General features: G+C 38.9%; 2 protein-coding genes and 1 non-coding gene across 4 annotated transcripts; 1 reads left to right on the plus strand and 2 right to left on the minus strand.

The window, feature by feature from the left end:
* Positions 1-15,775: 15,775 nt before the first annotated feature.
* On the minus strand, positions 15,776-29,522 carry LOC111216639 (complement C1q tumor necrosis factor-related protein 1-like). Its single transcript, XM_022738230.1, has 3 exons — positions 29,455-29,522; positions 25,735-25,927; positions 15,776-18,357 (listed from the first exon to the last, which is right to left on the minus strand). The coding sequence occupies exons 2-3, from the start codon at positions 25,913-25,915 to the stop codon at positions 17,810-17,812; spliced, it is 729 nt and encodes a 242-aa protein (XP_022593951.1). The 5' UTR covers positions 25,916-25,927; positions 29,455-29,522; the 3' UTR covers positions 15,776-17,809.
* Positions 29,523-51,689: 22,167 nt separating this feature from the next.
* Positions 51,690-51,762, plus strand: trnar-ccg. The gene has a single exon. It is a non-coding gene; the product is annotated as a tRNA-Arg (tRNA).
* Positions 51,763-53,382: 1,620 nt separating this feature from the next.
* On the minus strand, positions 53,383-68,783 carry tmprss6 (transmembrane protease, serine 6). 2 transcript variants are annotated; one of them, XM_022738217.1, is made up of 18 exons: positions 68,598-68,783; positions 67,467-67,599; positions 66,839-66,981; positions 66,564-66,631; positions 65,792-65,979; positions 65,553-65,594; positions 63,513-63,717; positions 63,183-63,319; positions 62,260-62,372; positions 61,986-62,095; positions 60,829-60,971; positions 60,593-60,691; positions 59,783-59,896; positions 59,513-59,629; positions 58,851-59,019; positions 58,091-58,359; positions 56,048-56,184; positions 53,383-54,022 (listed from the first exon to the last, which is right to left on the minus strand). In XM_022738217.1, the coding sequence occupies exons 1-18, from the start codon at positions 68,691-68,693 to the stop codon at positions 53,858-53,860; spliced, it is 2,448 nt and encodes an 815-aa protein (XP_022593938.1). In that variant the 5' UTR covers positions 68,694-68,783; the 3' UTR covers positions 53,383-53,857. The 2 variants fall into 2 exon arrangements, with proteins under 2 accessions (XP_022593938.1, XP_022593937.1); XM_022738216.1 differs by having other exon boundaries at positions 58,082-58,359.
* Positions 68,784-72,089: the final 3,306 nt, after the last annotated feature.

Consider the following 72,089-nt stretch of genomic DNA (forward strand, 5'->3'; position numbering starts at 1 on the left):
CATAGTATAGTATGGCATAAAAATGTCAAAAAACGACATGGAATAGTATGGTTTAAAAATGTCAAAAAAAGATCATAGTATAGTATGGCATAAAAATGTCAAAAAAACGTCATAAAATAATTAGACATAAAAATGTCAAAAAAACGTCATAGTATAGTATGGCATAAAAATGTCAAAAATCATCATGGAATAGTATGGTATAAAAATGTCAAAAAAAGATCATAGTGTAGTATGGCATAAAAATATGAAAAAACGTCATGGAATAGTATGGTTTAAAAATGTCAAAAAAACGTCATAGCATGAAATGTCAAAAAAACGTCATGGAATACTATGGCATAAAAATGTCAAAAAAACGTCATAGTATAGTAAGGCATAAAATGTCGAAAAACGTCATAGTGTAGTATGGCATAAAAATGTCAAAAAACATCATAGTGCAGTAAGACACAAAAACATCATAGTAAAGTATGGCATAAAAATCGCAAAAAAACATCATAGTATAGTTAGACATAAAAATGTCAAAAAAGTCATAGTATAGTATGGCATAAAAATGTCAAAAAAACGTCATACTATAATATGGCATAAAAATGTCAAAAAATGTCATAGTATAGTAGGGCACAAAGAACAACATAGTATAGTAAGGCATAAAATGTTAAAAAAATCTAATGGAGTAGTATGGCATAAAAATGTCAAAAAACGTCATAATATAATTAGACATAAAAATGTTAAAAAAACATCACAGTATAGTGTGACATAAAAACCATCATAAGGCATAAAATGTCAAAAAACATCATGGAAGAATTAGACATAAAAATGTCAAAAAAACGTCATAGTATAGTATGGCATAAAAATGTCAAAAAACGTCATGGAATAATATGGTATAAAAATGTCAAAAAAAGATCATAGTATGGCATAAAAATGTCAAAAAAACGTCATACTATAATATGGCATAAAAATGTCAAAAAATGTCATAGTATAGAAGGGCACAAAAAACAACATAGTATAGTAAGGCATAAAATGTCAAAAAATGTAATGGAATAGTATGGCATAAAAATGTCAAAAAAACGTCATAAAATAATTAGACATAAAAATGTCAAAAAAACGTCATAGTATAGTGTGGCATAAAAATGTCAAAAAACGTCATGGAATAATTAAACATAAAAATGTCAAAAAAACGTCATAGTATAGTATGGTATAAAAATGTCAAAAAAAGATCATAGTGTAGTATGGCATAAAAATGTGAAAAAACGTCATAGTGTAGTAAGGCACAAAAAATATCATAGTATAGTAAGGCATAAAATGTTAAAAAAACGTCATGGAATAGTATGGTTTAAAAATGTAAAAAAAACGTCAAAGCATGAAATGTCAAAAAAACGTCATGGAATACTATGGCATAAAAATGTCAAAAAACGTCCTAGTATAGTATGGCATAAAAATGTCAAGAAAACGTCATAGTATAGTATGGTATAAAAATGTCAAAAAACGTCATAGTATAGTATGGTATAAAAATGTTTAAAAAAACATAGTATAGTAAGCTACAAAAAACATCATAGTATAGTGTGGCATAAAAATGTCAAAAAACGTCATGGAATAATTAAACATAAAAATGTCAAAAAAACGTCATAGTATAGTATGGTATAAAAATGTCAAAAAAAGATCATAGTGTAGTATGGCATAAAAATGTGAAAAAACGTCATAGTGTAGTAAGGCACAAAAAATATCATAGTATAGTAAGGCATAAAATGTTAAAAAAACGTCATGGAATAGTATGGTTTAAAAATGTAAAAAAAACGTCAAAGCATGAAATGTCAAAAAAACGTCATGGAATACTATGGCATAAAAATGTCAAAAAATGTCATAGTATAGTATGGCATAAAAAGCTCAAAAAAACGTCATAGTGTAGTAAGGCACAAAAAATATCATAGTATAGTAAGGCATAAAATGTCAAAAAACGTCCTAGTATAGTATGGCATAAAAAGCTCAAAAAAACGTCATAGTATAGTAAGGCACAAAGAACATCATAGTATAGTGTGGCATAAAAATGTCAAAAAAACGTCATGGAATAATTAAACATAAAATGTCAAAAAACGTCATGGAATAGTATGGTATAAAAATGTCAAAAAAAGATCATAGTGTAGTATGGCATAAAAATGTTCATTGTATAGTATGGAATAAAAATGTCAAAAAAACGTCATAGTATAGTATGGCATAAAAATGTCAAAAAAACGTCATAGTATAGTATGGCATAAAAATGTCAAAAAAACGTCATAGTATAGTATGGCATAAAAATGTCAAAAAAACGTCGTAGTATGGCATAAAAATGTCAGAAAAAACGTCATAGTATAGTAAGGCATAAAAATCTCAAAAAAACGTCATAGTATAGTAAGGCATAAAATGTCAAAAAACGTCATAGTGTAGTAAGGCACACAAAACATCATAGTACAGTAAGGCATAAAATGTCAAAAAAAGTCATGGAATAGTAAGGCATAAAATGTCAAAAAACGTTAAAGTATGGTATGGTATAAAAATGTCTAAAAAACAGTATAGTAAGCTACAAAAAACATCATAGTATAATTAGACATAAAAATGTCAAAAAACATCATAGTATAGTAAGGCATAAAATGTCAAAAAACGTTAAAATATAGTATGGTATAAAAATGTCTAAAAAACATCATAGTATAGTAAGGGATAAAATGTCAAAAAACGTTATAGTAAAGTATGGTATAAAAATGTCTAAAAAAACAGTATAGTAAGCTACAAAAAACATCATAGTATAGTAAGGCATAAAATGTTAAAAACAGTCAAAGTATAATTAGACATAAAAATATCAAAAAACATCATAGTATAGTAAGGCACAAAAAACATCATAGTATAGTATGGCATAAAAATGACAAAAAACATCATGGAATAGAAAGACATAAAAATGTCAAAAACAGTAAAAGTATAATTAGACATAAAAATGTAAAAAAAAAACGTCATAATATAGTATGGCCAAAAAATGTAAAAAAAAAACGTCATAGTATGGCATAAAAATCTCAAAAAAACGTCATAGTATAGTACGGCATAAAAATGTCAAAAAAACATCATAGTATAGTATGGCATAAAAATATAAAAAAACTTCATAGTATAGTAACGCACAAAAAAAGTCATAGTATAGTAAGGCATAAAACGTCCAAAAACGTCATGGAATAGTATGCCATAAAATTGTCAAAAAACGTCATAGTATAGCATGGCATAAAAATGTTAAAGAAACATCATAGTATATTATGGTATTAAAATGTCTAAAAACGTCATAGTATAGTAAGCTACAAAAAACATCATAGTATAGTATGGAATAAAAATGTCAAAAAAACGTCATAGTATAGTAAGGCACAAAGATCATCATAGTATAGTGAAGTATAAAATGTCAAAAAATGTCACGGAATAATATGGCATAAAAATTTCAAAAAAACGTCATAGTATAGTATGGTATAAAAATGTCAAAAAAAGATCATGGAATGGTATGGGATAAAAATCTCCAAAAAACGTCATAGTATGGCATAAAAATCTCAAAAAAACGTCATAGTATTATAAGGCACAAAAAACATCATAGTATAGTAAGACATAAAATCTCAAAAAAACGTCATAGTATGGTAAGACATAAAATGTCAAAAAACGTCATGGAATAGTATGGCATGAAAATGTCAAAAAAAACGTCATAGTATAGTATAGCATAAAAATTTCAAAAAAACGTCATAGTATAGCATGGCATAAAAATGTCAAAAAAACGTCATAGTGTAGTAAGGCACAAAAAACATCATAGTACAGTAACGCATAAAATGTCAAAAAATGTCATGGAATAGTATGGCATAAAGATGTCAAGAAAACGTCATAGTATAGTATGGCATAAAATGTCAAAAAATGTCATGGAATAATTAGACATAAAATTTCAAAAAAACGTCATAGTATAGTATGGCATAAAAATAAAAATAAAAAACGTCATAGTATAGTAGGTCATAAAAATGTCAAAAAATGTCATAGTGTAGTAAGGCACAAAAAACATCATAGTATAGTAAGGCATAAAATGTCAAAAAATGTCATGGAATAGTATGGCATAAAAATCTCAAAAAGACGTCATAGTATAGTATGGCATAAAAATGTCAAAAAACGTCATAGTATAGTAAGCTACGAAAAACATCATAGAATAGTAAGGCATAGAATGTCAAAAAACATCATGGAATAGTATGGCATAAAAATGTCAAAAAACTTCATAGTACAGTATGCCACAAAAAACATCATAGTATAGTATGGAATAAAAATGTCAAGAAAACATCATAGTATAGTAAGGCATAAAATGTCAAAAAACGTCATGTAATAATATGGCATAAAAAATGTCAAAAAACGTCATAGTATAGTAGGGCATAAAAATGTCAAAAAAACATCATAGTATAGTAAGGCATAAAAATGTCTAAAAACGTCATGGAATAGTATGCCATAAAAATGTCAAAAAACATCATAGTATAATATGGCCTTGTCTGGGGTTTGAACCCAAAACCTTTTGACTGTGAGGCATCAGCTGTAACCATTGTACTAACAAATAACCACATAATATTTTTGTAGTATGAAAGGTTTAAAAATGTCAAAAAAATGTCATATTATATTATGGCATGAATTTGTCAAAAAACATCATAGTAAAGTAATGCATAAAAACACCATACAAATTAAAATGTCAAAAAAGCATTAAAATTACTAATTAACCTAATGCACATTTCCTTGGACTGCAGGAAAAGGACACAGTTTACACAGTAAGGTACCAGGAATGGGATTCTAACCTATAACCTTCTGAATGTGAGGGTTCAGCTCTACCCACTGTACTACCTGTAGCTACTACCTCTACTACCAGCCTGTAGCTGACGGGCATGTCATGTTACTGTCTTTACATGCTAAGTGTAAACACAAACATGTTTGTGGCTGTTTGATAATAAAACAGAGAAGTTAAATCATCAGACGTCTGAGTTTATTTCAGCATGAACACAAATGTGACAGATACATGGTTTTCCCCCGTCGTTCAAACGTTTCCTATGGTCATTTCACATGTTAACATTTGACTGAAGATGTTAGTAAATTCCACACTGATGGTTTTACATTTTATTCATACGTTCTTCATTAAAGACAACAGACGTTAAAGCAGTGACCTGTCTGTGATGTTATCATGGTACCAGTTCACACTACACAGGTGGTTTAAAGGTCATAAGAGGAAAGACAACACCACTGGAGCTAAAACTGAAGCCTGGTGGGTGGAGCAGGGGACATGACCTGTGAGGCATTACATTAGGTGTGTGGGAGGAGCCAGGTGATGTGGGTGTTTCCCTGCAGCATTTCAGTCGTCATGCCAGAGCAGCAGACAGAGATCAGTGCGTTACAGTTTCCTTCCATCTGATAACTCCATGACGGACAAGCGGTAACAATGGAGGTCTGCAGAGTCCACACACCTGTCCACTGAGCACACGTTTACACTCACTCAAACTTCATAGTATAGTGATAGTGATCATAGTATAATAAGGCGTAAAATGTCATAAAAACATCATAGAATAGTAAGGCATAAAAAACATTGTAGTATAATAAGGAATAAAATGTCAGAAAAATATCATATTGTAGTAAGGCATAAAACCATCATAGTATAATAAGGCATAAAATGTCATAAAAACTTCATAGTATAGTGAAGCATAAAAACATCATAGTATAATAAGGCATAAAAACATCAAAAACATCAAAGTATAGTGAGGCATAAAATGTCATAGTCATAGTGAGGCATAAAAACGTAAAAAAAACATCATAGGATAGTAAGGCATAAAAAGTTCAATAAACGTCATAGTATAGTAAGGCATAAAAATATCAATAACAGTCAAAGTATAATCAGATGTAAAAATGTCATTTAAAAAGGTCATAGTATAGTATAGCATTAATTGTCAAAAAACGTCATAGTATAGTAAGACACAAAAAATATCACTGTATACTATTGTATAAAATGTCAAAAAATGTCAAAGTATAGTATGGCATAAAAATGTCAAAAAACGTCATGGAAGAGTAAGGCACAAAAAACATCATAGTATAGTAAGGCATAAAACGTCATAGTATAGTAAGGCATAACATGTCAAAAAACATCATAGTATAATAAGGCATGAAAACGTCAATCAACGTCTTATTATAATAAGGTATAAAAACATTTAAAAAAATCAAAGTATAGTAAGGCATAAAAACATCATAGTATACTATGGTATAAAATGTCAAAAAACTTCATAGTATAATAAGACATGAAAACGTGAAACAATGTCATAATATAGTAAGGCATAACATTGTACTATGATGTGGCATAAAAACATAAAAAAACATCATAGTACAGCAAGGCATAAAACATCATAGTATAGTAAGGCATAAAAATGTTAAAAAACATATAGTATAATAAGGCATAAAACATCATAGTATAGTAAGGCATAAAAATTTCAAAAAATGTCATAGTATAGTAAGGCATAAAAACATTATACTATAGTGTGGCATAAAAACTTAAAAAAACAGCATAGTATAGTAAGGCAAAAAACATCATAGTATAGTATGGCATAAAAACGTTGAAAAACATCAAAGTATAGTAAGGCATAAAAACGTCCAAAAACGTCATAGTATACTGAGGCTTAAAACATCATAGTATAGTAAGGCATAAAAACGTTCAAAAACGTAATTGTATACTATGGCATAAAATGTCAAAAAACATCATAGTATAATAAGGCATAAAAATGTCAAAAAACGTCATAGTATAGTAAGGCATAAAACGTCATAGTATAGTAAGGCATAGAACGTCATAATATAGTAAGGGACAAAAAATATCATATTACAAAAGGCATGAAAATGTCAAAAAATGTCATGGAACAGTGAGTCACAAAAATGTCATAGTATACTGTGGTATAAAATGTTGAAAAACCCTAGTATAATAAGGCATGAATACGTCAAACAACATCATAGTGGAGAAAGGCATAAAAACATTAAACTATAGTGTGGCATAAAACCATAAAAAAAACATCATAGTATAGTAAGGCATAAAAATGTCAAAAAACATCATGGTATAGAAAGGCATAAAAATGTCAAAAAACATCATAGTATAGTAAGGCATAAAATGTTGTCATATAGTAAGGCATGATAATGTCAAACAATGTCTTATTATAATAAGGTATAAAAACATAAAAAAAATCATAGTATAGTAAGGCACAAAAAAAATGGTATAAAAGGCATAAAATGTTAAAAAAGAGGGCGTCGAGTGGCGCAGTGGTCTAAGCAGGCACCCAATGTGTAGAGGCTACAGTCCTCACTGCAGTCGGCCCCGGCTCGAATCCCGCATCGGACGGCCCCTTACTGCATGTCATTCCCCCTCTCTCCGCCTCCCCATTTCCTGCCTTTCTATACTATACTGTCCAATAATGGCACAAAAGCCCAAAAAAATATACTTTAAAAAAAAAAAATGTCAAAAAACATCATAGTATAATAAGACAAAAAACGTCATGGAATAGTAAGGCATAAAAAACATCATAGTATACCATGGTATAAAATGTCAAAAAAGTCATAGTATAATAATGCATAAAAACGTTAAAAAACGTCATAGTATACTATGGTATAAAATGTCAAAAAACGTCCCAGTATAATAAGGCATGAAAACGTCAAACAACGTCATAGTATAGTAAGGCATAAAACATCATGTTATAGTAAGGCATAAAAACGTTAAAAAACATCAAAGTATAGTGAGGCATAAAATGTCAAAAAACATCATAGTAGAGTAAGGCAAAAAACATCATAGTATAGTAAGGCACAAAAAACGTCATAATATAAAAGGCATAAAAACGTTAAAAAACGTCATTGTATATCATGGCATAAAATGCCAAACAATGTCCTATTATAATAAGGTATAAAAACATTTAAAAAATCATAGTATAGTAAGGCATAAAAATGTCAAAAAACATCATAGTATACCAAAGCATAAAAATGTCAAAAAACATCATAGTATAGTAAGGCATAAAATGTCATAAAACGTCATATTATCGTATAGCATAAAAATGTCAAAAAACATCATGGAATTGTAAGGCATAAAAAACATCATAGTATACTATGGTATAAAATGTCAAAAAAGTCATAGTATAAGAATGCATAAAACCATAAAAAAACATCATAGTATAGTAAGGCATAAAAATGTCAAAAAACATCATAGTATTATAACGCATAAAAATGTCAAAAAACACCACAGTATAGTAAGGCATAAAACATCATAGTATAAAAGGCATAAAAATGTTCAGAAACGTCATTGTATATTATGACATTAAAAGGTCAAAAAACGTCATATTGTCGTATGGCATAAAAATGTCAAAAAACATCATGGAATAGTAAGGCATAAAAAACATCACAGTATACTATGGTATAAATAACGCATGAAAACGTCAAACAAAGTCATAGTATAGTAAGGCATAAAACGTCATAGTATAGTAAGGCATAACATGTCAAAAAACATCATAGTATAATAAGGCATGAAAACGTCAATCAACGTCTTATTATAATAAGGTATAAAAACATTAAAAAAAATCAAAGTATAGTAAGGCATAAAAACATCATAGTATAGTATGGTATAAAATGTCAAAAAACGTCCTAGTATAATAAGGTATGAAAGCATCAAAAAACGTCATAGTACAGTAAGGCATAAAAACATTACACTATAGTAAGGCATAAAAATGTCAAAAAACATCATAGTATAGTAAGGCATAAAACGTCATAGTATAGTAAGGCACAAAAAACATCATGGTATAGTAAGACTTAAAAACGTTAAAGAACAACATAATATAGTAAGGCACAAAAATGTTCAAAGAGCTCATAGTGTAATTAGGCATAAAAATGTCAAAAAACATCATAGAATAGTAAGGCATAAAAGTGTCAAAAACCGTCATGGAATAATAGCAAGCAATAAAAATGTCAAAAACAGTCAAAGTATAATAAGACATAAAAATGTCAAAAAATATCATAGTATAGTAAGGCGCAAAAAACATCATTGTATAGTATAACATACAAACATTAATAAACCTCTATATATAAAAATGTCAAAAAATGTTATACTATAATAAGCCATAAAAACACATAAACATCATAGTATAGTAAGGCATAAAACGTCATAGTATAGTAAGGAATAAAAACTTCAAAAACGTCATGGTATAGTAAGGCATAAAAACATTAAAATATGTCATAGTATAATAAGGCATAAAAACTTAAAAAAAAAAACATTGGATAGTAAGGCATAAAATTATCAAAAAACAGCATAGTATAGTAAGGCATAAAACCTCATAGTATACTAACGCATAAAAATGTCAAAGTACAGTTACGCAAAAAAAATGTAAAAAAAACGTCATAGTACAGTAAGGCATAAAAATGTCAAATAACGTCATATTATAGTATGACATAATAATGTCAAAAACCATCACAGTATAGTAAGGTATAAAAAGATATAAAGTCATAATACAGTCAGGCATAAAAATGTCTTTGTATAGTAAGGCATAAAAACGTCATGATACATTAAGGTATAAAAAGGTATAAAAATTTACATTTTATAGTATAGTAAGTAGTAAAAAATGTCATAGTATAGTCAGGCATAGAAACATCATAAAAACATCATAGTATGATATGGTAAGGCATAAAAAGTCATATAAAAGTCATAGTATATTTATGCATAAAAAGGTATAAATATGTCATAGTATAGTAAGGCATAAAAACATCATGATACATTAAGGCATAAAAAGGTATAAAAATTTACAGTATATTAAAAAGTCACAAAATGTCATAAAAATGTCATAATATAGTAAGGTATAAAATGTCATGAAAATGTCATAGAATGGCAAAAAAAAGTAATAAAACGTCATAGTATAGTAAGGCATAAAACACCATAGTATAGTAAGGCATAGGCATCGGAGGCATTGGAATTTTTCAGCAGAAATAAACTTTTTTCAACAGTTTTGGTGTCTATAGCTAATTTCAAACTGTACAACTGTATGCGCTTGGATTTTTTTCATAACACACCCATTTAAATTTTATTAAGGCTTAAATGTATGCATAATTGAGGACATGGCTAGACGTGCTAACAATGCTAACAATGCTAACAGGAGCATATGCTTGCCACATTTATTAAAAGGGCATGCATCAAAGTCTCAGCTCCACCCACCTCTTTGGCGCTGCCAAGATGGCTATGGCCATACCTACGGGTGATGTCACAGAGGCTACGTCCATCTTTATATACAGTCTATGGTTTACACCTAGAAATGTCATGATTGTGATCCTCAGAAATGTATCCAACTTTTCAGCAATTGAGCTGTATGTAAGCATCACTGGAGATTCGGTCGTTAAAAGTTTAACTTACGCTCTGAACAACTCTCGCTGCCTCTGTCCTCCATTGACCTGCTCTGCTGGCTCAAGACAAGATTTCACCCTGTTTGCACAGAACTGAATCTGCTTGTCTTTGCTCGACTCATGACCTTCACCGCGAGATGAAATAAAGCCAACGGAGCGTGGAGCAGTGTCTGGCAGTGCCATGTACCTCATTCCCCTCCGTCAGATCTGACTCACCCAACAGCGCTCTGGCAGTGCTCTCCTAAGAGCCATTACCCAATTATTAGGTAGTGAGGGTTTTACAAGGGAAACAGAAAAGAGTGACCGATGAAGGAAAGACAAAGAGACACTGTGATGGAAAATGTGAAAAGGCGACAGTGAGAAAGCAGTTGAAACATGTAGTTTCTGTGATGGATTAAATTTCACTTATTGAGTGTAAAAATTTGGCATAATTAAAAAAAAAATATGCAATGTATAATGCATGCAGTATGAAATGCACATTGACAGTTTCTGTAAGCCCACATAATGTATTGGGATGTCTCTGATAATTTTCAAGTATGATCGACAACCCTGACCATAAACCTCTAAGCTTGAGAATCACTGTATCTTAAAATGACTTCATTCACTTTACATAAGAGGTTACGAGGTGGCTGAAGCATTGTGGTGCCTGAGCTGCCAGTTTGAATGTTATGATCTTTTAAGGCTCTGAATGTGGACTCTGCTATTAATATCATCAAACGCTACGACTGCTGTATCCTCCCTCTATCAGAGCCCCACACTTTAATACCAATACACTCTTACTTTGAAGCCATTCTGGTGGTGGATAACAGGATGTGTTACGGTGAATAACCAGAGCGAATATGAACATTTGTTATTCTTGTCTAATTTATACAGATTGCAAACAAATAACACATATGTTGAATATATATACATTGAGCATAGGCTACAGCATGGAAAGGAATACAGAGAGATTCAGTGGTATAATAACACAATGAGCAGCCAGCAGCACAACACCTGCAAGCCTGCAGAAGCCATTAGTGCCAAAAAGTTATTGCCTGAACTCACGCTATGTTTCATTTTCCATAAATTACAGGACTCCTTGAAAAACTGCAACACCCCTACACTTTTTTGTGCATGCTGTGTTGCCTTTGTTTTTTGCAATCTCTCTTCGTGCACTTAAATTCACAAGTGGTGACACACTCTTTTCTAACCAAATGTTTGGTCAGACCTCCACTTCCATCCAACACGCCAAGAAAGATATCCCTCACTGTCAGTCGCAAAGCAAAGAGAAAAAGACAGCTGCAGACTGTTGCCAACATAAATGTCCTCGTCGTGTCTCCATTAGCTAACACACGCACACACACACACGCACACACACGCACACACGTTGCCACTGGTCACTTTTGGGGACGTGTTACCATAACTATAACCACTACTTGCATCACCCTAACCCTTCTGCTAACCTTAACCCAACCTGTGCCTTTACACTGACCCAAAAATCATCTTTTTGCCTTTTTTAGCCATTTAAACTTTTGGGATCGGGGCCTGCAAATATAGTAAAACAAGGCCACATACACACACACACACACACACACACACACACTGCAGCTCACTGGTATGTACACACCATCTAAAAGGGGCATAACTCTCCAGCTGTAGAAATGATGTTGCTTACTTTGGAGAGTATATGAAAGGTTATTTGGCTCTGTCTCAACCTTCCTGTCTGCTCTGCTTATGCAGCACTGGTAGATTGCAGATCCCAAAACTGTAGATTTATATCTTGGGGTTTTCTGTTTTAAAGAGTTGTAATTTTGTGATTTCAAGAAACTGTCAGGAACCATGTTGTGCCCTTTGATCTGCCATACATATTTTTATTCAACTTCCACTTTTGTTATTTTTCTCTTTCCATAAACCTTCTTTCATTTGCTCCAACCTGTTTTCCTTTTCCATCTTGACATACTCCTTTTTTTTGTCTCCATCTTATCCCTCAAAATCCCTGTCTACCACTGACAGATGAGTGTGGTCAGAGGTCATGTGGTTGTAATTAGGGGAGCGCTGCCTCGGAGCTTGGCCCTGCTTCCTGTTTCTAATCTATGAGACAACAGGCCTCAATTCAGTCAGCCCTGAAAACAGCTGTTAGCCTCAAGGTTCGGCCTCCACTCTCCCCAACCTAAATAAAACAGTCTTTAACCTGTCTTTGTAGTCTCATAACATCTATCATAACATCCCCCCACCACACCAGCTCCACCCTTCAATTTCCCTTCTGCTTCATCAGTTACATAACTGCAGAGAAGCAGGAATGCAGAAGGCCTCACAGTGCAATTGATATTTCAATCACTAAAACCGTCTAGATCTGCTGAATTGTAAATCTTTTAATTATTTTTTACAGAGAAATGGTATTAGTCTGTTAGTTTTGGATCACTGGAAAAGGACAGAGGTTATGCTGCCATTTTCCCCTTTATCACTATATTCAACATCTACTGGTCTGTTTTCAACTTGCGCCTACTTTGGTTTACAGGTGGCTCTAGTTACCCGGGTTTAGTCTAGGAAATCCTCCAGCCTGCAGCCTCTCAGCCCTTTTTCCAGTAGGTCTCTCAGTAAAAAGAGCACTGCGCTTCAGTCCTGTGTTAGCAATGCGAGAACAACCTTGAGGAAGACAGAAGCAGAAGTTAATTAATAGATCCGATGTCAACGTTTTGTGTTACAAACAACTGCAAAATGGATGAGAAATGTATTGCATCATTCGAACATCAGCTCATTCGAACATATCACACCGTTTCTTTGTTTCCACTGATGATACCCACTTAGCCACTCAGGAGCTACAGTATGTTAGCTTGTCAAAACAGTGTCATACAGAGCAGTTATATGAGGTCATGTGTTTAAATGCTAATGCTAATACGGCTGCACAGACGCAGCTGCAGCCTGTAGCGTTGCCTACAACCTGTCAAACACAAAGATCCATCATCAGAATTGCTTGCAGGTGAGAGTGGCAATAAGCGACAGAAGAGACCACCTATGTGTTCTATAATGTTTGTTTTTCTTGTGACATACTGTGTTCGGATTAGACTTTCTCTCCCTTGTTCCCTGTGCTTGTCTGTTCCTGGTTTTGTCCGTCTCCCTGCCTGTGTGTATATGTCTGTCTCTGCTGGTTGTGGTTTCCTGGTCCCGGCTCCTGCCTGCTCACCTGAGCACTTGTGCCTCATCAGCCAACCCACTCTTCAACCTGCTGCAGTATTTAAACACCGGTTCTAGCCTTTGGTCTTATGTTGCCAGATGGTTCAGTCTCCCTTGAGGTACAGACGCTACGGCGACCTCTCAAGTCTGGTTTCCTAGTATTGCTTTCTGTTTGGTTACCCTTGGTTTCCTTTCCAGATTTTTCGCTCCCACCCTCACCCAACCAAGATGCCCTCACCACTTTCCACTTGGGCCCTCAGTGCGCTTCCCTCTTCCACTCCTTCAGCCTACCAGCCATCTTCTCCACGCAAGCCTCAGTCTGGACCCCAGCCCCTCATCCCCCCCCCCCCCCCCCCCCCAATTACCTTGCAGCTGTTAACCTGCCTCCTGGTCTGCGTTCTGCCTTTTGGATCTGAAATACATGAATCTAATCTAGAGTCAAGTCTCAAGTTTTTGCAAGTGATTTGTCAGTCATAAAGCAGGTTTGTCCAGCCCAGTAGTTTAATGTGAGAAGGGAAGGTTTAAGTAATGGCTCACACACCATGACACTTTACGTGCTGTTATATTTAATAGTACATAAAGCCTGGGGTTTTAATCTTCATACACCACTGCTTCATCTGCCCTGCACACCAGTAAAAATCCTCCAGAAAGTGATACGACGGAGTCTATGATCTGTGTCTTTTTATTCCCGTGTCTCGGATAAGTCCCGTTGTCTTTTCTCTGATTTAATATTTAAAAAATGGAAACTTTGATGTGTCCACTTCAGCCGCTCCTCAGTATTTCTTATTTATCTGCGTAACAAATGCTCTAATGATTAGGCAGCATGATGCATGAGGAATGAAACTTACAAATGATGCACTTGTGAAAAAATAAACAAAACTGGAAGTGTAATCAAATCAATCAATATATAAACTGAATGTAATAATTCCCAAAAGGGAAGATAATTCACTGGTTGAATGGTGTCCATAAAATTTTGAGAATAAAACAAGTCAAAAATCAGAAAAGCCGACACCACGAGCCCTGCAGTTTTTTCTGGTTGTACATGATGCTTATAAGTGACTCATACTTGTTAAAATTGAATCGAAACTGCAGCTCTCAGCTCTTATGCGACTCCTTTTGGCTGAATCTGTCCTTGTAAAAGTAAATTATACAAAACTTACAAATATCGCCAGTGTTAACACTCGGCAGGGGTAGTTAGAAGTTTTACGATTTTACACCACTTGATTGTTTATTGTTTAATAGGACTGAGTGAAACAGCCTCAACTGGCCGGTTGTGTTCAACAGTCTTGTAAAAGTTGAGTTAATTGGGCCGATTGCTGCGACCGACTGTGAGGGTATTTAGCTGAAGTGCTGTGTGCAGGTATTTTTACTGGGCAACAAGGTGAGCGCAAATATAGGTTCTTTAAAATCACACGTCCAGTGAGTAATTATTATCATGTTCGATTTTAATTGATGTATTCCTCCTACCTGGCCTTAATGAAGCCTTGCTGTTGTTTTGCACCATTTTTCGACTCCACTGTCGCAATTCATGGTTCTTAATGGGGTTTTTTTTTTTTTTTCTTTTTTAATCACTTGCGGATTCACATTATTTTATTTCATGTTCCCTTTTTTTTTATTAAATCAGTGTGTAAATATTCTGTTCAATGACAAAACTAAGTCAGACAAACCTAAAGTAGGCCAAATGAAACGTTAAAGTGAACTAAATCAACCAGTGCTCATTTTAACTACCTCCTGTGCATGTTGGATCAGCCTCCACTAGTCTGGGCTGCCGATCCAGGAAACTGTTCTGATGTCCTGCTTTGTTTCCCAATAGAGCTTTTCAGATCTCCACTCGGGGCTTAAAGTATTTATAACACTGCAGCCTGCTTTTCCTCTAGCAAAGCCTCCCTGAGGACAGCATTACAGCTAATGGGAGGGATATGGCCAAACAGATGGAGCTGGCAAGCTGCAGAGACCCATCCACTGTCTCTGAAAGTTTCAGATGAGTTTTTTTCCTTAGTATTTTTTTTTTGGTTTATTTTTGGCCAGTTTTGGGGGTTAAATTCAAAAACCATTCCCCTCGTAGGATTGAGTGGATTAATTGTGAGCCAAGTCTTAAGTGGGATCCTGTTTAATGTAAAAAATGAAAAGGGTAAGGAAAGCTCTGTAGAAATGTGATGATGTGCTTTGTGCTTAAAATAAAGTGACATGTTAATGGAAGATACAGGCGCCTGACTTCATGTGGAATTATGAAAACTTTTAATTTCTTTATAATCAAGTGTCTTTTTGCTGTTCACTGATACAGAACAAAGAGAGACTTGGTTAGTGAAGGAGGAAATATTGTTTACAAATAAAAACATACAAAGTCCAGCCCCAACAGCACAACTGGTAGCACAGATATGAGCTATTATACAGATATTTACATAAACTGCTCTGCAGTAAGAAGACATGATATTTAATCATTAAAAATCCTAATGCATTCCTGCATTTGATAATAAAGCACCTTTGTATATTATTATTATTTTGATATGTTGGGATATGTTCTTGTTTAAAGGGTCAGTTCAGAAATAAAAAAATTCTAATATTTATTTTTCCACTTAGCCCTAGCGATGCAGATAATTAGTTTTATTTAAAGTGATTTTTAGAGCTTCCATTCTGGACAGTTTTAAAATAGCCTCAATGTAAAATTATAACAGTGATAATCCTGATTAACCACATCACTGTTTCTGGAAAGAGACATTGCTGATGAGCAATCTACATGTCATTTTAAAAAGCTTTGAGAGCCACAAACAAAATTCCACCTGTCTCTAAATTAAGTCCTTTAGTTTTATAGATTAGGGTTTTGTAGGAAGAGATTCAAGGGTCAGGACTGTCGACACACTGTAATTATCCACTGTGACACATCTGTGAGACGGCACAAGAGAGAGATGTTGAGGTGTGCCATGTCCAGATGATATGGAATGAACTCTTTGCTTTATCTTTTTGCTCAGTGAGACCGTTCTGATCTCTGCCATCCAGTTACCCTTAAAATGAAAGATGAACAGTCTACAGTACATCGAGAGAAGAGAGGGTGGGCCAGAGCCAGAAGACGCCTCTCACCACTGATCCTTCCAGAGGAGGTTTAATAGGTGAGACCCTAACCCTCCACCCCACAAAATGTCCAAAATGTTGGTCTGGATGCGAAACACACCCCTGGAAAACCTACTCAAATCATGTATGAACTCAGTTTCAGAGCACAGTCTCAGTGGTTTCACATGGACCAGAAGATAATTAGACCCCAACTAAAATATGGTCACCAACACCGGCAGAAGCACGGTGTGCTATCAATTAAAAAGTAACCGTGGTCAAAAAGAGCAACAATCTATTAATAATATCATAGAAACTAATTGCAAAAAAATAATTAGTTTCAAATGCTAATTTATACAAATAATTGAAAGTCCTATTTCACAACGTGGCATTAAAATGTGACCCTTTCACATGCAATTAGACTGAGTATAATTCAGACCGGGTCATGGACTCTACCAGCCTCTTGTTGCGGGCCTGTCGGTAGACAGCGCTTTCAAATTTCCTGCAGCAGTTTAATGTATTATGATGTAACATCATTACATCAGGTTGAAGGAGCTCTTAACTTCAGCAAATACAATCTGAACTATCTGCATGGTTACACACCATCAGGGTAAGTGGCAAAATGTGTTTGTTTTGTTTTGTTTTTTTGTTGCGTAGAGTGAACTGACCCTTTAAAGTGTTCTTCTGAAAGGCAAGAAGTGAAAGGTATGACAGCACTCTGCCCGTGTTAAGAAGCATCATGGCACAAATATATAAATGATTGCACAGATTTATGATTCCTGATAAGTGATAAAACTTTTTACACAAAGTCCCTGAAAGGAGAAACCCAAGAGGAAAAACTAGCACAGCACAGAAAGAAGAAGAAAAAAAAGTCTGGCTTTGTACAAAAGTGTATTTCTAGTGCAAAGGAAGTAATTCAACATTCTTTCCTAATTGTGTGCTGTGATACCTTTTCCCCTTTTTTTTATTGTTCCTTTTGATTCTAATATTTTTGGCAGGTCCACATTTAAGAGGGCACAGTATGTTCCTCTCCAGGCTGAGAGGAATATTTCAAAAGCACCAAAACTTGTAAATGTCTTCTAGTTAGTTCTTCTTCCTCGGCACAAAGCAGTATCCACGGCAATAAAAAAAAAAAAAAGAAAAAAAAAAAAAGAAAAATATTTGACCCAGAGATTCTGCCAATCCTCCCATTATTCCCTCTGTCCTGTTCTCACTGGATGCTTGGTGCCACCAGGTATCCATTGAAGGTGATGTAAACATCCACGTCGTCACTGTAAACGGCGTTCTCCCTCTCCCTCTTGTAGAGCCGGACCCACACCTCGTCGTTCAGAGCCAGATCCAGCATGACGCTCTGACTCTGCATGATGGACCTCTCGCTGGGCTGAGCGTACAGGATCACCTGCTCGTTGTCGTTGTGCATCAGGTGGAGGTAGGTCTCCTTGAAGTTCCAGGTGTGGATGTTGATGTTGAAGAAATAGATCCCCGGCACGTAGCAGTAGAACTTGCCCTTGAACATGTTGAAGTGCTCGTGGAGGTTGACGAACACCGTGTCGAACACCAGTGCCTGGTAGTAGTCCACGCTGTGCAGGGACTTTCGACGTCCCACCGAGAAGGAAGAGTGAGGGATCTTGCAGGCGTCCCCGGGAGCACCCGCCTGGCCTTTGCTGCCTTTAGGGCCCAGGGGTCCTCGGTAGCCGGAAGGGCCCTCCAGACCAGGTTTTCCAGGTGTGCCTTTGTCACCTTTGTCTCCTTTATCACCTGGGGGGGGGGGGCAAGAAGAAACACAGGTGAGCAGTGCAGACAGAAACATCAGGAGCTTAATCTCGACTTCTTTCATTTTCACTCTGAGTGTTTATGTGAAATAGAAAGATTTTAGCTCTTCATATGTTTTTTTTCCTTGGGAAAACATTAGATGCAGCTCATTGAGATAAGACAGCTATCTTTGAAATGGAAATTAGTCCTCATTGTACCCCCGCTGTACCGAAGAAGAACATGAACAATATCCCAGAATTAGAGAGGTCGTCTTATCACTGAGTAAAGTGCAGCTCTTAGAGAGAAAACAACAAATCCAAGACTTGATCTGAGCGCTTGCTCCACAACAGACCGTCCATTTAGTCATGCAAACAATGCCAATTAAGCTTTTATTCATCTTGTTCTTGTGTTCATAATGGCTACAAATCCGCAAATGGCAACAAAACTTTCAAATCAAAACATTTGGAACCCTGTTTATAAATCTGAAGCAATTTTGTTAAATTCTTCTTTGACTATAACACAAGAAATGTGTGAGGATGGAAACATGTAAACTGTGGTCAGAATATAAACGATTTACGAGCCACACTTTGAACTTCATTAAAGTAAACCCTGACCTTTATTTACCTCTAATGAAGACCAGTTGGAACTGCAATAAAGTTGATATGATTTATCTCTGCCTACACGCATTGCTTACAGGGAGAATATTTTAATGCTGACACATGTTCAAAAAACTAAACCAGTGGTTAAAACGTGAAGAAAGAAAGTGAAGGAAAGAAAGAAATCAACACCTGGCTGACAAAAAGAAAACAGATGTTTAAATGCAGCTTCTATTAAGAGGCAATTCAACAACACATATGTTCACCTTATACAAGAGATGTAGCGGTTTAGTTTAAAAGTCGAGGCGTCGACTCTGTAAGAGACAAACTAGCCGGTTCTACTTGTTAAAATAGAAAATATAATCCAAGTACAACACACTGGAAATATCACTGTCCTGTGAAAACCATCTCTAAATTTGGTGATTTTGAATTCACAAAGCTAAAACCAGACCTTTCCTTAGATCATAAAACGGTGTTTTGGAGTCACATGGCAGCAACACATTTGTACAACAGATGCTGATCTTGGGCCTGTGAGCCATCTCATCACACGTGTAGCTACAGACCAGAGCTGATGTGTGTCTCCTCATAAGGTGACCACACGTCAGGGCTACAGTGGCAAAGGTGGGACCACATGGGGACTGCAAGTACGTGACCGGTCAGGATGGCCTACTTGTGCTTTCCTCTACAAGTTTCCGACGCTGGTGGAAATTGTTGCGAGGCAAGACAAGATTACAGAAGTTGAAGAAAGGCTCCGTTACATTCACACATCAAGGAAAGGTACCTGCTCACAGAGAGCCACTCTAAGAGAATAAAAGAATGTAAATATAGCGATTGCACCGACTTGCACCTCACAGGGTAAACACAGTTACTGTTGGGGAAAACTATAATTAATGCACAACACGTGTGATGCATCTGTCCAGGGTTACAGTGGTGCTATCGACAGGACAAATCCAACCTATAGGACTGTCCTCCAGTAAAAAACGAGTCCAAAGGTCGTTTGTGCAGCAGGTTGTTATGAGCCACAGTGACGTGGTATAAGATCGACTAATGTCGAGGAAGCACCGAAACACGATCTTTTCCTAAACCTATCCAAGCCGTGACTGTTATTTTTAACCGTGGCGACAAAGGTAGGAGGTACGCCGCTGTCGGTACAGTCCGCGTGTTTATTATTGTAACCATGACAATCGAGGTCCTGTTGGTATCCTGTTGTACAGCTGGGCTCGATTAGCATAAACTATAAATCAAACTTTACACACATACAAACTAACACAGATGGGTAAAAGGAAAACCAGTATTAAGTGTTAGTGGTTAGTAAAGTGTTGATTTTCCAGCTGCCAGAACAGTTTAATTACTCTTGGACATTGATTCAAACTTCACTGGAGAGACGAACGACATTGTTCCAAAAGATATTCCCCCATTTGGTGCTTCGATAAAGGTGGAGGAGAGCGCTGCCTGACGTGTCGGTCTAAAATCTCCTACAGGTGCTCGACTGTGTTGTGATGTCGTGACTGTGAAGGCCATAGGTGTCACATTCCCATCAGTCACCTGTAACCATCCTTCCTTTAATTCGTCACCTTTCTGTTCACACAAATTAAAAGACCTTGTCCAAACCATTTACTTCATAAAGCCACCTGTGCTAATGTTAAAAATGTTAGCTGGATGTTCTCATGGACCTTATTTGCTCTACTCTTGTTTACAGTATATGTTTGCTTCTCTGTTGTATCCTGTTTTTTTTTGCTTCCTAAACAACAAGACACCGTTTCCCTCAGGATTTTATATTCATATGCGACCTGTCAACAAGCTCGGAAAATGATTAATGAGCTTATGTATATCCTCCTGTCACCGCTGCTGACTGAAATGTCTCTGGTTAAGTGGACATTTGGAGTGTTGCTATTGTTCCCAGTACACAAAAACCTCTTTTGCTCTGAAATCAAGTGACACTGCTTATGGCCCCTTTTAAACTTCATCCTCATATCACCACGGAGCAGCTGTGAATATAAAGGCCTCTGAGCTAAGAAAACACTCCCACGACAATAAACAGAGGCAAATAAACTGAGGAACAGCACAGCCTGTTGAAATTTTTGGATGAAAAGTTGGTGACAGTTTGTGATTTTCACATTCAGTTGAAGGATGACATGCTTCTTTACTGGCTCTGCTACAGAGACCTTTTCAAGTCATCTTGGCAGATTCAAAACTACATGGTTTTCAAGCTTTGAAATGCTGATTTTTAAATACATGTGGGTCTATGAGGCTCTGAAGCTTGGGTGACATAAAGAAAACCTTTGTAAAATCTTGCTGTGCTGCCTCTAGGACGCTGCTTGCAGACATTTAGGCAGGTCATGAGTTAAGCACCTCTGGGCTGGGTAAACCACACAGGAAGAAGCCACAGCACTGCCCTCGCTCACCATGACCAAAACTTCCTGAAGACCGGAGGTAAACACAGCTCATCCTCTCCACACATCCACAAAGATCTGTCTGGCTATGACCAGTGTCCACAAAAAAAAGAAAAGAAGCCCTGAGGAGAATTACAGTAGTTTCCACAAACAGCAGCTTAGCAGCCACCTCTGCACTTGGTCACCATATATGGGACTGATCCTTCATCCTGAAATCAAATAACAACACGGCTACTTGGAACCCTGCATGTCTTTCTTTTTCCTGCTCAGTGTCAACAACAATAAAACTCTAGCATCCACTTCTAGATGCTACATTTCAGCATTTAGATTTCAGAAGTATTGTAAGTTGATTCTCTGGTTCACCCCTTTCCCCTTATCCTGGCTCGTCTGCCTCTAACGGAGCTTCTCCACCCTGGAAAAGTGAAGTTAATGTGTTGTTAACATGCAAAACGGCTTGTCTAGAAAAAATCTACTGTATGTTCCTGTACCATTTAAATTCTTTCCTGATACCAATACAAATACTTAGAATTATTTGGAAATATTCTACACATATCGTCATCATTTGATGGGATACATATTTGTACTGTATCTATACTGAAACATTACAGCTTTTATTTGTGTACAGGCTAACAACTAAATAGCTTGAACTCAGGCAACATCTGCCCAGTTTAAATCCAAAGTATGGGAGTATTTAGGATCTCACTTTTTAAGACACAAAGCTCCATATGACTGAAGCTGTTTGTGAACTGTGTCATGGTGATGTCATCCACTGCAGAAGTGTGACAAGACATCTTATTTGGTTGCACCTAGAATTAAATACTGAAAGAAGAAAAAAGGCGAGTATCTGTGCGCCAGAAGTCTCTGAATATATCTGATCCGATTCAAAAACAATAATAATTCTGTGTATACATATTTTTACTCTTTAACCTTGAACATTACAATGGAAAAAGAGAATGGACCCTGGACAAGAGACTGCATGAACATCGGAAACAGACAACAAGCCAATGTGAACACCAGACCAAGAGTGGATGCAGCGCTGACTGGGAAGCGGTCAAAGTCGTCAGACAGGAGTCAGTGGACGTGGAACGACACCTGAGCCATTCGTTCTAATAAAATGCCAGATGGAGCTGAAAGCTCGCCAAAAAGCTAGTAAGTGTACCTTTATATCAAACTAAGTATATCGGTTCCCAACTGGTGTAGGCTTGCACATCAGCTCATAGTCCACACATGCATCACATTAACACCATTTCAGTTCATTTCCATCCATCAACTCCACGTGTCAGTGGATTTGAACTGAGGACCAACTTGCTGTGAGAACAACAATGCTAACCAATGCTAACCAATGCTAATCAGAAAAAAATCAAAGTACAAATAGCTGGGACTCAAAAAATGAGAAGCATTGCAGCAATTAAGGCTCAAAAACCAACATTTAAACGAACATTAAACGCATTGCAACAGTAGTTACATTACACCGTGTAACAAAGGCTCTGGAAAGACTGCTAAAGTCAACAGGCATGTTGAAATGGGAGACTGTACTTTAGAAATAAAATTGCTCCTCTGGAAAGTCAATACCCACTTTCCCCACAACCCACTCAGAATGGGCCGGCAGCCCACACCAGCTGGGAACCGCTGACATATAACACATACTGACATCTTACCTTCAATGTTGAAAGATGAACACGTTCTGCAAGGTCTAGAACTAAAATGTGATCAGTATTTAAATTTTACAACTGACACTTAGGAAATCTGTATAACTTGAGATCTGAGGGTCCCTACTGATTAACATATCTCGTGACTTCAGGCTTTCAGACTGCAAAGGCAACATCGCAAAAATTTGAGATTTACATTTCGTGTTTTCACCGTAATTAAGCCACCCTGAACGTCCTGAATATTTTAACGCAGTGTAAGACATAATTTAATCCTGTGAATGTTGATGCAGAAATGTGTGGGTGCAGAATCGCCTTTGTCCATGACTGAGGGTTCTTTTGAGAAATTTGGCTGGATGCTCCCCCCAAATTGAGATTGGCTGAGGAACTGATTGTGGGTTACACTGTTTAAATTCGATAACAGCGGCTTTGTGGGGGCAAAGCCAGACACACACATTAGTGCAGACACACACACACACACACACACACACACACACAAAGCACACACACACTGAAAGTAGGCGTTATTATTTTCCAGCGAGTCACTGAAACACACAGAAGAAAAAGGAGTGTTTGTCTCTGGGTATTGTTTGTGCATATTGCATGTGGGCAACTATAATTGTCCATGGCTAAGTGTGTTGCCTTTATGCATGGTTGTGCGCCTGTGTGTGTGTGTGTGTGTGTGTGTGTGTGTGTCTGTGTGTGTTTTCTTCCACATAAGCAGGTTCAGTGCCAGGTGAAAGCGCCTGCCGAGACCTCCCTCGCTGCACAGCTGCAATTCAGTGACATGGTTTTATTGCCTCATTTGAACACAGGAGCAACACTTTGACACAAAACACAGATTCAGGATTTGACAAAAAATGACAGGAAAGGATTTGTTCAAGCCTATTTTTCTAAAGTGAAAACCCTTTTTCCATTAAAGCATCATGTATCCATCCAGAACCTGAACTTAAAATCAATAAATGAAAGAGCTCCAAGAGTGTTTTGTTTCGGTTTGTTTGCGACAAAGACATGATCCCTCTACTGCTTCCCACCAGTGAACAATTGGATCTGAATGTCAAATAACAGCCTTTGTCATCAATCATGAACTTTTTTATACTGCATAGTCCAGGGAGTATGTGGCCCCAGTGGAAAGTACTGCTCCACTCAGAGTTTTTAGAGCACCAACCTGGTCCAAGAAATTAAAATTGGACCTAAGTTCTTACAATGGAAAAGTTCACGAGTTCTTCTGTGGTACAAAAGGGGCTTTAATTGCCCAGAAAGAATGTATGTGCATGTGTGTGTTTGTGTATGTGAGACAAGAGAGTGAGAAAAAGAAGAAAAGGAAGATTTTTCTTTTTTCTTGGTTCAGCAGTTGGACTAGTTTGGGGGTTGATCGCGGGTCAGAACAGACTTGGCGTGTCCAGTTATCAAAGGAGCAGCAGATAAAACAACAAAGTGATGACACATCGTTTGGACTGCTCTGGTGGAGTTGGCAGCTATGTCTCTGATATTAGACACACATGTTCTCACAAATCCCTCTCCAGCTGTGACAGTGTAGCTCTTGGACATTTGAAAAATCTTGTACTTTTAATCTCTCTTGTCATATTTCTCCATTTCTCTCTGTTTCCCTCAGGGTTTAAACACTTGCAAATACAAATAAAGCCACAAACACACAATTAATCACAGACACGCACACATCTTTACAGTTGGCCTTCCTCACTGTCTGACCTATAATAATAAGTCATACAAGCTTTTACAGATTGGGCTGTGACAGGGCTCACTGTAACCATAAGGATTTGAGTCAGTCATGTGCAAGCCCAGGGTTTGCTGTTGATACTTTGCGGGTTATGTAACGACACACAAATTCATTTAAGAGTACACACCTGGTATGCATGATATCACCTGAAATATTTAAGGTGGCAAAACTGGATTTTAACATAGAGCCACAAGTGAAGGTGCGAACTTGATGACCTTTACATTTCAGTTTAAAATGTACTATTGGTACACACACATAACCTGAGACCTTGTGGGCCCCCTGAGGGTCTGCAGCCCTAGGGCAGCTGCTTGTTTTACCAAGCTGGTTATTCAATTCATGCTCCGTTTTATGATTGTGGGTAATTATGTTCAAGTCTTCTACAGCCCGAGTCTAAATGTACCCAGATCCCTGAAGGTATCTATGTTAGATTCATGTCCATTCTGGACCAAATTAAATTTTTTGGATCCATTAAGACCTCTAGTAAAAAGTCAAATAAAGTTAAAAGACAAGCTTGTTTTTCTGACTCCTGTAAATATGGTGTATCTAAGATAAACAGACAACACGATGTGGTGGTGTTTGTAAATATATTTTTCCTAGTAAAATGTCATTTTCCTCACTAAATCAATTTCTTCACTTCATATCTTACATCAAGTCACATGTTGATACACATTTCCTATGACAGACGCTGTCAAAAGCCGTTAAAGTCACTGTTTCTTGGAAGTCTGCTACTTTAAAGTGGTTCCTGTTTGTTTTTCTATCTGTGGCGTGTCTAATGTCTTTTTGGAAATCAGTCTCAATTTGTGTCTCAAATCCACTTAACCGTCACTGCACGGTCACACCTGAGTAGCACTGTTCCATTATAACATACATGATTATGCCTTCTATTAAATAGGAAGCTTGACGGAGACATGGACATCTGGAAAAAGCAGTGATCTGATTGAGGAAGTGCAGCATGAAGCAGACTCATGACGGTAGACCAGTCATGTTTCAATTCATTAGTTCATTGATACCTTTGAGGATGGTCATGTTGATGACAGTGCGGACCTCTGGCATCTGGTATTGGGCTGTGGCTTGTGGCGGCTCCTGGTGGTCGCAGCATCGTCTGCAGAGCCTGACAGGCGGTCTAGAGGGGGAGGGGACACAGCAAACCAGGGGGAGGAGCAAAAGCAGCCTCAAACACACCGCCAACATGGTTGACACAACCTAAGAGTGGAAGGAAAGAGAAAACGGAAAGAGAGTGGAAAAGTTATAGGTTGCTTGCTTTTCTCTCTTCTACAGGGAAACTTCCTACAAACTAAAATCAAAGTAAACACTGAAAAACCATCAAACCAAAACCAACATTTTTGGGTAGATTTTGTTAGGTGGTTTATATTTTTCACATTCCTGTGGACAAGTGTCAAGTTATGCTGATGATGAACAAAATATTTTTGAAGGTTATCTCATCTAAAGAGTCAAAAACACTGACAGTAATCCTCAGGAATTGCTGGAAGGCCTCGACAATCTTTCCAGTCTCACCATTTTACACCAATGTTTAGTCAGGGAAGTTAGTCACACAGGGGAAAATCCACTGTAAAAGTAGCAGAGATGCAAATTTCTCCAGCAACAGCTTGTCTCAATATACCAGATTGCAATGCAGCCAAGACTTGCTGTGGTTTGAGCAAGGGCCACGACCAAAATCATGGATATATTCCAGTGTTCACGGACTATTTATCCAGCTGTCATCATCCTTAATACGCAAAAGTTCTCCACATTTATTCTCTGGCAGTAGATGAAAGTTTTGTGGAAAATGTAGGAAATCACTAATTAGACAAGTCAAGATTAACAGAAAGCAAAAAAAAAAAAAATAGTAGATCACAACACATCAGCCTTCAGAAACTCCGGACATACGGTGAACATCACAGGCTGAACTGTATCTGAGGGAGGTAACTTTCCTTTCACTTTGAAGAAAATGAAAAAAACTGAGGTATTAAGGTCAAATCCAGAGGAGGCACTTCATCCTTGTGACTATGGAGTTCTCATATGGGATCCAGAGGTTTTGGATTTAGAGATACAAGCCCCGGAGAAAAACTATACAGTTGATAAAAAGGAAGGGGCGAGTCACGTGGCCTTCCATACGTACAAACAAACACACACACACACACACACACACACACACACACCTGGACTGAATTGGATTTGAAAACATGAGCAGTGATTTGATTCCTCTCACAGACATAAACATTCACACACATTTCCAAGGACAAAATGTTCTGCTGAACCTGTTGCCCTCGGAGCGCCTCATCTGTGCAACACAAATGCACCAATTTCCCTTGCTCTCTCTGAATTTCATGCCCACATTTTAGAAGTCAGGAATATAAAACTGTCCAAAACTATAAAAGTTGGCACAATATTTTCTCATTTGGCTCAGTCATGTCTCCCCCTCCTTCCTGTCCTCCGTCCCCACTTCAAGCCTCTGAACTCCACACGTGTGAAGAGCAAAATATGGAGAAGACAAAAAGCAAACACAAAAGGCGGATGAGAGAGCAAAGCTAACACAAACATAAAAAAATAAACAAGGGAGAGAAAGATGAGAGAGATAACAGAGAGATTCTCGGGGGGGGGGGGGTTTGCAGTGATGGATGAACGTAAACAGGATCTCAGATGACGAATGGAGTGTGAGTCTGAGAAAATGAAATGACGAGATCTCTGCCTCGATATTTCTATCCCACTACTGATTAAAAAATATTATCATAACAGTTATTATCTGAGAGCGCTTCACTGTCACGGCCAGGCCAATGTCAGAGGATAAATTTCCGCTCACTTCCGCAACATGGTAGAAAAATTGGTTCAGATTTATCATTTCTGTCATTTACTTGATCCGCATACCCCTGATGATTTGCAACGACTGCAGCAAGAGAATGGCTTCAGTCGCCCTCAAAAATAAATACAAAAATACAAACTAAAGCTGAAAAACCATGAGAGCAGGATGGTTGGTGCTGCCTGGAAGTGCTCACAATGGAAGAAGGATTGTCCTAGTTTTGGAGAGCTCTCAACTGTGGATTCACTACAGTGATGCAAAAAAATTGATTTTGGAGGCTAGTACAGATTTCCCCTTGAGTGATTCATCTTTTTAGCAAATCCAACATCACTTGAACGCAGCATACAGGTCTCAAAGCACTACATCGCATCAGCTCCACATCCTGGTGAGTGAAGCTGGACTACTTCCTCTGTCTGCCTGCTGTGGCCGGTGTGTGTGTTGTGCTGAGCGCTGGGATGTAGTATTGAATGGACAGATACAACCTGCACAGACTCACAGATGCAGCCAGTTTTTCAAAGATCGCCATTATCATCCATCATTGCCAGATATCAGCAAAACACGCTCAGCAACTTTGTGTTTAGCTCAAATTAGCATATGTTAGCATGCTAATATGATGAACATTACACCTATTAAATAGGCTATGAGCATATTAGAATTGTCATTGTGAGCATGTTAGCATGCTGAAATTAGCCTTTAGCTCACAGAATTGCTGTGCGCTACAGCCTCAGTTAGCTGCTAGCATGGCTGTACTCTTAGTCTTGTTCACATAGACCACTGTGAAGCCTCACTAAGAAGTTTACTGTTACATAAGTTCATATTTCTATCACCAAACTGACACTGAAGTTCATAAACCTTACATTACATAACATTAAATTATGGACATTAAACAACTGTTTCTCTTGCTGATACGCCAAGAAATATTTGGCACAAAGTTTTTACTCTTAATTTCTAATGCAACATGCTGACACAGTGATTTTTTTGACATCTGTTCAGTGTACATGCTTAGACACAACTTTTGCTGTGCTCTGACATCACACAACGTGCATGTGCAACACGTGATGCATCAACCTGTTGGTTAGTTTGCTTATTTCCCACACTGCCCTGTCCTGCATCAGCAGTAACTGCTCTGCTTTGGAAACGCTTCTTGCTGCATTTAGCTATGTGCATATTGTGCAGAAAAGTAATGATGATGGTAAATAAAGCTACTGGCTTGACATTTGAATACCAATGTAAAAACAAAACAAACAAAAGAAAAGTTTACAGCAGATTTGACAGATTTCATTAGCTAATCTGACATTTTCTCACACACAGGAACTAAATTAATCTATTACATCATGAACTCAATTTACCTCATCACCACCACCCCACCACCCCACCCCCACCACGCCTCCACCATCAGGACACCAATGACCATGTTGACAGCATGATGATTAATGAACTAGTGAACTGGACACACGCTGCTGGATTATTCACCCAACCGCAACACTCACGCAACAGTCATAATGAATTCATTTAGGGAGCCACGTCTACAACAGCCAGAGCATCAGTTTGGCACGCAGCTGCAGGAAACTATAAACTCACAGCTCAAAACGCACACAACACACAACACAACCGCCCGTGCACTGAAAGACACGTGTCAGTGAGCCGGCGCTTGAGAGCGTGCACGTCGATGTTAAGGGGGTAACTTCCAAATAAAAAAATAAAAAAAAGTAAGAATTATTGCTGCTGAGTTGGCAACTTGTGAATAACTTCTTCAATCGTGCACGTCTCTGCGAGCACGCAAACGCACCGCCGGGTGTTTCCTCTTCTTCTCTCCCTCTTTTTTTTTTTTTTTTTTTTTTTTTTCATTTGAAACTTCGCAGGATTGTTTTGCAGAACCGCGAGACGGGTTGTCACATAAAGTCGTGTCAGAGTGTCTGGTCGCTTTTCTTACCTGGTGGAGTTTCACCACTGCGGAGGAGAAACAGCAGACTGCCGGTGTCAGGCGGAGAGGAGGAACAACTAAGGAGAAACCTCACTCACTTACTCTCTCTCTCTCTCTCTCTCTCTCTCTCTGTCCCATACACACTTTCTCCCTCCCTCTCTGTCTTTACACACACACACACACACACACACACAGGAACATCAAAAGTCAGTCTCTCTCCCTCAGCTCCCCCACAGTGTCCACCCCCCCCCTTCTCCTCACTTCTCCTCACTTCTCTTTCTTTTTTCCTCCTGTGATCATCTCCTGTACTTCCCCCTCCCTCCCCCCTCCTCCTCCTTCCCCATCCACCCTCTCCTCAAAACTCCACATCCATCACTCTTACTTAAGAGAGTGCCGACTGCTGCACCTTCATCCCAGAAGTTTTATGACGGAGAGCTGCATACATGTGACACGGAGGAGCTGTCACCACCCAAACACAAATTTAGGTCGACTCTCGCTCTTTTCTCAGCTTGGTCCACATTTTTTTTTTACTTCACAGTGTCCATGACTCAGATTCTGGAAGAGGAACTAACTCCTTTTCCTTTCATTTGTCCAATGCCTTCCAAATCCTGCGTGCCAGAAATAACCACATTATATCACCTTCTCATAAACTCCCACTGTAGTTCTTAAATCACACCGTGGAAGCTGCTTTTATATCTGCTGTCATTCACATAAACCTGCCACATTTTCTCCACTCTGCGTCTCTCTGTTGTAGTGTAAAAGCACAAGAAAAATCTGCTTGTTAAAGTTAATGTTTCACTCAAATATCTTATCTGTAAATTGAAGGAACGATCCACTCTGAAAAAAAAAAAAAAAGGAGTACATGCTCTTCTCCAGACGTTCTCGCAATGAATTCAGCAGCTGGGGCTCTAACATCTGGGTGTCACGGGTGCCCAGAGGACCAGCCTGCCAGTGGGGACATACATGAAATCATGGCTCCATGAACAAGCATTATCATTCTTTGGCAAAGCCTTGTTACTAACTGGTGTGAATTATAAAAACCAGCAGCACAGAGCACTGTCTGCATGCTCATTTTAATTAGTATATAAAGAGTGCAAAGAGAGGGTGTGTAAATTCAGGTTCAGTATGAGAAGAGGAAAAAAAAAACAACAACATCTACTGAAAGGGATCACACAGCTTACAAGCTGCATGTTTGGACAACTTTAGGACTAAAAATAGAAGGGCACAGAGAGGTCTTACTAAAACAGGAAGCGCTAACCACTTTTCTCAATGGACCACAGTGCATCGTAGCATCAAATAATTATCTTTCCCGTCTTTTTCTTATTTCTGTCTCAGCCCAAAACAAGCCCCCAGGAGCAGTCGTGCTGGGCTGCGAGCCTTATTGTATTATCAGAATTTGATGCACGAAGACCAACAAAGTTTCAGAAGTCTCACAGAGGTGTATCATCAAATTTTTGCACGGCATTCGAGTGTGCAGGGAGTCAGCAGGATGTTTGCTCACATCGATAAGTTAAGCTAAGATAAGCTAAGATAAGATAAGATAATGGGACGCCATATTCTAATGTGCTGTTCGTTTCGGGGGTTTTTTTCTATCTATCTGTGACGTAAACCAAAAACCTCAAATATGGAGGTAACAACTTCCTCTGACAATCTGTTGAAAGGCAAACTGGGGAAATGCAGTAGTGAGGTCTGCTGCAGGAATCATCAAAGTAAAAATCTTCCTACCCTAAGGTTTATTATAGTCTAAGATAAACCGAGGGGGATTTCCATTCCTTACATCCATAAGCAGACGTCTGTGATCTTATGTCAGTCTGGAACAAAGTCACTCACTGCTTTTTGGTAGCCTTGGCCTGGAGCCAGCTTGTACTTAGCGCTCTCATTGGTTGAAACCCACACAGAAGGCCGGCTGTGATGGTTAAAAGTGCATCATAAAAATCATTTGTTACCAGCTGCACTTCAGCTGCCTCAGAGAATTCCTGCAGCATGCTTCAGCCTGGATACAACTCCTCCAAGTCCATCCGCCTAATGGACTAAAGGATGTTGTCGTGGGTTGTTTGTGGCAGGAACTAACCACATTTCTGTCGTCTGTCTCTTCTAGCCTAGAAACAGCAGCAAGAGAGCAACAGGTCTATATATTTGTGGTTAAACACAAATTTGCACGTCTGCATATGTTTACACTTCCTCTCCCAAATTTCCCACTTCACCCTGCTTCCACATCCCTCCCTCTCTCCAGTCTAGCTATCCATCACCTGGGCTTTCCTCCTTTCACTCAGGGCTTTGGCTGTGTCCTGGCTGTGTTCTGCTTGTTCTGTTTCCTGTCGGCCTGCTCAGCTCGGTGAGCAGTCAGCCAGCCAGCCAGACGCCACAGAGGTGAAAAGACAAAATAGAGCAAACACTTGAAGAATAACAATGAAATCCCTGTGTGTGGTAGGAGCTTGTATTTCTCTAGTGAGGACAAAATGTCCTCACGGCACTTGAAAGATTAGGAAAAACATCCAAAGAGAGGATATTTGTCTTTGTCTGCTTCTCACTGCTTTTATGGATTAGTGTGGAAGAAGCTGCCCGAGGCCTATAACCATCAAGAGCCCTACAATTTCTGCAAATTACTTTCTATACTGATGCAATGGCCCTCATATTATATATGCTATTATCAACCCTGTAGATATGAGGGCCTGCATTGATGAAATACATTTAAAGTGACACAGTATTATAGGAGTTTTGAGTACTGTGCATTACAAGATTACACACTTAAACTATATCATAGGGTACTAATTGCCATGATTTGCTCTTCTTTTTTGCGAGAGTTTTAGGGTTAGAATTTATTCAAGTGTTTCATCACTTGAAGCTCAGACCAGGTCAATTTCCAGGTCAATAAGGGGCCCGTCATTTGTTAATCAGGTTGTGTTTAAGACTTGGATTGGTGTAAGAGTGGTGTTTAATTTAATGTGTAATGCATGTGCAGATAGAGGTAAAGATGTGTGCATGTTTTGCAGAGCTTCAGTAACTCTACACCTGTCAGTCAAACAGCAGTAGATGAAAACAGATGGTTTATATTAGACACATACACACACAGCCTTGTTTTACTGTAGTTGTGGGGACCTGGCATTGACATACTATATTCTCTAGCCCCTTGCCCTCACCTTAACTGTCACAACTGAACGTCTGACCCTAACACTAACCCTAAAACCAAACAGCCATTTAAACTTGTAGGGTCCAGTCTCCCTGTTTCTGGAACCCATGAATATAGTAAAACATGTCCCCACACAAACACATGAACGAGCACACACATACATGTAATATTGATTGACAGGATCTGTATTTCTCTCTGTGGGGGGTAGACCATGGAGGAGACCACCTATGAACATGGCCTTCAGCGAAACTTAACAACACAATACAACTGACATATGCAATGACTATATTGACTGTGTGTGTGTGTGTGTGTGTGTGTGTGTGTGTGCATGTGTGTTGCTGTGAGTGTGTGTGTGTGTGTGTGTGTGTGTGTTGCTGTGAGTTGGCAAAAAGAGTAGAAGTTGCAATAATTCACTAAAGACTTTGGTCTCTTGTAAAATAAAATGTAAGACGTGTCAAATTTCACACAGCAAATCACTATAACCTCACAAAACAGTTTTGTGCCGAACTGGACACTTGGGTGCAGACAGACATAGGACCTCACACACACACACACACACACACACGCACACACAGATAGATAGAGGAAGTTAAAATCCAATAAATACAGTCCGATACATCAAACACTAAATATAAAGTGCAGACAAAAAGTGAGGGCATGACATTAAAAGTCTGTCCGTCTCAGCCGAGCAGGTTTACAGCGCTTGGAAATGTGATTTTCACACTATTTGTTTTAGTTTGTGGTTGTCTGGGCCTTTGATGTGAAGGGAGTGGCTCGTGTTCTCCTCACAAAGGGTGACCAGGGGAGACACTCTGAGCTCTGGCAGTGGTCTTTCACGTATACACAGTTCCTGATTCATGTTCACATTTATCCACGTTCACACTTTACAACCACATGTCTGCAGCTGCAGGCCACTCAGCAGCTGCACTGGTGCAGTTAGGGCTTACACAGCATTTTATATCACCAGGGTTTGACAGAAAACAACCCGACATCATCGTCATGCTTCAGCCCCACTGGCATGATGGGTACTTGATGAATTTTAATTTTCTATTAATGGAGCATAAGAGTAACTTTTGACTTTTTTATTTTATAGTAATGAAAAAAAAAAGATTAAATATTCATTTGTAACCCCTTAAAAAATGAATACATTTAATTCATTTCTGACACAAACAGGAACATTCAGTTCAGGAATTCAACAGCAACTCAAAAGTCACAAAACTTCAGATGCTTTTTTTCCCCACTGATGATTCAAAATGACAGGAGACTAAAACATCAGAACAACCATAACACAGTGTGCACAGGGTGAATTACTTAAAAGCAGCTCGGTTCCTTTTGAGGGAGGGAAGGCTGCTATCACTCACTCACTCCTGATTTAGCCATCTAACTCTGCAGTCACTAATCTTTACTGCTTTTGGCCTCCATATGGTCAAAGTTAATCCATACTTCCTCCAAGTTTCTGTTCTACTCTTTGGCTCCCAGCTATACTGTGTATGAATGCATATTTATCATTGGCTGCAGGCCCAAGCAGGATCAGGGTCCTGCGTGACTTGGCTGCGGATGTGACGGTCACGTCTCTGTTCATCTGATCAGAGTTTGTTGAACTTATCAGTTCATAGTAAATCAGGAGGCTTTATAGGGAGGGTGGTGGTCTTCATAGTTTTAAGTTGAGGTTTGTCTCTTCCTGTAGGCGCAGAAGTGCACTGTACATACTGACACCACAGTTTCGTCTGGGCAAACAGGGTGAATATATGGAGTCTCATTGATGGAATAGATAGAATAGATATTCACAGTTGTAACCTTTTTGTTGCACCAGCAAGGATGAATTTGAAGCTGCTATAATCAATTTTTTTCCCATATAGTCTAAAGGTATATTTCCATGTCTTTTATGATTATAAAGCAGGTCTAGGTTCTCCTCTTAAACTGTGAAAGTATCAAATTGTCAGTCCACAGAGAAATGCACACAGCCTGTATTCAGAAAATGTGCCTCAAAACGAGCCGTCAGGACTTCTGTAACTTTGTGATGTCATGAATCCCACCCTCCAACCTTGTAGGATTTGGTTTCTCTGAGTGTTTACCTGAAATCTGTTATGTCTTTAATTGATCACTCAGAAAACAGTCACCCAATCAGAGGAGAGACTCAGAGCCTCCTCTGTTCTGATTGGCTCACCGACCTGTTGTTACTAGAGCTCCAGAGAGAAGCCTGAGAGAGACGTAAAACTACATTGTTATGAGTTTTGGTTCTTAAAACCACAAATATATATGCATCAACACTTCAAATGAAACACTGTAAAAGTGTGAATATGAGACCTTTAATGCAACTAAAAAATCAAATAAACTAATAATTTCATGGGTTGATGAAACCTGGTGTACTTCTCCTTTAACATCCTGTCTTGTGCAGCTGTCAGCTACAGTAGTAAAAATCATTATTGAGAAATATTCAATATTCACATTGTAATATCAAGTTTCAGAGTGATGTGAGTGAGGCTGAATGTGTGTTCCCCGGAGCAACTCCACATGTCAAAAGTATTCACAGTTCATCTGGTACCTTGTTGAAGGAATATAAAACTTTCATAGTGCTGCCTGTCTCTCTGTCACATTGTCTTTTGTTCTGCGTCTCTGTCTCTCGCTCGTCTTTGTCTCTTAACATCTTTACCAGCGTTTTTCTTTTTTTTCTTTTTCTGTTTTTTTTTCTTAAGTAGTTGTGTCATCTCCCAGCTCTGCGTGACACCGTTGGGTCCCATCTGTCGAAACTCAACACGGAAGAAGATGAGACAGATGGCGGGAGAGAGACCTGAGAGTGAGCAGTGTGTGTGTGATGAATACAACTCAAATTGTGTCTGCAGCCTCTCTCTCTCCCTCTCACTTTGTCTCTCTTACACATCTCTCTTGCCTGCATGTGTTTGTGTGTGAGAGAGTGTGTGTGCATGGCTGAGAGCAATATACTTGTTAAAAGCTAAGCAGTAACTCTGTGAGTCCGAAAGCAACAGAGGAGCAGCTATAGGTCTAACTTAAATAGACACACACACTTTATTTATTTAATTTTTTGGTTCCCCTTGACTTTATACCAACTCTCTAAAATGGTGTGTTGCTTAAATTCTAAAATATATAATCTTCTTTAGCTTCGAAAGGTTTTTAAGGCTTTTAAACGGAAGATGTTCAAATATAGAAATATAGATACACGCACGTAAAGCCAGGAGATTTGGAGAATATGTATTGCATAAAAGTGGCATACACACACACACACACACACACACACACACACACACACACCTGTTTCTATTTGCCCATTGCTCACATTATGTCTTTCTCTGTTTCACTTTTTCTATCTACGCCCCTTTATCTTCCTTCCCTTTGCATCAGCTCAAGCTGAATTGTACTGTATTTTGTTTGGATGATTTTGCAGCACACAGCTTGAGTCCAATGCCAGTGCCAGTGCAGGAGGAAGTGTGCCCTTCATTTAGCGAGATCACCTGTACCAAGTTCAGTCATTTTTATGTGCGTTTGGTGCCTAAACCGAAACCACAGATGGGAGTCTGGATGTGAACCCTGGTCTCCGGTGTGACATTTGTGCGCTTCGTACTACAGCCAATACCCCGACCACCTCCTGGCAACACCTGCTGTTAATAAATGTAGCGTCTCATTCATTAAAAAAGAAAACCTTCCCTCTGGACACAATCCAGCCAGCGATTATGTTTCCAGCATGTATTTGCTGTTGCAGCTTAGTTGTATAAAAATATAATTTCTAGGTGATAAAGTTGGACACAGTGAGCGGGTATGAATAAGTGAACCAACCAAGAACAATATCAGGCTAGCACATTTATACGGTGGGACAGACAGAACGTAAATACCGCTGGGATCAATGGGGTAAGGCAGTTTCTTATTCAGATGCTGGGGTCTGCCGTACAGCTTACACTGACAAAGGGAGTGATGAAATCAAGGGCTTTGAAAAGGAGCAGGTAGGAAGCAGCTCCCAGATGATACCTGATTATCACCTGGTAGAGAGAGAAGTGTTACTCTGGGGTAAAAAGGATAAACCAAAGAACTGGATTTTTGTTATCAAGTCTGTGTTGGTTAAAAATGTGTTGTGATTCTTCAACATATACCTGCAAACAGTTCTCCCAAGATCCCTTGGACCGGCTGTTCTGTTAATATTTAAATATCCCTCGACCTGACATTGTAAGTACTGTATATATACTGTATATATGAGAACAGGCGGCAGATGGAATGAGGTCGTTTTTGCAGTGGAGCCTCACAGAATCATTGACTGTAATCCAGGGTTTTGCAGAATTATCCAAACTCAAAGTCATGTCGAACAGTAGGCTTTCTCTCCGTACCTCAAGCAGGTTGTTTCACAGCTAGAGTTTCGGTTTGCCACCATGACGCAATGAATGACTTTGATTAACTGCTACAGACTCAGATCCAGCCCTAACTGTGTACTGTATCGTCTCGGTGACTCTGTCGGTTCTCATCTGTCCTCTGTTTGCTTCAGCAGCTTTATTGGTTCACATACCTGTGGTTTTCTGCAAATAGTCTCTCTTAAGTTGAAGTACGGCAGGATCTGCGTGATCAATGCATGAAAAAAGTTTTGTTGTGCAGAAAGGTTTTTTTGTTATGAGTTTTTAATCTTCATTTGTGAAATGTGCTAGAAGGACAACAGAAATGCATTACTCTAAAATCTTGTGTTGTGCTTTAAAAAATCATGAAAGTTCTGTAGACATCATCCACACATCCATACTAAATACCTTCTACTATTTGTGGCTTAGAAACAGACTTTTTGCATTAGATTCTGTGTCTCATTTCATGTAAGCTCTGTGTCAGTGTCTGTCTGTGTCTTATTCATAACGCCTCGCTCTCTCTCTCTCTCTCTCTCTCTCTCTCTCGCTCTCTCTCCCTGACGAGTTTCCATTGCATTGAACACGTTCTGAGGAAAGGGAAGTGTTTTGTATCCCCCCGTCTCCAATAACTCTGCGTTTATGAGTCAGACACATAAACCTTGGAGCAACCTTCTGTGCACCGCTCTGCTAAAACTCCATTAGCTCAGGCCAAATTTGGATAGATACATGAAATTAAAATTTTATATACTTCACTTTTGCCCTTTCACTTTAGTTTTAATTAAACTGTAAGTCATAGAGGAATATGCACTGAACTGGGAAATGTGAAAAGGGGGTTGAAACCATGCATAACTGCCCTGGCAATCTTCCCTGGATGAGTAGAGGTGAGATAACTTGATCACTTTAAATTACAGTTCTCATTTTGACATGCAGTATTTTCATTATTTAGCTTTCTATTAGAATTATCTCTAAGTTAAAGGTAGAGAGTAACGTCGTGTAGTCGTGGTTTCTTTTGTTTGCCTTCCAAATATAACCTGTATATTATATAACAGATTGATCAGTTGCATTGTAAACGCCAAAACTACAACAATAAGGCTGAGGTTGCAAAAAGAAACAGACTTTTTATTTCTTGACTGTTCTGAAGTCTCACTCAACACCATGTAGCATGTAGCACTCTCTCATCCGGTCTCTCTCTCTCCCTCTTTTCACTGTCTTTTTACACCCGGCATTTTCCTTCTTCCTTCTCGTTCTCACTCTATTATCTTCCTCACTCTTTCAATCCAATTTTCTCCTCTTCCTTCCGTCTGTCATCTCCTGTCCTCCCTGCTCTCCATCCCCACTCCCTCACATCATTTAGGTCTTTTCATCTCCCGGTCATGCTGTCTATTTGATTGGAGCTTGCCTTGATGGACTTTTTCCCATTCTGTGGCTTTGGGGTCATTTCTGTTTCATTCCCATATCCTCCTCTTATATTCCTAATTTTCAGCTTTTTTTTCCAAGTAACTTTGAATCCTCTTTCCTCTAGGTCACCCTCTTCCTCCTCTTTCTCTCGGTTTTCCTGCCTTTTATTCTTTTTTGTGCGCTGCTATCTACCTTCTCCCTCTTGCTGTGCTGTCACCGTTTCTTTCTTCTCTTATTCAGACTCATATTTCTGTTCCCACAGCTTTCTACCCTTTTTTATGCTTTTGCTTGTTTTTGTATTCCTCAGCCTCCCACTGCTATTCTCTCCCATGACCAAATGCTCACATGTCACTCTCCCACTCATGTTCATATAGCCTACTCTTTGCATTTTATAGTAAGAGACTTGTCAGTCAGTCTGTTTCACAACCGATGGCATCATCACTCTTCTTAAAATTGCAAACTGAAGATAATTTTATGAGTCCTGCAAGGGTAGGCAGGAAGCGTATGTTGCATTAGTTTTAATTAGTGTCAAAAGAAGTGAGGAAATGATCTCATGTTGCAGTATGACCCCTGTCTGCTGGTCTAAGACTTTGGTCTGGAGTGACTCAGCAACAGTTCCAGGTAACGGCAGCTCAGAGTTTCCACTTGTCAAAAATGAAGCATTTTTTTTATCATAGTAACATGTTAAATAAAAACATGTTAATGGGCTACTAGTATGTATCAAGGCCAGGTCTCTGAGGAGCGGTTTTGAAGCTCAGAGCGGGCTGCCCCACCGTTGCCAACTTGGCAGTACCTGACTGCATCCAACTCTTGGGTAATCCAAATATAGGCAAAGAGGTAGAGCAAGCATACACTCACACATGTCAGGCAAATGCGCACACCCTAAATTATGCATAACTTTAAGCCCCCCCCCCCGTACATTCGTCATGCAGGCTGTAAACATGTTTATTTCTGCTGTAAAGTTGGGCATTTTACCATGACAGTCTGTGGGGATTTACTCGATTTTGGAGCCAGCCTCAAGTGGTCATTCAAGGAACTAAAGTTTTTGGCACTTACATGTTGGCTTCATTTTTCATCCCCATATTGCCACATGGTGTGGGAAACTCCTCTTCTCTCTTTGGATTGTGGGACAACAGCATCTATCAACACAACACAACACAACACACACACACACACACACACACACACACACACACACACACACAGAACTAAAATGTTGTATTAGAACACAAGAAAATTCAGAAGACTTGCTCCATTTTGTTTCTGTATTCCTGAATTAATACTCTACTTTGTCTAAAGCTCAGTTATTATGATGCAGCACAGAGCTGGTACTCAGATGTATTCTTCCTTTTTCTAACCATCTGCATCCTCATCTGTATATCCCACATAAGCCTCCAGTTTCTCTAAAGCCACGTCCACTGGTGATTAACCTGACAACTGTTTTTTACTCCATGTATTTTTGCCTCCCATCCACTGTATACAAAGCTGAGCAACTTCAAACCCTTTGGATTGCCATGTAATTACACATATGTGATTATCATGAGATTTAGGATCTAGGACCAGTAAACATTTCAATAAATCCATTGTTATTGCTTTTAGAAAAAGTCTGAAAATGCTGCAGCCAATGGGAAAATGTTTGCCATGTAAAGTTCACTTACTAATTGATCCAAATTAGTGTGTCCAACTCCAAAACATCAAGTCCCTTTGCTTTTCCTCCTCCACTTACTTCCTCTTTATAGTGGTAAACAGCAGGCAGTTACCATGAGCTGCGGTTCTTCAAAGCCTTGATTAAATGTCAGTTTCAGAGGGAGTGGATGTGGGTCAAGCTAATCAGAGCTCTTCATGCATTCGTAAGAAAATATAATGAGGTTTCTCCATCTTTGCCTGTCTCTTATTATCTCTCACTCCTTCTCTTTTGTCGGCTTCTCTCTCCTCTGATGTCTCTTTTCCCTCTTCGTCTTTGTTTTGGTTTTCTTGTTGCACCAATTGGAAAAGAAAATGCTTCCCTAAATATAAACATGAGAAAAAAAATGTGTTTACCTCCTTCAAATTTCTGACTTTCACTGCTGCACACAAGCAAAACTACAGTGCTCTTTTTATGAGTCACCCATGTGCCTGTGTTTCTCTGAGTGTGTTCAGTGTTAGACTGTGATTTTCCGCCGGCTAGTTTGGGTCATGTATTTGATTTTTGCATGTGTGTCTGTGCTGTGGTTTGCTCAGGGCATAAAGCCCACGCAAGAACTTTAAAGATCTCTGGCAAAGCATCCATTCCTTCTTTTCTGTTGTCATTGTTCTCTCTGCTCACTCACTGTTTGCACTTTTATTATATTGGCATGACATGCATACATCAATAAACTACCCTTTTCTTTAAGGTAGTACAGGAAATTCAATGGCATCATGGCCACCACGGTGGGTCTCCAGTGCCAGTCAGTAGACGGAGACAGCTTGGGCAACGACTCACACCTGATCCCCATTAACCTGGGTATAAATACACAAGCTGTGTCCCGTTTGGGGGGCTAGGCCTCCTCCTTCAAAGTCTTCATTTCAAGGCTGAAAATGTCATAATTGCTTTACAAGGTTATCTCATACACAAGGGTCCTCCAAATGGTTCTGAGAAATGCAGCCTTGTTTTGAACTTGTAGGAGACACCCAGAAGAGGCGCAGATCCAACCTATACCGGCCGGAAACACAGCTACAGTCTTATGTCACTTAGTATTTAGGAAAGTTTTTAAGCTCACGTTAGAAAAATGCACTGAGCAGCTCATCAGAAAACCATCCCCAAAAATACTCGGGACACTAAACCCTGATTAAAAGAGCTGTAGGTTTATGGTTTCACTTTACTTTCCTATGGTTACGCCATGTTAAGACCAATCATAGTGAAACATGCCTTCACCAACACAGCCCCTTATACTGATTTAATGCTGGACTGTTTTCTCTCTGACTGCGTGCTTGGCTTGTATCTTGATCTATGCTGAATACTTAACCATCTGAACGGCCTTCAGTGTCATCTTTACCAAGCTGTTAATGACGTGTCGCTTGTGCTGATGAAGTTTCTCTCAAGATTTCCTGCTTCTTCACATTTTTGTAGCAAGCTACGAACTTCAGTAACTTCAGTGGGTTTCACCGCTCAGGGTTCATTTCTACAGAGCTACAACATGTTCCTCTGTTTTCCCAACAATACCAATGGGTATCTCTTGCACTGTACTGACTAATAAAGTTTGAACACCACATTTTACTTAAGATATTTGGTCAATGACGTTCTACAACAACTTACTGTATCCCATGAGTCTTAACAACTGGATTTATACTTGACACAAGGGGTTAACAATGGTCTCACCATTGATATCTACGACACAGGTTTAGTTTAAGTGGGTTGGTCATTTGCTACAGTTACTGAGCCTTTTTTAACGTTGTTTTCACTCTCAACAGTCTCCACTGGAAATGCACAGGAGAAAACACAAGCAGCCAAAGCTGACCAGTCACTCTTCTTGCGGTCTTCACGTGGCATCGCCATAGTGCTAACATATAACTATCGTATAGACATGTAGATATATTTTGGAGTTGTAAGCTACAGCTTCTAAGGCGATTGCGGCTACAGCATAGACTGTGTAGCTTTGCAGTAACCCCTTAGTGGACACTTAGAAATCCCCCTTTAGCTATTGGGACACTGTAAAAGCCTCAGGGGAAATGCAGTTATTTATTGCCAACAAAATTAGTGTTTTATCTTTGTGTTAAAATCTTATTTAAATACATTTCAAATTTAGTCTCATATTTTAGCTTTTCAGGGAAACAAAAAACTTTCCACCAAAACTTCTGATGCGTTGCAGGAATTTGTTGGAGGCTAGCTGAGACAGAAGGCATGACTTCAGGTCTTTATGAGCACAGATATTGTTCATAGCCTGTGGGAAATATGTGCTTCAAAGTCCTACCTCTTTCCCCATCCTGTCTTTAGTAATACTTTTGTTTCTCCTTCTGTTTTCGTATTTCCTGCTGGACCTCTGCACACACTCAACACCCTCCTCCCACATCCTCCCTCTCTCCCAGTGTAACCACTTCTCCCAAGATAAATCTCAACCACAATGAAAACACACAGCCTTCAGCTGTTTAACCCATCATTGCAAAGCAGGAGTGGGAGAGGAGCCCAAGGGAGCAGTGGAGAGATGGAGGAGGGGAAGGAAAAAAAAAAAAAAGCAGAAAAGTTTTTTTCCCCCTTTGAAGAATTTTTTTTTAAAAAAAAAGTTTCTTAGCTGTTTTTTTTTTTTTTTTTTTTGTCATGGCACCACAACAGGCATTACAGTAGTGAGTCAAAATTAATATGATTTGACAACAATGGTAAGTCCAGTGGCCTAAAATCACAACATAACATGAAGGTTGCAGCTGATGAAGGTCTCTTATTCCTGAATACACACAATCTTACAACATTTCATCTTTGTCAAAGATCATCTCAGTGATTCAGATAAAATACATCTCATATATTGGTAAATTCCAGAAATGAAAGAGCAAATGAAAACTGCCCCTGCATGATGGTGTTTATCTTTTCATCGCAGTCAGATTTGACCCTTCAGTAGATGTGGACAAAACATGGACATAATATAGATATTCCAGATCAAATATTACTCCAATACAAGTGAAAGTTATTCAGTCAAATCTTTACTTGACTTTAAGTACTAGAGTACGCTTTTTTTTTTTTTTAAGGACATTTTCTCATGTCAACTCATTGTTGTATTATTCCACAGTGTACTACAGAACCTAATGACTCTGAAACAAGCCACTGAATGCACTGATTTATTTGTAGAAGTTATGATACAAAGCCAATAGAAATGGCCATAAAAACACAATTGAATCAACAAAGGGACAAGCATTGACATTTACGTATTTCTTATTATTTTGTAAGTGTTCTGGAGTCAAAGCCAAAAGTTTCCAAAAAAAAAAAAGAAAAAAAAATGCAAGTAAAGTACACATACATGAAAAACATATAAGTATAGTACTAGTACTAAGTAAAAATACTTAGTTACAGTGCACCCCCGACCATCAGGTTGTTTGTGTTCCATTAAATTAATCGAACTGCTTGTGTGCACCATTGATCTTGAACAAAGCTTTCCATTTGACGTACAGTCTCTGTGTATCCCTGACAGAGTTATTAGGTTGTATGAAAGACTTAATAAGGCGGAATAATATGCCGACACTGGAGTTTCACAGCTGTCAGTTTTGGAGAGGGCCATTAACCTTAATCAATCCAGCGAAAGTTAAATGTCTATCTACTCCGTGGATGGCAACGTCAGCTGGTTAGTTTGTTTTTTCCATTGCCGCTGTCCACAGTGTTACATCTTCACAAGTATCGGATTGATTGCCATGAAATTTGGCTCACACATTCTTCCCCAGGAAATGAGTCCACATAAACATCAGAGGCACTGGATTGATGCTGACATAGCATAGCAACATGCTAAATGTTTGCATAAACAGAAAGGAGGCCAGCGGCTCATGTTTTGCCCCAGGTAAACCCTGCACAGGTCACCAGTCTATTACTGGGCTAAATGACAAAAACACTCCCATAAAACTATGACCTTCTTGTGAACACAGCTGTATGAGCTGCTTTGTTGTGACTATGAATAACAAACAGGAAGTTCCGAGATACACAAACACAACCACACATAGAAACAAGTAGGCCTACAGCGCAAACTGTTGATGAGTGGAAGAGAAGAAGAGGCAGCAGAGACAGATTTGACCTTCACCACTTCAGCAGCAGTAGTGGAAAAGAATACTGCAGCCAATTAAATGATGCTTGTAAAGTGCACTTTACAGGAATTCTCTGCTCAACACCACAAATCTAAAACAGAAGACTGGTAATTCAATAACAGTAGTACTTATCAACAGTGTTAGAGAGGGGAAGAGCCTAGTCAGCATTGTGCTGGCACAGTCTGTCGCTTTGTTATGAAGTGCCTAGCCAAAAATGAACAAACAAATACTTTCTGTTTGTTTTTTGATGCTTCAATACAAATCAAATTTTACGCTGGCACCTCCGAAACCATATGCTCACATGACATGAGCTCTTGCCTTCTACCGCCCAATATGTTACCAGACTAACTACCAGCCGTATAAATGGAAACATATACAATCTTAAATAGTATTGCAAACTTACTTGATTAAACTGTATTAAAAAGTTTAGTTTGCTTTAAGCTGTATATGTATACGCACTTGTTCAGCTCTGTTCACTGTTCGGCATGTATTGTGTTTTTGTTTACTTTCCAGAAAACACAACCCTATCTGTCATGTCATTTGACTCAGTTACTTGTCTTTTCTTCCCAGATAGCAAAATGAAACTTCTGGCCCAACATACACCTGGGGCCTCGGCCCGAGTCTGGCCCATATACTTCCACATCTGGGCAGACTCTGGCTATTTCTCTGTGTGTGCCTCAGAATTCTTCCAGATGTGGAAGTAGCATCTTACAATCATGCTGTATATGGGCCAGATTTGGGCCGTGGTACCAGGCGTATACTGGGCCAGAAGAAAACAATCATGTGGCTCAAGTATGGGCCGGATTTATTTTGCTTTATTTTCTTAGATGAGGTAACATCTTTGCTATGATAAAAAAAGGAAATGAGTGCTATCTGCAATAAAGACAGGAGCACACTGCTGTACTGCATAGTACTGTGCCCCTGCTTATTAGCAGTGCTTTGCAAATGGCTGCAGACATTCTAGTAGAGAAATGATCACAGAATTGTTTCTGTACGGGATGAATGAAATGTGCCCCATTTAACTTGATATAAATGACCAAGCCGTTGTTTGTACCCAATGTCAGAACCTCAGTGAACTTATTTTTAATCATATGAGCTTAGTTATAATAGTCCTAAAGTTGCTACAACATTAAAAAGGCCAAGTAATGAGATGCCTCTTTTCCATGAGTTGGAAGGGATGCAGAGTTTTACAGTGTTTTATACCAAAAAGAAGGTTTAAGTGCACATTTTGTAAGACCGTGTACTTAGCACTAGAAATGTTGCATTTACCCAGTGAACCCAAGGCTCTATTACAGACGGACTCCTATTCGAATCATTTATATATCTGCTCTTTCTATATTTCTCTGCTCTTTTATTCTTCTGTTACTAAAAAAATCCTTGAAAAAAATGTTCTACTTAGCTAAGTTTTTGTATCAAGCTGCACTTCAACCAGAGCATGTTGCTGTAATTCCTATTTGATTAGTGAAGGTGATAAGTTACTTGATAATAAAACAAAATTTCCAAATAATTTAACAATGAATGTAACTTGTGCCACTTTCTCAAAAGCTTATGGTCATGGTCAAGTAAACAACAGCCTCCCTTTACGCTCCCGTGTCTTTCTTCGAGTTATGATGATAAATGCACTACATCTTAGCCTGCATCCATGGCATGTACTTAGTTGTTCCATGACTGTGAAAAATTTGTCTGTAAATCCTATTGTGCATGAGGACACTGCTTTACACTACTGCAAGGCCAGTGTTCACGGTTCAGCAAGTGCAGTGAAGATGTTTTAATCTAGCAGCCCCGAGGACAGCAAGTAAACTACTGGATGGAGATTAAGTGGATTTCATTTTGCTGTGGACAAAGTTATTACCACACACAAACACTCGCACACCCACACAAGCCATAGCTGTATCTGCAGCGTTAAGACTGGGCAGAATGTATTCTGTGGTTTGACCGTGTTGATGAAGACGCATGCGATGGGGTTAACCTCCGACTGTTTCTGAGCAGGTATAAAATGCACGTCGAGGTCAACACACAGTTCATGCACTCGGCATTTCCCAGAGCATGGCTGGATATTTTGTGTCAGTGTTCATTTATTCAAACTAATTATTTAAAAAAGAAAAAATCACGTTTGAATTCTTCCCCAAAAGCACTTAAGTGTGTTTGTTTACTTTGGGCCAGCTGTTAAGAGTTTGATATCGCTATTTCAGTTGTGCAATGCAAAATATGTTTCCGAGTCCAAGACCTACTTGGTCGAGGTTTTGAGGTCAGAGAGGCTGTTTAGAATCGCCAAATACTTTAGGGCGTCTTAGGGAGTTTTCAGACTTGGCCTAAAAACTTGAATGTTTTCTTGGAAATGAGAGGTTTGTTCTCCATGCTGATTGGAAGTTAATGTTCAGTCGTCCCCTTATCGGCAGCTATGATTCATACTGGGCAGAGTTATGCGTGACACATTCAAACAATCATGCTACACAGCAATGTAGTGGATAGTTTGATTTGGTAAATGGATTGCACTTACTCAGTGCTTTTCTGGTCTCATCCACTGTCAGACACACACTGGATGTGGACCCACAAAGCGGACTCAGGCGAGGGTCAGGTTCAGAGGTTTAATCGGTCCAAAATCGGTACACGGGTGATCAGTCAATCTGGCAGGCAAAAATCTATGGTTAAAAAGCAGTTAATATCACATAAACACGAGGGACTACACGAGAGAATGCTGGGACGCTCACACGGTGGTAAAGACGATCTGGCTATTAATGAGGGGAAGACAAGGACTAAAATACTCTTAAGGCGGGTGAGACAATGAGACACAGGTGAAACACATTAGGGCGGGGCAGGTAATCACACAGGAGGGAAACTTGACAGGACGTGGGATCTGAAACAAGACAAGACAATTGTTACCAAAATAAAACAGGAAACACAGGGAAACATTAAAGACAAGGAACCATGAACTCAAGTCACTTGACGGGTCATGACAATCGACCACTCAAAGCGCTTTACAATGGCAGCCACATTCACACCTTTTTTTCTACCTACCGATCATACAAGTTCTTTATATTCATTCAACATGTTAGGTCTGTTGTGTGTGTATATAATAAATATTAAGGACAGATATGAACATGCTAAAATAAATACAGTATTAGGCAATGGATCCTGAACCTGCTGTTCCTGGAAAGAAAAACACACCCCGGCATCCACCCGTGTTTTGCTTCTTTGCCGTTGAATGTGGTTTCTTGCCGGAGCGGTTCTTCGGGATGGAGATAAACTTCGCTTTCTAGGCGCTTCAGACATCTGTGCGTTTCTTTTTTTTAAGTCGGGAGCTGTAGCGTAACTTCAAGCTCAGGAGGAAGCTCTTCTTCTCTGTGGGACTGAGGGCAGACTACACGCGCCACTGACTCACACAGCATCTAGTGTGTGTAGGTGGTATTACAACACGGTCCGGGACGCGGCTAGTTGGTTAGCATGCTCATTTCAGTAGATACCTCTGAAATACAATAGATGGGGGTCTTGGTCATGACATCATCACTGTGGCTCCTTCACATACTCTTGATGGTGTTAGTTCATTTTTTTGAACATTTTAAACTAAAATTCTGGGCAGATCTTATACATTGCACTTTTAAATTGAGTGCTGCAGCCAGTTTGTTCAAAACACGCAACCTTTACTTTGAAGACGAGCTGTTTCTGTTTCCGGCTCACGCAAAGCGTTGAGGCAACATCGGCTAATGAAGAACGAGCTCACAAATGTCAACATACATTTACACGTAGCATAAGTAGGACAATTAAATTAGGCAATTACCCCCCAAGCTGGCATTTTTCATTATAAAACGTGAACAACTGCAGAAGAATTTTACTTCATGCACAGACCCGTGTGGTGAATTTTTTAATGGTAACTTTATTGATCTCCAGTCAAGAATAAATCACCTTTGTTTTATTTTACAATGTCAAATTAATACATGACAACTCAGTCTGCAATAAACTTTTAAGAAGCAGTCTATGAAACAAAACTGGCCAGTGGAACACTTAAAAGAAACATATAATTTTGGTAATACCAGCAAGTGCTTTACTGCCTATAATCATTTTCCAATCAATTCATTCAGGCTACAATAATAGGTTAGGTTAAAATCACTACTTAACTACTTACTTAAGAATGTGAAATGTCAGAATAATTGTAGAGAGAATGATTTATTTCAGCTTTCATACAATCCCAGTGTGCCAGAAGTTTACAGACACTTTGTGATTATGGCATAGCCTTTAAATTGTTTAACTTGGGTCAAATGTCTCAGGTAGCCTTCCACAAGCTTCTCACAATAAGTTGCTGAATTTTGGCCCATTCCTCCAACAGAACTGGTGAACTGAGTCAGGGTTGCAGGCCTCCTTGCTTGCATATGCCTTTTTAATTCTCCACAATTTTCTATTGGAATGAAGTCAGGGCTTTCTGATGGCCACTCCAATGCCTCCTGTTGTTCTCAAGCCATTTTGCCACACCTTTGGAGTGATTGTCCATTTGAAAGAACCATTTCCGACCGCGCATTAACTTCCCGGCTGATGTTTTGAAATGTTGCTTCAATACTGTATATCCACATAATTGTTCTTCCTCATGATGCCATCTATTTTTATGAAGTACACCAGTCCCTCAAACAAACAATTGTTGGAAAAATTACTTGTGTCATGGACAAAATAGATGCCCTTACAGATATGGCAAAACTATAGATAACATGAAATCTTCCAAGTGGTTACAAACGAGTTTTAAGTTTATGCAAACGTCTGACTTCAACTGTACATGAGGGGTTGAGTGTTTGCAGAGTGCTCTTTGTTTGCTCTGTCTGAGCTCAGTGTGAGATTTATGAATTTGTGAAACTAAAGGTTGGGATTGGAATAGATTGAGTTTAGAGTTTAGAGAGAACTCTTTTCGATTTCTCTGCCTGAGATCAAAAAGAGGCACAGAAGTTGAGAAAATCTAAGAATTATTTCAGAGCTTGATAGGAAGTCATTTGAAACTTAAAAGGAGAGTAATTTGAGATTTTGTGAGTCTTTTTCTCCTGGAGAAAAAAAAACTGAGGACAGGAGAAATAAGCTATGGTCTCATTTTAGGTTTCTCTCAGATCTCATAGCTGTCTAGGAGAAATAAATGAAACACCTTTAAGATCTCTTTTCTGATTTTCTTTTCCTCTGGGCAGTCTCCCCTTGTTATAATGAATCCAGTACTTTGATATTAGATAAAAAGGTCTTATTTTCTGGACTTTAAACAACAAATGTCCCAAAATGATTGGCCTTGTGTTGAGAAATGTATGGGTGTAGCTCAGTGGTAGAGCATTTGACTGCAGTTCAATAGATTCCCAGTTCATTTTCTAAAAACACGCTGTATAAGGCTTTCGTGGTTCAGACCTCGTTGACTTTTCTTTGACTGGACACTGAATGCCATAATTGCTCCCAATCAGTGTTCAGCAAAAATTGAATTGCTTCAGACAGCAGCCTCTGTGGCGTAGGTTTAGTAACAACATTTGCCAATTGTGAGTCAGAAGACAAAACAAGTCTAATAAAGGTTCTCAGTCAAGACTGGATACAGCTAACTAAAAGGTCAAAGTCAAATCTGATATAATTTTGAGCGCAGCAGAGAGGTGTAAAATCCAAGCAGAGTGCAGCATCTCAAGGTAACACTGCTATAAGGTCCGTCGTCTTTGCTTTCTCCGTTGGAAAACGATGACTCATGCAAAGTGATACTGCAGCTCATCATGTGTAGAGAGATGCTTGCTCAGCAAAAAGTATAAATTCTTGGCTTGGCCTGTTCTTGGCTTGCTGATATTTTCTGAGTGTTTCTCTAAACATGATAGGATTGGCCCCTATGTCTATTTTCTCATGCTGCACCACGGTTATCAGAGGACCAGTGGCCTAATGGGTAAGGCACCAGCCTCCAAAGCTGGGAATTGTGGTTTCAAATCCTGCCAAGTTATACAGCATTAGGGAAATGTTATGTGATGTTCTCATGTTAACTTATGAAGGAGTGAAAGGCAAAACCCCTGGCTATTTATCAAGTCTTATCTTACATGGATAATCATGGTGATACATTACGTCTTCACCAAATGTTTCTGTTTGATATACTCTTGCGTCTATAGAGATATAGTGGCGTTTGCTTCATAATCAACCTTCAACTAGTAGGTCACCTCATGTCCATTCATTTCCCAAACAGCTGACTGACCAGAGAAGAAAACATCTGTGGACAATCATCAGTGTCTCTGGCCAAGAAAAGTCGGTCACAGCTTGTTTTTTTTCAGCTGGCAGTCACTTCTCCACTCTCCATAGTTTCCCTACTGATATAATGTGTTTTTTCACATAAAAATTCTGCCAGTTTAAAATGGACGAGAAGTAGATTCCAGACTTCCAAAGACATCCTCAGCTTTTTTTTTACTTCACAGTAATAAACATCTCAAAAACAATGTATGGAGATGGTTTCTGCCCATTACTGTAGTCAGCTGCAAGCTTTTTAAAGGAGTTTTCCTTAATTTAGATTATAGCTACTTGATTTGTGCCTGTAACAGTAGCTCATCATGTTAACAAAACAATGAAATATTGTGAAATCCAATGCAAAAAGTCCCTCCAGCATGAGTTTTACTGTTCTTTGGTTTCAAATCATGTCACTCACACAACAAAACACAGAATGTGGGGAAATATTGCTCTGGAAGGGCTTTTAGATGGCGATGATGTTCCAATGTTTCGTGTTTGTTCATACCGATTGTAAATATTGAGGTCACTGTCTAATAAGATTTGAGTAAAGACAAGACATTATTGTGTTCTGTTGGCTGGAATGGAGTCCGCTCCATCTGTCATACTAACTGTTTTCATAGGAAAAGCAAAACATAAGGGCAGCAAGATGGCGGACGTCCATAATTTAATCAACATCCCACGCCAAGTCTGCTGCCCTTATTCCTTCTGGCTCTCTCCTCTGCACGATTTTTGTAATCCCCTCCCTGCTTTGGACTGCACTCATTTTCCTGATAGATGTACTGACTGATGGCTTTACTGGTCCACAGTAGCCTATATGTGGATGGATTGCCGAATTGTTTGACCATAACTGATTAGCTGACCGGAGAAGAAGAGATTAAGGAGGCTGCGGACCATCCCTCTGTATACATCTTCTTTCTGGCTCTCTCCTCTGCGCTGTTACTGGCTGTCAGTCAGTGACCTGAAAACTCCTCCAAGGCAGTGTGCGGAGACTCAGCTCATGATGCAGGGAAACAAACCGAGATACTGCATCGTTTCCTTTTACCTCCAAGGGAAATAATGTTTACGATCTTGCAGAGTTGATAGTGACACGTTTTCAGAGAGGCGTCATATTTTAAGCGGGTAAACAGACGCCAGAACCTTTTTTTAAGGGCTCTGGGGATATGTGAGTGTTGTCGTCTGGGAGCCAGAGAAAGTCTGAATTTTCTTTTCTATTTTCTGTTTTTAAATACATCCTACGACTTCAGCTCAGTGGCCCAGTTTGGTACACTTGTCATCTCTTATAGACACGCTGGAAAACCACATACAACCGTTTCATTCTTTGTACATCTCTGCGGACTGGATTACATTTGCAGGAATCAAAATGGGGCACTCCTTTGGCACTTTGAAATTCTTTGTCTGACAATGTTTTTGTATATATTTGATCATTTTGATTTATGATTTCTGACCCAGTGGCCTAATGGATAAGGCATCAGCCTCCGGAGCTGGGGATTGTGGGTTCAAGTCCCACCTGGGTTGAAAAGCATCACATTTAATGTTTCAATCTCACATTAATATCAAAAAGTTGTCTTACTTGTCACTTACCATTTGGGTTCACCGGCGCCCTCAGATGGTTGCCAAAGGGAAGAAACCATTTGAATTTCAAGACCGAGCAATTTCATTTAATACTTTGGATGTTTAAGAAATGAACCTGCTATTTTGGAATCTAAAATGTCGCTCACAACGTTCTTTAAAACATTCTCCATATAAAACTGCGAAGGTCATAATAAGCATTGAACATTACTAGGTGGGCTACTGCCATGATGGATGGTCTCTGTGGCCCCCAGAGGCCAGTTTGAGCACTGTAGTTATGCTTCATAGAGCAGAACTGTCATTATGGTTTACAGCCTAATAAAATATCAATTACAGTGAAAATGGGAACTTCCAAATATTGAAGAATCCCCTGAGGATTAGGGCTCATTTCCAGAGTGAAAAAGATGAGCAGGAGAGAGGAGAAGTTAATGAGACGCAGAGGAGAACAGGGAAGATTGAAAGGAATGATAGATAGATAGATAGATAGATAGATAGATAGATAGATAGATAGATAGATAGATAGATAGATAGAGTTAGTTTGTAGAATCTAATCAGACTTCTAAGAATAAACCCTCTTTGCCCTATTTTTGTTTACAGATCACAATGACTCATGAGCATCCAGCCACAGGGAGGGATGCCAAGCTCTGGCACCTGCTCCCAGTCCCTTTGAGAATATTGCTGTTGATAATAAAATCAGCTGAAAAGAAAAATTGCCTCTCCTCGGACGTGGTGATTCATAGACCCCAAAAATAACCAGTTACACTCTGAAAAGCGGCTTGTGAACGAGAACATTAAACCTTATACCTGCAAACCTGCGAAAGTGTCTCGTGAAATCAGGTGCCAGAGGACGAAGCGTTACCTCGGCTGCAGCTACTTATATTTCCACAAGAGGGAGCTGTCAGTTAGAGACTGATGCACTGTGCAAATGGAGCAGTTTTTAGACGTGCTGGGATTAATGGCGCTGCTGATACAGACTGAAGTAGCTCAGCAACCATTGGATAAACTGCCATGAAAGTTTGTACAGACATTTATTGTCCCCAGACGTGCATCCAATTTTCCTCTAGTGCTACCTGCAGGTCAACTTTATCCCTTGTCCTCAGAAATTTCTTAACATGTACTTCATTTACTGGCACAAAATTTGGTGCAGAGATTCATGATTCCCAGATGATGCATCCTACTGATTTTGGTGATCTTCGACATTTGCTCTTATGCCACCATAAGGTTGATATTTGTGTTTTTTTGTGACATATCTCAGCAATTATTAGACGGATTGCAGTGACATTTGGGACAGATATTCATGCCAGGAAAAACTCTAATAACTTGGATGATCCCTGAACGTTTCATGGTGTCATTAACATTACCTAGTATCGTTTCAATTATTTTGAACATGTTAGCAGACTGACATTAGCATTTAGCTCAAAGCACTGCTGTGCCTAAGTACAGACTCAGACAGCTGCTAACATGGCTGTAGACTGGTCTTGTTGTATTTCATACTCACTCCCTGCCAAACATGCCAACAAACACTGTACATTGCAAATTTGATTATTAAAACAGATGCATATTTTATTATGGGAAAATGCTTCAAGTTCAGTATCTTCGAAATTTAGATGATTCAATTTGAAAAAGGGTGGATTACATTCATTTTGTGCAAAGTACCTCCTATTGTGCACTATCATTACATTTCAGTCAATTCTGAAAACTGAGCTTTTCTTAATAATTTCATAGAACATTTGAGCTTAATTCTTTTATTTGAGTCCTGTTATCATTATGACTGATATTTTATTTTATTTTTGTTATTTTGGCATGTTTCCTGTTACTGTATATAACTTTATAAAATCAGTTATGAAAGGTGCCACATAAATATTATTTACTGTATCACTTCATGACTTTAGAATGAAGCCTTTCAAACTTTACCATTTTGCTGTACGGCTGAGAAGCAATCTCAAATCATCTTCCAGTGCGTTTTATCCTCATTTGGATAATGTCTTGAGTTTGCACCAGGGTGACGAGGATATCGATGTAGAAGAAGATCCTCAATGACTCAGGGGGCGCTGATGACGTGCTTGATCCAGTCGGTGAGTCTGGTGATGCGAGTGTAGACGCCATAGTAGTCTGGACGCCCACAGCCTTTGCCCCAGCTCACCACTCCGGCCAGGAACCAGCGACCCGACGGCTCCTGGCAAACCAAGGGGCCACCGGAGTCTCCCTGACAGAGACAATCAATGTTAAAGGAGCAGGGAGTGAGACTCTAATGGCTCCACAGCAGAAAATGACCATAATAATTGACAAAGCTGATGGTCAGTACTGGTGACTCAGCTATGACATCACCTGGTGCTTGGATGTCTGGCTTTCAAACTCATTCATGACCTTTTTCTGGGGAACACAAATTCACATTTACATTTAAATGCAATACCTGCCAGGGTCTGTTGGATGGTTTAAAATTTTAATTTCTTTCATTAAATCAGTTTTAATTTTGCCTTCTGGCAGATATAAATCCAAAAAGATAAAGCGGGACACATATACCCTGAGTGGATCATTCTACTCATCACACACACACTGACATTTAAATTTCAGTGCATTCATTTACTTTTTTTGGACACTTGGTGGCAGCACAACAACCTCTAAACACAACACTGACAGACAGTATTATCACCTTACGGAGGTGAGTGTGTTAGCAAACAGCTGCCTTTTTTAGACACCTATCAGATACAGAGCAACATTAGCATATGGAGTTGTGTTTGTTTCCACCCATCAAATACAACTCCAATACTCTCCATTTATTCAGCTCTATTTTGATTCCCAACTCCTGATGTAAATATCTGGCTGTTCAGCAGCTAAATACTCCACTATGTTCATCAACTGGTCTCTAATTTTTCCTGCTGGGTGCTCGTTTTGACAAGTGACTTTTTAGAGCTTTTTCACTGAAAGCAGGTGTCTGCTTCAGCTCCTGAGACCCTGCATCCTCATATGAGGACATGCTTCACCTGCACATCGCTGCACCTTGTACTTCATTCTGCTTAACTTAGACCTGTTGTCCTCATTCACAGACACTTTTGCTACCAAATAGTGGTAGCAAAAGCACAATACACTTATCAGTGTAAAAACAAGACGGCGGCCATCTCAGCCAAGTCACGCTACAGCCGATCGCGAAACAAAAAGTGAACAGAGTACAAAACCTTATCAAATTTTATGGTTAAAACTTCATTATTTATACTCAGTAATGTCTTTAGTTTGATATGGTATGGGAATTTGACAAATCTTAGCAATAGTAAGAAACTACAACGTTGTTAAACATGAAGTACTCGTTTGAGGACATTGGTATTTTATTACTGTTCATTCAGATCATTAGATGTAGAAGTAAGGAAACATAGCTTAAGATTTGTGAAGAAACCAACAGTTTACAAGAGTATAAATAGTTCTTGCATGTCCTACAAATTAGTATGACATTGATTTGTATTTTTCTTTATCTAATGTGATACATTTCCAGGGTATTATTTCATATTGATTCATTCATATTTCATGTGTCAAGAGCAGGACAGTTGCTGAATGTAATATTAGGTGACAACTTTGAGGTGGAGGATTTGTCTGATGGTGATGCTGATGATCCTGTTGTGGATGAAGATTACATTCCACCTGAATATATTCACCCTGACCCAGAATCTAATCAGCAGATGACAGTGACGGTGAGGCACAACTCCGTCCACATGCATCTAAACATGTACAGAGATCTAAAGGACGTATTCTCAAAGGCTGGGGTTTGGGAGCCTTGGTCGGTCTGGTTGCTGGTATAAAAGTATATTGTGATTGGATCTTTACAAGCATGAAAGCTGTGGATTATATCCTGAAGAAGCAGGTGTACCTGACTGGTATTAGTGGTGAGTTTTCCTTGCTCCATACTCCACACTAGGAATGTGCTTTTGTCTGTTACACCTATTGACTGTATGAATACGTCGTCTAGATCTCTGTAAATGTTTAGATGCATGTGGACAGAGTTATGCCTCACTGTCACTATCATCTGCTGATCAGATTCTGGGAAATTAACTATTTTATCATTTGCTACACACTGGTGATTTTACTGTATTATACAGTGCAATCAGTACAACCATAACAATAAATGTGCAGGCTGGAAAACCAAAAAAGTCAGTTTTATGATGCTTAAAAAAAATGGAATGGAAAAAAATAGCATTATATCTTTTGTTTGTTGTATGTATTGTATGTGTTTTTTCTGTACCTGACAGGCATCTTTCTCTCCACTGCGGTAACCGGCGCAAAGCATTCTGGGAGTGACCAAGTGGCCATAGGAGCGAACACAGGCTTCCTCGCTGACCAGGTGAACATCCACCTTCTGAAGCACGTTACTGGCACTGCCTGGAGGAGGTCAGAGGGGAAAGGTCAACAGGATCATCCTCTTTTCATCCTTTATTTGTACAGTAGAGATGATGCATTCACATAAAGCCTAAAGTCTGCATTCATCTGCCCTGCGTTCATTTGATTAGTCTACAACAAGCCGACACTGATGTCTTCACTGCTCAGTTTTGACTCACCTACTGAATGTCATTTCCATATTTCCACAGTGAAATGTCACAGACTGCAGTAATAGACTTCACAGCTTTAACTGAACTCAGTCTGTAGTTAACCCAGAAAAACATCCTCTAAAAGTCATGTCAATTTGTACATGAAACTTTGGGTGACCGAAGATATGATTTCAACACATGTTGGCCTAAAGCAGCCTTAGCCATTAGGTTCGTCATGATACCAGATACCAGAAACCACAACCCACTCACATCACTCTATCTTCTCCTGTCTGTACAATTTTAATTAGTTAATTTCATAAATGTTTGCTCCATTGTCATAACAGCATAATAGCACCCACTCTGCTCCACCATCTGTAACATCACAAAAACTCCCCACATATTTCTTTCAGAGTGACTCTGAATAAATTGGGCTTTTTAAAAACTGCACAAGTCATATAAGGTCACTTCCTGTGAAAAAAATGCATTAATTTGCGTAATGCAAAAGCAAGTGGAACAAAAGTTTTACACTCCCCCCTAACTTTATAAGATAACAACATTTTTTGTGAGTCAAAAGCACCAAATAAAAGGGCACTTTCAAATTGTAAAGACTACATAGTTATTTTAAGTGTCTCTTTACGAGGCGTGATGTTGTGTTGCCTTACGCCTACACATACCAAAGCCTGAGGTTAAATGGAAATTTTTATAATGCAGGTTTAAAAAAAAATCTAATTCCTTTACCTTTTGCAGATGCAAGCTTTGTAACATTACAAGTCTTTGCAAATAGTTTGGGGATTTGTTGAAGTTTTTACTGTGAGCATAGAAATATAAATTATCATGATGTAAAGATTAGCATTTGAACTAAAAATTTAATTGTTGTAAAAACCAAGCTAGTTTGTTTCTTCAGCTAAAGTGTTAAAAAAGAGTTCTGATAACTAACTTAATTACAGTGTTACTGTAATTAAGTGTGTCACACTTAGCCTTGTGTTTCTTAATTGGAAACACTTTACACATCGCTAAATTTAAAGGGTTGGCACTACACAAAGTAGTTCTAACATAGAGATGTTATTAAATTAAATATTTACACCCACTAAATGGTAATTGTAGCTGTGTGTGGCTAAATGAACTGACAAAACTTTAGCTTGCTAATATAGGCCTACCTGTTACGATAGAAAAGTAAAAGTGCAAATATGCTTATAATCATGTTAAATGGTAAAGTTTTAAATATGATCTTACAAAAATAAGAGTTTAAAAAACTGCAAAAACATTATGCTAATAACATCAGACTATAACATCAAAATAAATAACTCAATAGCATAGGTTAGCATAATCAGATATTTGTGTCTTATTCTAAACAGCATGAATACTATTAACCCTGAAACACATATTTGTTCACGTCTGCCAATATAAATAAAATTGTAATTGGCTTTTAAGTCTAATAAATTGCTCAACCTCTAAAAGTCTTAATGTAATTTTGCTAGTTATGCTCCCGGTAGTGACGCTACAATGACTTTCTAATTACACAGTTGATTGCTTTTGATTGGACGGCACTAAAGACGTTTCCTAGCAACCGATTTAGATATTAAGACAGTCTTTAAGTTGTAATGGCGCGACCTGATCAAATAAATCACTAGTTTGAAGCTAGCTGGTAGATACTAGCATTGCTAGTAGTAATTGTGGTTTTAATACTAAGACCGCATGTCTATCCTCTCTCCACATCACCCAAAGATCCCCCTCTCTCTTTCCCTCCTCACCCCCCTCACGGAGAGCCCCCCAGCCAGTGACCCAGCAGAGCAGGCCCGGCTCCAGCTGGTGGGTAGGCGGGGGCAGGCAGGCGGGTCGGGCATGTCCAGCCAGCAGCACTGAGGCGGGCCGGTCCAGCTTCAACAGGGCGAGGTCATAGTCGTGGGACTCGTCGTCGTAGTATTGGTGAAGATGGATCCGTTGAACTCGCGCCACCTCCTCTGTGGAGCCGCTGCGTCTGAGGAGGAGTTTACCCAGGTAGACTGTCCACATCGAGGGGGAGTAGAGACTGTAGGAGCAGGAGGAGAAAAAAGACTCACTCTCTATTTTACAATCAAAAGCCTCCTCATCCAAAATTGAAGATTCACTGAACGCTGCACAAGCTTTTAATCGCTGCACAGGAAAAATGAAGTAGAAAAGTCTTGTTAATCCTATACAGGATGCTGCAGTTATAGTTTTGGCCGGGATCCAGCCAACTGATTCTGGCTTTGAAAGACACAAGAGTATATAAATACATAAATATGTTGGCTTTGAGCCAGACAGGCCTGGACAGCAAAGACACAACAGCAGTACTGAACATAAAGGAGTTTTGGAGGAAAGAGAAAGGCATACATGATTTATAAAAAAGTGCTAATATGCTAAAACTGCTTAATCAGATTCAGTGAAGAGAATTAAAGGCTTTTAATTTTTGCTCGATTAAGTGCCTCAGCTTATGTTTGTTTTGGAAGCACTTCAGCTACAGTCATCCAACCACTTCCTCCTCTCTCTTCCTGCACCTACCGGTCGTCATAGAAACAGTGGGCGGCAGACACCACCCACTGGCTGGAGATCAGTGCCCCCCCACAGATGTGGGAACCCCGCACCTGCAGGCTGGCCTGCCATGGCCACTCCCCCTCCGAGGCGTTAGTCCCGCCGACAATACGACTGGAGAACTGCCTCAGGCCGCAGTCTGAACACACACACACAAATATTAAAACACACAGATGCTAATATGGACAGCGAGTATTTGCTAAATGCAGAATATGAACTGTAAATGAAATCAGCTGAGTTGTACTGAAAAACAATTAGAAAACAAGACCAAAATGCTTGTGAGGGTTACTGAAAAAAAGTTCACGTATTATGTGTGTTGTTTTGTGTGTGTGCATATTTATCATTATTATAATTATATTATATCTAGTATGTCTAATTCTTCTTACACCCAGCGGGGATACAAAAGAAAAGTAAATAAAAACATGAGATAAAGAACAGAGACTAATCTTATCAGATTTTGTTAAATTATTTAATTCCATTTTTATTAAAAAGCAGATTGACTTTGAATTTAGGAAAATCTCGAAAGAGAGCATGAAGGCATCTTAAAATTTAAAAAATGTAAAGTCAAAATACAGACAAAATTGAATGAAACCAGTATAAAAACAAAAACTCAGTGTGTGTGTGTGTCTCACCACACTGTTTTTCATCAGAGGCGTCCGGGCAGTCGGTGACAGAGTCACACTCTGGGTTTGGCTTCTTCAGACACGTTCCATCAGCACACACATAGGTCTTATCTGTGCACTGCACACCTGAACACACACACACAAATCATAAGACAAGATATATAGGTCTGCCATAAAAAGAAATCTGCTCCATTGCAGCTGTAACAGATGTCTTTGCTGCGTGTCCCAGAGCCATGACCTCTACAAAATATTCTGTACAGTAGATCGTGATAAAGTTACCATTAGTACAGTTCATCTCGTCTGAGGCTTCAGGGCAGTCCGGGTGTTGGTCACACACCTTGTAGTAGTCCACACATTGGCTGTCCTCTTGACACTGGTACTGAGCCGCACACACTGAAACACACACACACACACACACACACACACACACACACACACACACACACACGTAATACATGTCCATATATTTGATAACATTCAGTCATATGAACCAAATTATTGAGTGAGTTGTCAGTGTATAAATGGGTAACCAGATACAGTGCATGCTAGCACATTAGCAAAGAATTCTGAGGTGTTTATATCACATGATAAATGCTTTTACTCCCTATTAAATAGTGATTAGTGGCTACTCCATGACCTAGAAATATCTATACATAGAAATAGGCCCATCAAATCAGATTAGCATCAGCATAAGGCAGCTTGTTTTCATGAGCAGCAGCACGGTGACAAGCCTCATGTTACATGTTTAAACAGTTCAGCCCTTAGCCATTTCCGTTACATAAAACTGGATTAGGTGTCACAAGTGGTATCACAAGTGGTGTGGTGGAACACTGTGGTTTGGTTCACCCCTGAAAACCCTGTGTTGTTGTATCACAGTGGTCACAATTCATCCATTATGGAAAAATCTAAAATAAGCTCAGCATTATTTGACTGAGTAAATTGCTTTAACATATAAATGCACCAGGCGCCACTGACTTTAGGTGGCTGTCGTTCTTCCTGCACCACCATGTCTCAATTTTCTGTCTCAACAGAAAACAATGTACAACAAATTATGTGTAAATCAGTTAATTTAAAGCATAAAATAAATACCACAGTTTCTCTCATCAAGTCCATTGGGACAGTCCTTGATTCCATCACAGGCAGGAACACATAGGCCATTAATAGTGCACAGAAACTGGCCTGGGCAAGCTACGAAACACACAAACACACACGCAATTAAATAATATGCTCATGAACAGACGTGAAACAAAGTAGAAACATTAACTTAACAGTTAATTTAGCCAAATGCCTTGGCTGTCTCTCTCTCTCCTGCATCCACATCTTACGATCTGTAAGGTTGAAGACGCTGAAGCGCAGCTGAAGGCCCGGCCCTGTGAGTGACACCTCGGACGTCATGACAACAGTTGCTGTCGTGGAGAGCAGGTAAAGGCGTTCGCTGTATGGCTGCAGACCCCTGGTACCACACAGTCTGAGAAAGGGACAGAGACGCTGAAATCAAATGGAAACTCCAGTTATGTTTCCCTGCAGGGGCAACAGGAAGTCTGTGGTGGAGGACCACAGGTGTGATAAGTGTTGTTTAAATAACTTAAGCAAAATACTGGACTCTCTGTTTGGTCATGGCTGCAATTACAAACCTTTCCTGGATAAACAGAGGTTAAAAAGCACAAATTTATCAGTTTGAAAAGAAATAAATAAGTAAAATGCTTCTATTGAAATAAAGAAATTGGCCACATATGGAATGCTGCTGCCCCCTGTTGTTCAGTATGGAATAGAACAACATGATCATATGAACTTAACATTTTGAACACAGTATTTTTTTTTTTTTTACTGTTAATTAAGTCATTTTGTGTTTTTTAATATATGATAAAACAAACTGAAATGTCTGCACATCATGACCTGAAAATTTTAATATGCACCAATTTTTCTGTCAGACACCGAACCACACACAGGTGACATCTATAAATACACATTTTGCAGTTGATCAGTATCTTGTCTATATGTATAAGTAAGTCGGCACATATTGAAGGATTTTTATATATAGTTTGTGTCAGTTATTCTCTTTCAGAGGTTTAGCACCTGTGCGCTACACAGATAAAAATCCTCAAAAACATGTTTATCAGTGAGTCACACAATTATGTGCTGGTACAGAATTCAAATAACACTGGACAGATGTATTTTCTGGTGAATGTGTGCAACTGTGCAATTGATTAGGTTTTCTAATAATTGGAAATTTGACCAACTGGAGTCGAGAATCTTCTGAGATAAAAATGTAGCTAAAATTGACTTCTAATCTGCTTTGCTTTTATTTTCTGCCCCCTTCTCCCATTTGGCTGTTGTCAGTGTTGCTCTCAGATTTCAGTCTCAGTGAGGCTCAGGATGCTGCTCAACCAAACAATTAGGACTAATCAGACTGGACCGAACAAAGATGCTCGACAGCCGACAGTTCCCATGGATCAGCAAGACTCATCATGGCGGAGCCTACCTGCGGTTATGGATGATCCACTGTCCCTGGGTACAGGCTTGGTTGTAGCTGGCTCTGCTCAGTTCGTAGCCCTCAAACTCCAGAGACAGGCCCATCCCTACACTGGGTATCTGAACACACACACAGGGCAGGAAATGCAAAATACAACGAGGAGCAAACACATGCAAACACCTACACACACACACACACAACTCTTAAAACAGTTGTGCATCAATGCAACAATCATTGAATCAATCAGGAAGTGTAAGACATATGGATGACAGAGTGTATTTACGATAAAGCTCCAGGTGCAGTTGGTGTCAGGGGGGTAGTAGCTGGGGAAAAAAGGCGTCCTCAGTGTCCCCTGGACCCCTGATACTGGCTTCAGCTCTATAGTGGAGTTACAGTCTGGGAAAGAAATAAGCAGAGAGAAATACTTCAATCCACAATACAAATCCATTCTACAGGATGGAAAATATAAGACACGAAATCAGAGGAAAATGTTAATCTTGAACTCTGCGGCATCGAGGCCTGGGATTGACCGATCTCCATTTGCTACTGAGAACAGAACCTGCTGGTTTTGCTAACTAGGCTATATTGGGTTTTTTTTTGACTAGGCTGTATTTATGGCTGAGTTTAGTTAAACTTAAGTGGGTGCAGCTACCGAATAAACACTAAATGGAAAGATTTACAGCTTTCCTCCAATCCAAAACAGAAAGACCATGCATGACAGTGATGGAAGGTCAGCTCAGCTGGCTAGTTTGCAAGCTTCCTTACACAAGGAATGTCAGCTGGGTAAACTAATGGAGATATCTTTGTAGCCGATCGCAAGGTAATATGTTTAACCATGCTAGTGGCATGATCTCAGTGTTGGTCTTTTTCTCAGTCTACCGCTTTGGTCCAGCCCGAGTTATCACAAAAACCATTGAAGTGTTTGGTACAAAATTTTGTTCAGATGTTTGTGTTTCCCAAATGACGTATCCCACAGAATTTTTTGATCCTGGGACTTTCCCTCGATTGCTTCCATGTGATATACATTTGTAGTTTTGTGGTTTTCCCTCTTACACCTTTTACTTGGCTTTAATCTAATAATAGAAAAAAATCTGTGGTCATTTCCCACTGAAGTTGAATTTAACAAATTTTCTCTCTCCTTTATGCAACATCGAATGCAACATTTTTGAACTAGTTAAGAAGGCCTGAGCGTTTAGGTGGTCTCACCCTGGCGGTCCCAGGCCTGTGCAGACAAAGAGAAGGGGTCCTTGTAGTTGTACAGACCCTGTTTCCAAACCACCGTCATCCACTCGCCTGAAGACAGGACATTGACCACACGCTCATGTCTGCTGCAGCCATACACACTGGAAGGACAGAGGGAACGATGGACAACAGGAAAGACAGTTGGTGTGTTTAATAAATAAAGAGGGTAAATTTATCCCTTACACAAGATGAGAACATTTCTTTAAAGGTGGACAATAGTGGCCCATCAATATTCAGCAGAGGGCAGGTATTGGACTTATATAGTAATTATCTAATTCTGTGTAGGAAACTCACGATGTGATGAGATGAGTATCAGTGGGGGTGAGGGAGTTGTACACCGCCAGCCTGTCTCGACACTCTGGCAGCAGCCACTCCATTTGAAGCTCCAGCTGGGAGCCGGGGGCAGCCTGGAGGTGCCACAGGCAGGAGGAACACTGTGTGTCCGGGCCACGGAGAGCCATGGGGCTTCTGGACACCACCTTCTGGTAGCGGTAACAGTCTTAGGGAAACAATGCCAAAGAAATTATTGTAAGCACTGAATTAGTCTTGTGTAGGATCTGAGTTGAGGATTAATAGCATCATGTTAAAGTACATTTTGCCATGATTTTACATATGTAGTTACTGAATTGTTCTAGCTTTCAAATGTATCTGTATGTTGAAGCAGTGTACCAGGGCTGTAGTAAGAGAAATATTCAATATATCATGAGTTTGGAGGGTGGTGTCTTTTTAGAATAAATTGCATTTGCTATATAAGAACACAAACAAAAGTACAAGGAATTTATTAAACAGCGCGTTTGTCTACTCAAGCTGTGAATTTTAGCATACTTGGCTAACTAGCTTATTCCCTGCAAACCTATATTTCTTTGAAGGCCATGAGGTAGCTATCATTGCCTACATTTTGTTTTCTTTCATTCATTACGTTAGAGGGAGTCGTCACTATGAGGGAGCTAGTGCCAAAGGTTTAAGCTAATGATAGCTTTGGTTTAAACTGATGATAGTGGCTCTGCTGTGCTTTGTATTTGATTTGGGTAAATTTGCAAATTATACTAAATTTAACTTTATGTAACTTTAATGTTTGTGGCTTAGTGATTCTAACTTTCTACCTATAAAAGCCACCACCATTACCATTACCCACATGGCCAAGAGTTAGCATATCTTAGCTACCTCTGTCTTTTTGTTAGATTTAGGTGACATTTTAAAAAGCCTAGCTGATGACTGACACATGCACCATATGGGAACAAAGATGCTAGCATCGGAGGGCTTAAGCTATCACCTGTCCTGCTTTACCACACGCATTTTAGTGGGTATACTGCAGGTTTGCTACCACCCAGTTTTGGTGCAGTTCTCACCTGGGAACTGATTCACCTGGTACCCTAAAGATGTTCTTTAATCCAATAGTTCAATCATATATTATCAATATGTTTTACTCCTTCCGTTTTAAAAATGTAACACGTTTACTCAGAGTACATTTTCGCTGACTTACTTGCTTTAGTGACTTTCTTCATTTCAGATGTTGTTTAGATGCTATTCCGATCTGCTAGTTTCTTTAGCTTAGCAGTTAGCGCTAGCTTCTCTCTCTCGCGCGCGGTGTGTCTTGGACCAGCAGATGAACTTGTTCATCAGAGTGTGGTGTTGTTGTAACTTCATTGTAGAAGATTATGAAGTTTATTACAACTTCCTGGTGTCTGCTGTCTTACCGTCGACACACAGCTCGGCTAGCTAACCTGAGCTGCTCTTGTCTGCGACCGTCTGTGTACACAGCAGCCTTCAGTGTGATAGGCTATTATTCGTGACGTGGCACCAATCAGATGGTGCCGTGGGCGGGACGCCGCGACACATGTTTGTTGAGTTTACTGTCCGATCTCCAGAAACGGAATGCAGAACTGCAATTTCTGTCACAAAACTATGTTGTTTCGTATCCTTGGGCATTTTTAAGTGATTAAACGGATATTCTGGCGCCTTCTTAGTGGGTATACGGCGTACACCTGCGTATCACGTAGACTACACCACTGCCACAAGCTGAAATTTTCATAGTGAATTTCACCAATAAGTGATATCCTATTTTGAAATGCAAGATAATGCCATTAATTAAGATATAAATAACAGTCTTAAATGTCTCATATTGTATGACAGTACAGTTTCTCATCTATCATCTTATAATGAAATCAAACATAAATGCATTCTAGTTTCTGCAGTTGCTTCCATGCATTCAAGTTTTGTTCAGGGAAATATATATTGTGGTGCATGCTAATTACAGTTTAATCACGATGAAGAAATTAAAAAAAAAAAAGAGAACTCATGAACAAGAAAGAAAATGAAAATGAAGTGTGATACCAAATGAAGCTTTCAAAAGTTCTATAACTTTGGAGTCGGTTTCTGTGGGGAGAAGAACAAAAACACAGAAAAGATGAATCGAAGCAAAATAAATATCAAGCACTAAATCTCTTTGTATCTCACTGTTTTTCTTTTTTTCTTCCCCTTATTATTTAATTTCTGTCTTACACATATACATACATATACATATACATCACACACACACTGTCTCTCCCTCTGGTCTCTTCTATTTCTCTCACCACTGACAGACAGCGAAGGGAGGTGGAGGAGGTATCCATCAAAGCTGGCCAGCTCCTGCTTCTCTGACTCTCTGTACCCCCGAAGGTCCTCCTCCAGGCTCCTGGTGACCTTCTTCAGTGTGACTCTCCCAACATGGCTGCTTGGCACAGACATCACTATCCAGAAGTGAGCCACAACACTCCCCTCCCTGCAGAAGCAAAGGTCGTGATGGAGAACCAACACTCACATTTTCAGGTCTTATTGAGGCGATTTGGTGCTTTATTTCAAGTTATGACTGTTGCAGACTTGGATTTTACTTGAAAAAATACAGCCCACAACCACAGACCTGAATATAGGGTACAAGCCTTCAACACAGAGTTTACTAAACTAAATTTTCAAGCATATCTTTTTCATTGATACAATACTCTAAGTAAGCTCAACTGAGTTCAAAATTATCTGCATGAATTTTTGAATCCAATCCGGTCAGAAAGTGAGTTCAAACTAAGTTTGAACCAGGGACCACTTGATAAGCTATACCCACTTATAGAACATGGTCCTCACACTTATTAATTAGCAAAGCATTGATTACAGAGCATAATAAATTGAATGAATCATCAAAAAATATCAGAACAAGTGCATCTTACTCGTCTCTCTCTGGCTAAAGGCATCCACTATCTGCCAAGATGTTAGCACACCTAAGAATTTACTGTATGCAAGTTATGTCACTCCCACTTTGCCACTACTTCCCACAGTTACTATTCAACTGTACATGAAAAAGTTTGATCCGCGTACCCGAAAGCAAAGATGGTGGTGTAGTTGAAGTATCGAGAAAGACTTGAGCCTTTCATTATTTTCTCAACCTGAAAGATAGAAGAAAAAAAAACAATATCACCTTCCCTATCTTTTTGTTTTTGTGTTTTTCCAGGTAGTTTAATGTAATTTGTTTTCAGTGACATCTATCTGGAAGGATAGAAAACATTCTCCACTCTGCAGTCCCTAAAAGGATGCGAGCCAAGTTATTCTAGTGTACTGTACCAGTATCAAAGGAATTCATGTCCCCCGCTCACCATGGCCTTTACTCCCCTGGCCTCTTTCTTGAAGGCAGGGCTGTTGTGAGAGGACAAATCAGCAGAGAAGTTCCTGTTGAGGATGGTTACATGGGCTGTGTACTGCTGCTGGACACGAGGCTCCAGCACCCAAACCTTGTACTCTGTTGGAGAGAAAGGTGTAAAGATTAGCACAGCAGTAAGTAAGAAGACTAGTGGTTTACAACCATCCTAGTTGCTCTGTGAGGCTAACGTCAATGTGCCAACAAGCTCACAATGTCAGTGCTAACATGCTGATATTTAGAACATAACATCCTCAGTGTGTTAGCATGCTAACATTAACTAAGAAGAACAAAACACTATTCAGCTGAGGGTGATGGGAATGCCATCAGTTAGGCAATATATTGGACAAATTTTAACCTGATGATGGTGCTAGATGAAAACTTATTACAATTCATCCTCAGTGGAACAAGAGTCCAATACTTGTTGAGACGTTGAAAAAATTTTACAGATGTTAACCTTGTGGTGGCTCAAGTGGAAAAACTAACAAAACATCTAGTAAACATGAATGTCTGTACAAAATTTCATAGTAATCCACTGAACAGTAATTGAGATAATGAAAGTGGCTGAGAACAAGAGCGCTGCTCACCCAGGAAGTACCAGGCCAGTGTGGCTCCTGCGACAATGAGCATAATGATGATGATGATGAGGAAGGCCAGGAGACACTTGCAGGACCGAGTCTTCCTAATGGGCGGAGCCACAGCTTGTGTACCAGCTTCTACCTGTGGAGAGAACAGACAAAAGCTCACTGCAGCCTCTAGAGAATTTGTGCTTTCAGTCAACACACAATATAGCCTCTGAAGCTGCTTTTGAGCTAAACACACAGGTGACTTTTTAGGGTTAGGAGTGTTCAAATCTGCAATATAAAATCCAATCGGAGGTGTTTTTTTTTCATGCAGTGTCTGAGTGAGGGCACATCAGGGCAAACAGGGCACTCAGTCGATGGGTTCCCAGTGGGTCATGTTTAGCCACAGGGTTGTCAGGCTGTACATTTTCTCTCCCAGGGTGAACTCTATCCTCAAACACAACAATATGCTCTAACAAGGAATTACATTTCTCATTTCCCAAAATTAAGCAACTAATGATTTAGTTACATTCCTTATTCCTATTCTTCGGGTTTCTGTCCTTGTTATGTCTACATGATTTACTATTTAAATATTAACCCTGAATTGTTGTATTTTTTTTACTGTTAACCATCATGATTTAAAAACTGTTGTTAAAGACAAGAAGCACAACTGGGATGGTCCAATATAAAACAGCATGTGTGTTGCAGAAGGGAGTCCCTACACACTGAACTATAAAAGACATTCTGAAATAATTTGAACCACCGAAGTCGATGACAGGGACAGATGTACAACAGATGTTGACAGATGTACTCTAACAAAGCAGACATTTTACAGCTGAAACCTTTAGCCTTGAGCTAACAACTTTGAGCTTGAATCAACTCTAGATACAATACCTTTAGTTTTGGTTTATTTGTCATTCAATCTGTGAAGCCATGATGAACCCAGCCGTATGATTGCAAATCCTGTACGGAGGTTTCAGTCTCTAGCAGAGTCTATAATCAACAGTCAACCAAAACAAGTACTCCGTTTGGCCTGCTTACATAGAATTCTGTTAAATACTGGTTTGCCCTAAAAACTTGGTTTGTCATGGAGAAATTAAATGTACTGGGTGATAAATCAGACTGCAAATGCATTTCTGTATTAGCATTACTGACCCCATTCCTCAGAGAAGCACTTGTGACCTCCTGTCCCTGGTCACATGAAACTGACTTCTTAGAGCCGTGTCCGAGCGCCATTGGATCACTCCACATCCTTTGTTCCTTGAGAAACCATTTTCATGAATTTCCAACTTAACAGCTTTTATCAAGCATCTCTAGAAATCACACAACCCGACATGTTGCTCTGACAGACAGAGAACGGCTCCCTCTCTGTTTGTAAGTCCAAAGGTAAAAAGGAAAAAAAAAACAGTCAATATTTCCCAAAGCTCATTTGGATCTGCTCAGTAGTAGGTTAGGAGTTATCTCAAAATACATCCACAAACTCGTAACTGATGGTTTGATCATAAATGCTGTGGAGCACTTTCACATGTGCAAGGAGCAGCACTGAGTCAGGTAGGCAGCAGGTACACTGATGTCACTAATCATCACCTAGCAACAGTGATGCTCCGAGTCAGCTCCCCTGCACAGATAAATCTGATGGGAATAATGTGGGGTTTGGCTATTTACGTACCCAACTCATTTCCCAGAGTTCATTTCACTTTCCATGCAAACATGAAATCCCAATGGGCTATAAACAGAGAGAGAGAGAGAGAGAGAGAGAGAGAGAGAGAGAGAGAGAGAGAGAGCCTGACTTTGAGACAGAGATTTGTGTATTGTGTATGTTACCTGCAGGTTTTGAAAAGTCTTATAAAGACCGCATACAGTTCCTTAAAAAATATTGTCTGTAATGGAGCGTGTCATTGTCAGTTAATGGTAAATATTTTGAAGATTATCATAGAAGTAATTTTTAGATACTTTTCCTCTATACTGTACATTTGATATGTTTACTGTCGGTTCAGAAGAAATAATCCTGATACTTCAACCATGAAGGTGAAACATGAAGATGTCAAGGCAGAACAGTGGACAGTTAGCTCTTAGCTTTGACGTTAGCTGAACATCTCGTCTACCTGCCTCACCCTATCAGTGGCTCCTGTCCTCAAGTCTCTTTCCCCGCGGTGACGCTGTAGATAAATGTAAGTAGCAGTAGCTAACTATCTAGCTTGTTCAATACACTTTACTTTTGTACCGTATGAGTTTCCTAATTAGACTGTGTCAAGTATCTACAGATGAATAATAATCTAACAGTGTTAGCTCATTTCCAACTTTTGCCTTAAGTTTCGCTAACAAACATTAGTTAGCTAAACTGTAAATGAAGGTAGCTAGCTGATAGCACTCCCTATCATTTCCAGTGTTGGCTTAATTGGCATTTCATTACCAATATAAAATGTTATATATTATCTAATTTTACCAAACATTGCTGCTCATTAATGAGCATTGATACAGTGGAGGGTTAGTTATTGTAGAGATACGTTTTCACATCAATATAGAGTTTATTATTTCATTTTAATAGTCTTTTGTGTGACTGTGGTGGTTTGGTTAGTCTTTTACCTTTTTGATATTAACTTCTATAATAGGCACCCCTTTGTTTTCACTCAGGAATTCAGGAGTTTTACTTGATTTGGTAATTAAACAATATTAAAAATGTGTGCTGAAGGCTAATTAGCATTGGTGGAAAGTAATTAAGTACATTTATACTATGTCCATTTTATGCTACTTGGTACTTCCACTCCCCTACATATCAGAGGGAAATATTCATTTGACAGCTTTAGTTAAACAAACGAGGTTTCTGTAGGGACCTTAAGACTTCAGTTCACCGATTGTAAGCAGGTAGATAGTTTATTTCCATTTTATGTAGAATTCAACTCCAGACAATATTATAAGAATTATGTCTCACATTGAGCAAAGTTGTCTTTTTCAGCATGTACATTACATCACTGCATACAGTGTACAGTCAAAACAGCAACAAATCAAGTGACATGGCAGGTGATTGCAACAGGGAACTTTTTGACTGTTCATCCACAAAAACCTTCGTCCTTTTATTGACATTTGCTTTTATTAAGAAGGAAATAAAGGGTTAAAAAGATTTTAAAAAAACAATGTTTAATATAGCTGCCACACCAATATAAATCAGTAAAATTAATATTTATGGTGACCTTATAGCTCTCCTTTAGAGTTTTAGACCTTTAGTGGTGCAATGATGTAAGAGTAGGTCTTTTTGTATTGTTTATACGTCTTGTTGAACACACACATGAGCCATGAGCACAGGAGAGACTCAATAAAACAATTCTTTTGACTGCAGCCTGTACTAACAGTCAGCCAGTGGGTACAGTATCAATGCACTGTTAAAAGAGGAGAAGTAGAGTACTGCAAGCCTGAGTAAAAAGGTCTCTAAACATTCAAAAATAAATGCTGTGCAAAGGCTTTACGAGGTAGGAAATACATTCAACATGTTTGACAAGATACCTTAATGATTAAAAAACATCAAAAAAATAACCTAGCTGTGCTTGGTGGTCTAAGGTTAAGTAACAAATAACACTAACATTTTATGGTTCGGTATAGCTTTTTCCATCAGACACAATCCTCTTATTTCTACAGTCATCAATGAGTCTGACCTCTGACCTCTGACCCCCGATCCTGCTGATGGAATTTAAAAAAACAGGGGTGGACACATAGACTAATGTTGGTCAAATCAGCATCATTGTACTTACAGAGCGGCCATTTTAATGTTCGCCATCGACATTTATGGATCCTTATAAAACAAGTAAAAAATGCCTCAAGAGCCACAGTAACAGTTGATCTTCACAATATTAATCATACAATATCATGGTCTCTACGGCTCTCACAATGAGCAAAACGAAATACACATATTTTTCAATTTTTTCCCCCAATGTTTAAAGGGGCTATTTGTCAGTTTTCTCTGCTGCCAGACGTGGTATCTTGCCAGGAGCAGGTTGTGGTGACTGTCACATGACAAGAACTTCTGCCATTATTGTCTTTATAATACAAATGCACCCTTTGAGCAGCACTACATCCTCAGGGCAAATTGAAGCAACAGTGAGTCATTCTCATAAAAAAATGAGATGGGCTGGGGGTAGCTGGTTAGCACGCTAACTTCAGTAGAAGACATGATAGAGACAAGACAAGAGATTGAGGCAAGGCGTTGCTTTCCACAGCTAGAGAAAGCTCTTGGAGAGTAAAGTAAGTAGTAAATGAGGTTTGATGCTGAACTTGCAACTTTTCTTCTAGACTCGAAAGTAAACAGCTGTTGATGCTAAAACTGCCTATGTAGCAATAGCAAAACTAGCTAACTAAAATAGTTACTTTAAAGAATAAAAAACAAGCAAAACATCATTTTGAAACATTAAAACTGAAAATAGAAGCCATTTCTTTTCTCTCTATGTTTTTATTTTGAAATATTGTCATTGTTTTTGTTTACTTATGTTGTCTCATCAAGCTAAGGAACTCAGCATGCAGGTAAATAAATGATAAATATTCATCATAAATATGTTTTATGAGAGCGCAGGAAAAAAATAAAATCATTAAATCATACCTTCTTTCAGAGACATTGAACACTTAATAAATGTTTAAAATGATATGACGTTGCATACT

Source organism: Seriola dumerili, unplaced genomic scaffold, assembly GCF_002260705.1.
Source record: "Seriola dumerili isolate Sdu_G_001 unplaced genomic scaffold, Sdu_1.0 BDQW01000035.1, whole genome shotgun sequence".
Lineage (NCBI taxonomy): Eukaryota > Metazoa > Chordata > Actinopteri > Carangiformes > Carangidae > Seriola > Seriola dumerili.

What these genes read in the sequence shown, in the direction of transcription:
- LOC111216639 (XM_022738230.1), bottom strand. Translation starts at nt 25,915, where the DNA reads ATGTTGGCGGTGTGTTTGAGGCTGCTTTTGCTCCTCCCCCTGGTTTGC. An exon ending in CAACATGACCATCCTCAAAG is followed by an intron (nt 18,358 to 25,734) that starts GTATCAATGAAC and finishes CCCCCCCCCCAG; the next exon opens with GTGATAAAGGAGACAAAGGT.
- tmprss6 (XM_022738216.1), bottom strand. Translation starts at nt 68,693, where the DNA reads ATGTGGAGTGATCCAATGGCGCTCGGACACGGCTCTAAGAAGTCAGTT. An exon ending in ACAGGCCTGGGACCGCCAGG is followed by an intron (nt 62,373 to 63,182) that starts GTGAGACCACCT and finishes TTTCTTTCCCAG; the next exon opens with ACTGTAACTCCACTATAGAG. An exon ending in ACTTGATGAGAGAAACTGTG is followed by an intron (nt 59,897 to 60,592) that starts GTATTTATTTTA and finishes TGTGTGTTTCAG; the next exon opens with TGTGTGCGGCTCAGTACCAG.